Source organism: Lytechinus variegatus, chromosome 8 (assembly GCF_018143015.1).
Source record: "Lytechinus variegatus isolate NC3 chromosome 8, Lvar_3.0, whole genome shotgun sequence".
In the NCBI taxonomy this organism is placed as follows: domain Eukaryota; kingdom Metazoa; phylum Echinodermata; class Echinoidea; order Temnopleuroida; family Toxopneustidae; genus Lytechinus; species Lytechinus variegatus.
In genome coordinates this window covers 19,342,412-19,414,500 of record NC_054747.1, presented here as the reverse complement: position 1 = coordinate 19,414,500, position 72,089 = coordinate 19,342,412, and the positions used below count along the sequence as shown (strand labels likewise).

The following is a 72,089-nucleotide window of genomic DNA, read 5'->3' as shown; positions in this document are numbered from 1 at the left end:
TTTAGTTGGCAGGAAATTCTTTTCGGGAAGCAGGAGAAAAGTAAAGGTAAATATCAATTAATTAATCATGTCTTGATTTTAGTTAAATATCTTATTTACAAAAACCGAGAATTAAAAAAACCTCCTTCATTGATTGAAATAAAAAATAGTATTAGGGAGGATCAAAGAGAAGAAAAGAAATTAGCAACAAAGAGGGGGACTCTTACAATCCATTTCTGTAAATGGGAAAACTTAAATTATATTAGACCATATACTGGAGCCCAGAGCCAGTTCTCCACCGGATAGGGGATGGGGGTGTTCAAGGGTGGGTTGGGGGGGGGGGGGGAATGACAAGGGCTGAGAAAAAAAGAAAAAAAATCATAATCCTTTTTTCTTTTATCCTTTTTTCTCTCTGATCATGTCATATTTTGTTAATATTTCATTTTGTAATTGCTGAAACGCATTAGTATATTAATTTCTAGTATTTTTGAAGTTTGATGTATAAGTTGTAAAATTATATTGTAATGGATTTATTGTATAATTTATAATTATGTTTCAAATAGTTTGTACAAAGTATGTATAATGATTTGAGAGAATATAATAAAACATTCTTTAAAAAAAAAAGTTTTGCGTAAATTTACTTAAAGAAAATCGCTGCAAAGAAAATAAGTGATTTTACTTAAAACTGAAAAAAGTTACAAACTGAATACTTGAGAAAATTAAGGAAGTCGTTATAACATAAATCAATTCAGTAAATACCGAGGCATTTTTTTAATTTACCAATGATATAGCATTCGATCTCTTTAATACGACATCGGGTGATATCATTTCCTAACTTCAACGTGTTTAACACCGTCCATTTTCTTTTGTATGTAGTTGGTTTGCATTTTTAAAACCTCTACGAACTAACATAAATAAAATGTTGGGTAGAGAGAGAGAGGGGAAGGGGGTATATATAAGGGGGAGACCCAATGTACACGCGTGAATGAAACCTGAGTGCGTCGAAGTTCATATAACATAGAGTTATTTACGAGAAAGCCAAAAAAATCGATAATGCTTTGATTATCATCTCACGCCGTTTAACGTTTGAATACATTGCTGGCATCAATGAGCACCGTGTATTCAAAAGAATGATTACTTAGGTCTCTGTTGAATAGAATGAGAGAGACTTCTGACCCTGGGCGCGTTAATCTCGAAAACAATGGACTGTCTTTTCACTGTTAATACATGCACGTTTCACTTCGGTCAATCAAAGGTTAATTTTATTTCGACTCTTCAACCTTAATGGCAGCACTTTTGTTTGTCAGGCCTAATTGCTTCAGATTATTTTCTATTATAAGAAAGAGACACTGAAGGCAAGATGGGGAGGGGCGATGGAAAGATAGGAACAAACTGAACGGAGAACAAGGATGATCAAATGTTTGTAAAGGCCACCGCCCATGCACTTTACGGCTGTTTTATGTGACCAGATTTTTCAAGTAAAACGTAGTAAGACACTATTATCTAAACCATACAGTTTTTTTAAATCCATTAATATGCAACCCTCAAAATGAAATGAAATCCAGAATATAATCGTTATAACGTCGTAGCAATCGTACAATCGATGACGATTTTACCTTTAATCCGAAATAATTGCGTGCAATTATTTAAATTTTCATTATGAGTAACTGAACAATAATTTTGAACCTCAATTAGTAAACTTTCAGGAAATGAGCAAAATGCAATGTTTCCATCATTCCGTATACCAGTCGATCGCAACGTGAGCAAAGGCCTTTCAAGAACCAGCATTACACCGGTGTATTCAAATTATGAATCCTTTATGAACAAAAAAAAAAACCCAAATAATTATTGCACCGATATGGTGCTTTGAGGATGCAATGCCTTATAATATTTTATTATGTTTTTGAATTTGCATAAAAAAATCATTTTTTCCAATCGAAATTGTCGATATTGCGATGTATTAATTGTTTACATATATTTGCTTTTTTGCGACAGTTAACATAAAACATTAAGCCGTAAATCCGACGAATGAATAAGTCAAGACAATCTTACAATATTGGAGAGAAAAAGAAAATGATAAAAGAAATTGTCATGCCAATACCAGCAGCGGATCCAGCCTTCTCCAGGGGGGGGGGAGTTCTAGCCATGTCGGATTGGCCGATCTAAACTGACTTTTTTGTTGTTTATTTGAAGGGTTAGTCCTGTTAGTCACTTCTTAGCTTTATAATATAAATCAACATAAGTATATAATCTCATATTTCAAATATTGCGAGCGCGAGCTATTTTTCAAATTTTATCTATTTTGTCCCAAAATTTGTTTGTGATCCTGAACAAAATTTTCAGATCAGAGCGTTACATATTTCAACAATCAAATAATGTGAGCGCAAAGCGCGAGCTGATTTTTTTTTTACGTTTCTCCCTGAAGAATGGAAATTCTAAGCACTTATTGTAATCGTAAACAGGATAGGTAATTGATGCGAGCGCAAAGCAAGCGGGTAAAACATCGAGATTTAGACCTAAAACTGGATAATCTATTATGTTTTGCAAATCATGAAGAGGATGAGTGCTTGGTAGCCTTCCTACAGTAATAATGCGTGTCCAAAACGCAAGTACGAAATTTTTGGTGTTCGGATCTAAAACTTGACAATATTTTTAACACAGAACATGCTGCGTATCTCAATAGACATGAGGGCGCGTGTTTCAGATTACACCTAGAATCTGGGCATTCTTTATACATTTTTATCATGAAATCGATGAGGCGAACGAGAACCATAATCTTAAGATATTGGATATTCCGACCTGAAAAATTGTGAATTTAAGCCCTATATTTCAAGCACTTTGTAGGAAAATTGTGAGATGGACATAATATAATTTTTTTACATAAAAAATTCAACGTAGGAAATAAATGAACGGAAATCGAATCTATACAGAAAGAAATGAACCAATAATAATAATAATAATCCGCATTTATCTGGAACTTAGCGCTTTAAACATAATGATATCATTACCCCGGTCATCGGATCCTGCCATGCTCGCATACGATGTATGCACCTTCTCCACTCCGTGGAGAGCATTAAAAGAATTCCAAACTTGAATCCATTAATAACGATAGTATCGATATAAAGAGCAGCTCAGACGTAGCCTTAGTCACAAAATAGTATAATTGTCAAATCTAAAATTAAGATAAGACTGTAATTATTGTGATATGAATTGAAAAACACATCTAAGAAAACTAATAGAGGTAAAATATGCATCTTATATACTTATAACATGAAGCATTCAATTCCCGAGAAAAGGAAGTTATGAATAATTAATTTAATTACAAAAAATCGCATGTGGACGCTCAAGATAATGATTTATCTCCGATTTAGTTGAGAAACTGGCCCCAGGATACATTTGTAACAAGCAGGTGGAATGGCAGATCTATACGGCAGGACGCGGGAGGCATGACGGATTAGAGCAATAGGTCACAAGCTGCAGGCGGAATGGTGGATTAACTTGGAAAAAATTGGCGCGGCAGCGCGCAGGGGGCATGGCGGATTATATTTTGGAACGACCGGTGGTAGGCTGCAGGGGGAATGGTGGATTAATTTATAGAGATTAATAGCGGCAGCACGCAGTGGGCATGACGGATTATGTTTAAGAGTGATGACCGCCTGCAGGGGGCATGGGGTTCGTAATTGGGGCGTGCTTTAGGGATAGCCTGCAGGGGTAATGCTGTGATATTTTTGCTCTCATCCCTAAGTCCAAAGTCTTTATTCCAGACCTTGTCGTTTCAAAAATCATGATATGAATCCAAAATCTTTTTTCCAGATCCGGTGTTTAAAAAAATCATGATATAAATCCAAAGTCCTTATTCCAGACCCGGTTGTTTAAAATATTATAATATAAATCCAAAGTCTTCATTCCAGACCCGGTTGTTTAAAAAATTATAATATGAGCCCAAAGTCTTTATTCCAGACCCGGTTGTTTCAAAAATAATAATATGAGCCCAAAGTCTTTATTCCAGACCCGGTTGTTTCAACAATTATAATATAAATCCAAAGTCTTTTTCCAGACCCTGTTGTTTCAAAAATTATAATATAAATCAAAAGTCTTTATTCCAGACCCGGTTGTTTAAAAAATAATAATATAAGTCCAAAGTCTTTATTCCAGACCTTGTTGTTTCAAAAATCATGATATGAATCCAAAATCTTTTTTCCAGACCCGGGTGTTTAAAAAAATCATGATATAAATCCAAAGTCTTTTTTCCAGACCCGGTTATTTCAAAAATTATAATTTTAGTCCCAAATGAGATACATTAATGATATTCCAGTTGAATAAAAATGAGAATCGAGCTTAGTCTTTTCTCCAGACGCTAATGGTAAATTGAGAATCAAGCATAGTCTTTGCTCCAGACCCGGTAACTAAAAGCTGAAACTTTACAGTAATGTGTTTATATGGCACAAAAATGCGAATTTTTATAATTTATTATAATATAAGTCCAAAGTCCAAAGTCTTTTTTCCAGACCCATTTATTTCAAAAATTATGATAATTATAAAACAAAGACCCACGATCCTGTTTATGTTGAATAACATGGAAATGTAGCGTAGTCTTTCCGTCAGACCCAGTTATAAAAGTCATTAAAAGCACAACAACAACAACAAAACAAAGACCCTGCAACCATTAAAGGTCAAGTCCTCTTCAGAAAAATGTTGATTTGAATCAATAGAGAAAAATCAGACAAGCACAATGCTGAAAATTTCATCAAAATTGGATGTAAAATAAGAACGTTATGACATTTCAAAGTTTTGTTTATTTTTAACAATATATGAACGAGCCAGCTACATCCAAATGAGAGAGTCGATGATGTCACTCACTCACTCTTTCTTTTGGTTTTCATTCTTTGAATTATACATTATTTCAATTTTTACGAATTTGACGATTAGGACCTCCTTGCCTAAAGCACAAAATGTTAAAATAATAAATTTCCACGTGTTGCAGGGAGGAAAGAAACTTCATTTCACATGACAATGACGAGAAAATAAAACTATTTCATATTTCATTTAAGAAAATACAAAAGAAATAGTGAGTGAGTGATGTCATCAGTTCCTCATTTGCATATCGACCGAGATGTGCATATAACTGTTTTGTGAAATGAAGCGAAACATGAAAATGCCATCACTTTCTTATTTTTCATCCGATTTTGATGAAATTTTCAGGGTTATGCTTGTTGAATTTTTCTCTTTTTATTCATATCAAGTTTTTGTTGGGGTGGACTTGTCCTTTAAAACAAAGATATCAGTAAACAATAGGGGGATTACTTCCCGAAAACGATAAAGTTGTTGATTGACGATCTATGATATATTATATAAAAGAAAAACATTCTAACAAGAGGGGATAACCATTCCATTCCATGTTTTTATTTGGCAATAAGTGATGATTGACTATTTTTGCCACCCACTGTATGAGAAGTAGGGTAACAATTTTATTTAATATTACATTTATTACTTCTTTTTGTCAACATCAAATCTTAACCTAAGGTTAAGTTTTTGAAATGACATCATAACTTAGAAAGTATAAAGAACCTAGTTCTTATACTTGGCCATGAGGTTAATCAAGTATTACTTAACATCCTATTAGAGTTTCACGTCACATGACCAAGGTCAAAGGTCATTTAGGGTCAATGAACTTAGACCATGTTGGGGGAATCAACATCAAAATCTTAACCTGAGGTTAAGATTTTGAAATATCATCATAACTTAAAAAATATATAGACCTAGTTCATTAAACTTGGACATAAGGTTAATCAAGTATCACCAAACATCCTGCATGAGTTTTACGTCACATGACCAAGGTCAAAGGTCATTTAGGGTCAATGAACTTTGGCCGATTTGGGGGTATCTGATGAATTACAATCAAAACTTAAAAAGGTTTTGGATCTGATTAATGAAACTTGGACATAATAGTAATCAAGTATCACTGAACATCCTGGGCAAGTTTCAGGTCACATGGTCAAGGTCAAAGGTCATTTAGGGTCAATGAACTTTGGCCGAATTGTTTTTTTTTTGTTGTTGAATTACCATCATAACTTTGAAAGTATGTTGGTCTAGTTCATAAAACTTGGACATAAGAGTAATCAAGTATCACTGAACATCCTGTGTGCATTTTAGGTCACATGACCAAGGTCAAAGGTCAATGAACTTTGGCGATAATGGGGGTATCTGTTGAATTACCATCATAACTTTGCAAGTTTATTGATCTGACTTTTGAAACTTGGGCATAAGAGTAATAAAGTATCACTGAATATCCTGTGCAAGTTTCAGGTCACATGATCAAGGTCAAAGGTCATGTGAGGTCAATGAATTTTGGCCACATTGGGGGTATTTGTTGAATTACCATCCTATCTCTGTAAGTGCATTGGTCTAGTTCACAAAACGTGGAAATAAGAGTAACCAAGTATCACTTAACATCTTGTGCGAGTAATAGTAGTTTTCAAAGTCAGCATTGCTGCTATGTTGAATTGCGTGATGCAGGTGAGACGGTCAGAGGCATTCCACTTGTTTATTATTATTATTTCTTGTATATTCATTCCTTTTTATGAAAAAAAAACACAAAACCTTTAAATACATATAAAACAAAAAACTGAGGAATAAGATATCAGCACACAATATGGGGATTACTTCCCGTAAACGATAGGGTTGTTGATCGACGATCTATGAGATATTATATAAAAGAAAATCATTCTAACAAGGGGGGGGTAAAGTTTTAACAAGTTCTTCGGTACTTTAAATTTTCAGTGTACCAAGCACCATTTGTAATATATTCAGCTTTTTTTTATTAGTTACAATTCTAATAATGTCAGTGGCCTAAGATATATTTTCTGGGGTTATATTGACCCGTTAAGTAAAGAGAGAGAGAGAGAGAGAGAGAAAGGACGTATGTGATCAAGAAGTGATAAGATAGGAAAACAAGTGGAATGCCTCTGGCCGTCTCACCTGCATCACGCGGTTCAATATAGCAGCAGTGCTGACTTTGAATACTACTCTAACTCGCACAAGATGTTCAGTGATACATGGTTACTCTTATGTCCACTTTTTATGAACTAGACCAATAAACTTACAGAGATATGATGGTTATTCACCAAAAAACCCCAACATGGCCAAAGTTCATTGACCTTACATGACCTTTGACCATGATCATGTGACCTGAAACTCAAACAGGATATTCAGTGATACTCGATTACTCTTATGTACAAGTTTCATGAATCAGATCCATAAACTTTCAAAGTTATGATGGTAATTCAACAGATACACCCAATTCGGCCAAAGTTCATTGACCTTTGACCTTGGTCATGTGACCTGAAACATGCACAGGATGTTCAGTGATACTTGATTACTCTAATGTCCAAGTTTAATGAACTAGCCCAATAAACTTCCAAAGTTATGATGGTAATTCAACAGATACCCCCGATTCGGCCAAAGTTCATTGACCCTAATGACCTTTGACCTTAATCATGAGACCTGAAACTTGCACAAAATTTTCAGTGATGCTTGATTACTATTATGTCCAAGTTTCATGAATCAGATCCATAAACTTTCAAAGTTATGATGGGAATTCAACAGATATCCCCAATTCGGCCAAAGTTCATTGACCCTAAATGACCTTTGACCTTGGTCATGTGACGTGAAACTCATGCAGGATGTTCAGTGATACTTGATTAACCTTATGTCCAAGTTTCATGAACTAGGTCCATATATTTTCTAAGTTATGATGACATTTCAAAAACTTAACCACAGGTTAAGATTTCGATGTTGATTCCTCCAACATGGTCTAAGTTCATTGACCCTAAATGACCTTTGACCTTGGTCATGTGACATGAAACTCTAATAGGATGTTCAGTAATACTTGATTAACCTTATGGCCAAGTTTCATGAACTAGGTCCATATACTTTCTAAGTTATGATGTCATTTCAAAAACTTAACCTCAGGTTAAGATTTGATGTTGACGCCGCCGCCGCCGCCGCCGTCGCCGCCGCCGTCGCCGCCGCCGTCGGAAAAGCGGCGCCTATAGTCTCACTTTGCTTCGCAGGTGAGACAAAAACTGATTTGAAATGACTGAAAGAGAGACAGGCAAAGAAAGAAGAGCCCCCTCCCACACCCGTACCAGAGTTACGGAGTTAGGCTGTCCCGTCGGTGGATTCAGGTCCATCAACATCTTGAGGTTTAATCTTTCCAGGGGGCAAACGTGTGTGGGTGTGTGTGTGTTTGAGTTTTGTCAGACGTGTCTCAATCAGATATGATTATTTACGTCTGGGACCGACCTTTAACGTCACCATCCGAAAGACGTGACCAGGGCTCGAACCTCGAACCTCTGCATCAATTTGTAACTTCCCCACATAGCTTGGATTACAGGCGCACAACGCCCAGTCTTTAAATATGGTGTAGTCTTTGCTCTAGACCCATGCAGTTATTTCAAAATAAGAAATTATTAGAAACGATAAACAGACAAACTATATTAACAAAGACGGCACAATATCATTGATGTAGAATAACGTTGTTGTTGTTGTTGTTATTTTGGGTTTTTAAGGCGCGTACCATTCAGATCTGAATATTTACACCTTTTATTAATTTGACGTTTTTGTGGTATTCAATTCAATTCAATTTTATTTATTTCACTTCCATCAAACAAAAGCAAGTTGTATACCAACTTACGGTATATGCCTTATCACAGGGTTTTATAGTTTTGGGAGATGCTGGTGTCTAAGTTTTTAGATTAATCTTTTGCTTAATTTGTATTTTAAGAGAACTGGATGTGGGGTAAAGACAACTCTCTAAACCCAAGCATTTTAACTGGGTATAATTTTAAAGATTGGTCTCAGCTTTGATTTTTTTCAATATTTGTTTATCTTATAAACAGCTATGTCTAGACGAAAGTCTAAGCATAATAATAATATTAACTGGGCGTTGTGGCGTGCGCCTGTAATCCAAGCTGTGTGGAAGTTACAAATTGATGCAGAGATTCGAGATTCGAGGTTCGAGCCCTGGTCACGTCTTTCGGATGGTGACGTTAAAGGTCGGTCCCAGACGTAAATAATCATATCTGATTGATACACGTCTGACAAAACTCAAACACACACACACACACAAAGTTATTCAACAGGAATAAGAATATGACAAAGTCTTGTGTTTTTAAGATTGTTTGAATTAATTTGTAAATGACTGGGTCTGGAATAGAGACAACGCTCTAAACACGTGCTTTTGTACTTGGTCTTAATTTGGAGGATTGTTGGTTCTTAGATTCGTTGTTGGGGGTTGGGTTTTATTGTTTTTTTATTCTTGAAATAATTGTGTCTGGAGGAAAGTCTACAATCGATCTCCATGTTATTCCACAGTAGTTAGATTATTGGGTATTTGTTTTAGACAATTTTATTTTTAAATAATAACCAAGTCTGGATAATGGACGTTTTCTTTGCAAATGCATAATTACAATGTTTTGTAGGGGTCTTAGTATTATTATACAAAAGAATCTGGGTGTGGGGTACAGACATATTTTTTACTGGGTGTGAATTTTAAAAATTGGTTTTAGATTTGATTTTCTTTTTTAATTCATTTCTTGGATAACCTGGTCTGGAGGAAAGAGTACGTTTTACAACTCATGTTATTCCAAGAGAATATGATAGGGTCTTATGTTAGAAGATTTTTTTTCGTAATTTTTGTAATGATTAGGTCTGGAATAAAGACAACATTCTAAACCTCTTTTTGAAAACATGTTCTTAGGTTCAAGGATTGTTTGGTATTAGATTTGGAGTTATTTATATTTTTACTCTTAGCCTTATTTTGAAAAACAAATGACTGGGTCTGGCTGAAAGACTACGCTATATGTCCATGTTATCCAGCATTAATAAGATTATGGGGTCTTTATACGGTTTTTGTTGTTGTTGTATTGTTATTTACAATTATTGAAACAACCGGGTCTGGTGAAAAGACTTTGGACTTATATTATCATTTTTGAAACAATCGGGTCTGGAATAAAGACTTTAGGCTCATATGATTATTTTTTAAACAACCGGGTCTGGAATAAAGACTTTGTACTTATATTATAATTTTTGAAACAACCGGGTCTGGAATAAAGACTTTAGGCTCATATGATTATTTTTTAAACAACCGGGTCTGGAATAAAGACTTTGGGCTCATATTATTATTTTTTAAACAACCGGGTCTGGAATACAGACTTTGGATTTGTATTATAATTTTTGAAACATCCGGGTCTGAAAAAAGACTTTGGATTTATATTATAACTTTTGAAACAACAGGGTCTGGAAAAAGACTTTGGATTTGTATTAAATATTTGAAACAACCGGGTCTGGTGAAAAGACTTTGGACTTATATTATCACTTTTGAAACAACCGGGTCTGGAGAAAAGACTTTGGACTTATATTATCATTTTTGAAACAATCGGGTCTGGAATAAAGACTTTGGACTTATATTATTATTTTTTAAACAACCGGGTCTGGAATAAAGACTTTGGATTTATATTATAATTTTTGAAACAACAGGGTCTGGAAAAAGACTTTGGATTTATATTATAATTTTTAAACAACCGGGTCTGGAGAAAAGACTTTGGACTTATATTATCATTTTTGAAACAATCGGGTCTGGAATAAAGACTTTAGGCTCATATGATTATTCTTTAAACAACCGGGTCTGGAATAAAGACTTTGTACTTATATTATAATTTTTGAAACAACCGGGTCTGGAATAAAGACTTTGGATTTATATTATAATTTTTGAAACAACCGGGTCTGGAATAAAGACTTTGGATTTATATTATAATTTGTTAATCAACCGGATCAGGAAAAGAGACTTTGCACTTTTGTGCTATATGAACGCATTACTATACGATTTTAGTTCAGAACGGATTTGCCAAAAATCCCTTCAAATTTATTACATTTGTGGGTAAAGTCATTATTACATTTGTGGGCGATCAAAAATTATTACATTTGTGGGTAAAGTGCATTATTACATTTGTGGGTGAAATTATTACATTTGTGGGTAAAGTGTTATTACATTTGTGGGCGTTATTACATTTGTGGGTAAAGTGTTATTACATTTGTGGGCGTTATTACATTTGTGGGTGCAACACACCCCCCCCCCCCACTCCCTTGATTTTTTTGGTTGATACCATTTTTTTTCAGAGATTGAATTGAACATGAATGGCGTTTTTCGGTGGATTTTATGGTGCTAATGATTTTTTTTGGTGGCATCACTTTCATGTTAGACATGTAATATCCGGAATCAGGACAACTACTCCCCCCCCTCGGACAACTACCCCGGACAATTACCCCCCCCCCCCGAGAACAATTACCCCCCCCCCCCCCCTTGGAAACTGAAAGATGAGGGCACACCCCACAAGATAACCTGGAGAATCGTACGCCATGCACAACCCTACTCTCCACTCACAAAACGCTGCAACCTCTGCCTCTGGGATAAATACTTCAACATCACCGCAAACAAAAACAACAATTTGAACTCTCGAACTGAACTCATATCTACCTGTAGACATAATAGTCCGGCGGCTGGGGGAATTCATTCAGCTGATCGGGTACATAAGGTTTGATGGTCCCAACATGTTGGCATGATATCAGTGGTCAAGAAAATGTGTTGCTGCCGGGTCATATCCTGTAGGGAAGGCCCAGAGGACCCCATTTTTTGTCGGCCATCTTGGATTTATCATGAAAATCAATTACTTTCATATTTTTGCACAACAATAGAAAAATATTAAATGAATACGCATTTCACAATGATTTAGACGGTAGAAATCTATTTCAATCGTTTTCTGGACAGCCCGGTTAACATTTATTGAAAACTATAAGAATTCATGCCAAATTTTCCATGTTTTTAGGCAAAAAATTTGCATTTGCATTAATATATTTATGTTTTGTCACTAACATCAACAATAAATGAAAAATATCAGCATTCAACATAGAAGAGAATATATTAACGAGAACATTGATATGCTTCATGACAGTATTTATGTCTTAACTTGCTAAGATATAGGGAAAATACTTCCAAATGTATTCCCTGTTATTGCGATAAACTGGCACCAAAAAGCAACCTCCGTCATAGTCACACTACAGATACCGATTTAAATGCGCTCGCTAGCTTGCCTTTCATAAGAGTACAATAGACTCAATCGGTCTTGCCTCGCCTTTGTTGGTGTGACTAGCACGCATAAATGCATGTAATGAGCATCGCGATAGAAAAAAGTCTATATAACATATATGGAAATGAGGGCAAAAGGCGGTTTTTACATATTAAAGCAACTTTCATGTTAATGAAACCTCTTGGAAAGTTAGAGGAGGGATTGCTCTGCATGTCGCAAGCAATTACATTCGGACACCTTAAAACATAGTCCCACAAGAGCCTGTCGAAAGTACCCCCAGCCTTATCCGAAGCTTGACTGTTACAATATCTTGCCTTTTGGAGCCCTCAATGTGGCAAAATGATGCTTCTGTTAAGTAAAAAAAAAAAATCTTAAAATCACTTGCAGACGGAAGAGTAGGCTTTTCACTATCAGCTACATTTAAAATGAGGGCACAACAACTGCCGCAAAGAACGCAGTATCCCACAGTGTGAAACACAGTGTGAAATCATCTTCACACTGTTACATTGGAGCGTTTTAACATTGTGAATCACATCTTCACATTGTGAGCGAGTAAATTCGCACTGTGAAATAAAACATCAATAATGTGATAAACCACACTGTGGAGGTGTCCACAATGTGAAATCATCTTCACACTGTTAAATTGGAGCGTTTTAACATTGTGAATCACATCTTCACATTGTGAGCGAGTAAATTCGCACTGTGAAATAAAACATCACTAATGTGATAAACCACACTGTGGAGGTGTCCACAATGTGAAATCCTCTTCACACTGTTAAATTGGAGCGTTTTAACATTGTGAATCACATCTTCACATTGTGAACGAGCAAATTCGCACTGTGAAATCAAACATCACTAATGTGATAAACCACACTGTGGAGGTGTCCACAATGTGAAATCATCTTCACACTGTTAAATTGGAGCGTTTTAACATTGTGAATCACATCTTCACATTGTGAACGAGCAAATTCGCACTGTGAAATCAAACATCACTAATGTGATAAACCACACTGTGGAGGTGTCCACAATGTGAAATCATCTTCACACTGTTAAATTGGAGCGTTTTAACATTGTGAATCACATCTTCACAGAGTCGACTATGTGAACACACTGTGGGACACTGTGTTCTTTCCAGCAGGCGTGCGCGCGCCTCCCCTGTGAGGGGGCTGCCCCAAGTCAACCACCCCCTTTTTGGTATTTTGCCAATTTCTTGGAAAGTTCGTCATTTCGGAGCCACATTGATTAAAAAAAAGTGTTTCTACTATGTAGTGAAACCACTTTCATTGTTTTAAACCACTTGGAGACAAAAGAATAGACTTTCTTCTATCTGCTACATATAAAGATTTACATTTAAATCGAAGCCACCCCATCAGTGGGATGACGAAAAACCGTCCCCCTTTTCCGTATTTTGCAAATTCATGGAATACTGTCATGAAGCATATCAATGTTCTCGTTAAAGTATTCTCTTTCGTGTTGAATGCTGATATTTTTCATTAATTGGTGATATCAATAACAAAACAGAAAGTTATCAATGCGCATGCAAATTTTTGCCTAAAAACATGGAAAATTTGGCATAAATTCTTATTTTTTCGAAAAATATTAACCGGACTGTCCAGAAAACGATTACAATCGATCTCTACTCTCTAAATCATTTTGAAAAGTGTATTATTTTCCATTGTTTGTGCAAAAATATGAAAATAATTGATTTTCATGAAAATCCAAGATGGCCGACAAAAATAGGGTCATCTGGGCCTTCCGTACATGATATGACCCGGCAGCAACACATTTTCTTGACCACTGATATCATGCCAACATGTTGGAACCATCAAACCTTATGTACCCGATCAGCTGAATAAACTCTCCCAGCCCCCGGACTATAAGAAAAAGTTCCTCCTTCCTGGATAGTGATAGCCCCACCAGCCCTCCATCCCCCCCTCACTTGTAACCATGTAGTAATGACACCTAAGAACCCCCTATGTAATAAACAATACACAGTCATGTACCCCTTCAGTTACCCCATTAAACAATACTTAATAGAAATAAATGCTCTGTCAACCAAATGTTATACCCTAATGCACACGCTCAGTATACTTTATTCTGTCTCAAAAATTGTGTTCTTCATACTATCAGTCGCTGATGATCCTTCGGGTGAAACAGTCTGTACGACCAGCTCAGTTAAGCATCCAACCAATAAATTATTAATACTCAGCTCCTACACAGTCGAGCACTATTAGATATTGCAGTATATCACTACTTACTTACTTATATATATACATGTATACACACAGTATATATATATATATGTATGTATGCTGTCCCCTGGATAACTCTTTTCTATCATTTTTATGCCATGAAGCATCTACCATTTGTAAGTGCACTTAAGTTGGTTTTTTTACGAAATACTGTTTGTTTTTTGTTTATCTGCTTATATTCCTTGAATTTGTATATTTGTTTTTTATTATTTTTTTTTTGGCTTTGAAAAAAAAATTTACATCTGATTTTGATGAAATTTTCAGCATTGTGCTTGTCTGATCTTTCTCTATTGATTCAAATCAACATTTTTCTGAGATGGACTTGACCTTTAAATTACAGAATGCAATTTCTTTATTTTAAAAATCGAGTCGTCTCGGGTCGCATATTGTGCTCTGGGCTGAAGAGTATGTTTTTGCATGTGTTCGTGGGTGGGTGGGATTGTGTGTGTTTGGACGTATGTGGGTGGGTGTGTATGTGCGTGTGAGAGAGATAAAGAATAGAGTGAGAGGGGTTCTTAAAGATAACAGTTGTGGTAACGATCTCAAAATGAGTTCGAACAGAATACAATAAAATGACCAACCAAGTGTAATATGTGCCAAATGGCTCTTCAAAGAAAAATAATAATAATAATGATAATAATAGCAAATTTTTATAAAACGCTTTTACCAGAATGGCTCAAAGCGCGTCACAGCATATTATTACCCCGGTCATGGATTCATTTCAATCCCGCACGAAAAGTGCGCAATTGCATTCATCGCAGCCTCATTATGGCGCTGGCAAAATCAAACATACAATATCTTTCGCATCCTACCGGGTTCCCATTTAGCACCTGGGTCGAGAGTGGCAAATTGTGTTTTAACGCCTTGGAAAAGGACGCTAGACCGCTAGAAAAAAATGTGTAATTGCTGAGAAATTAGCAAAATAAGCACGAAATTCCATGAATATGGCATTTTTCCCAAAAGATATTAAAACACTATCACATAATGCCCTTTTGTGTTTGTTATCATCAGAATTATCTGTTTTCCGCAAAGATTTCATGATTTCAGAACGAATACGTTTATTTCAACGTACCAGGTGTGTGTTTCATCAACATTTTCATCCGAGAAGTTGTCTGATTTGGCATCTTTCTCTGATGTTGATTGGCTGAGAGGTACTGTTACAATGGTAACTGTCGGATAAAGGGGGACTTGTCGGATAAAACGTCCGACAAGTCCTTTCATGAAACGCCCCCCCCCCCCCCCCGAACTAGATCGGCATTTCTCATGAAATAATGTTTGCTGCAACTACTTTCTTTTAGCTTTAAATAAAGATTCGCGACTCACCAAATACAATTGACTTTGCCTCTTCCAGATATCCCGCTTCTTTCAAATCATTCGCCATTTCCAGTCTCTCTTCAAAGCCCTTTCTGGCGGCAGATTTCATCTCGAGTAGCAATTTTCCTGTACCTTGCTTTAGAACCTTTGGTTCAAGTTCATGTTTGTAGCGAGTTAGTTCTTTGTCACTGATGTTGAGTGCTTTGGCAAAGGGATAAACGTCTGATAGGACAAGATGAGAAGCTAATTCAACGACCTCGACATCGTATATTTTGTATTCTCTTCTTTTTGCAAGAAGGCACGCTAGAAAAGGAAATAATGATACCAATATACTTGCTTATATAGAGTTTATCACTTATTCTATCAGAATTCTCCAACGCAGGGGGAGGCAATTCCATTGACGAGTGGATACCAGGCGCGACCAAAGAAACGCATAAAAAGGAAAGTCTTTTTCAAGACTGGTACCACGGTATTAAATACACTAAAATAATGAAAAACTGTATATATTTTGCTAGAAAAGCTTCACGTTTACGGTCAAATTTGCGAGGGAGTAAAGAGACTCAGCCAACACAATAACTATTTACGGTCCGATTTGAGCAAGCGGTGTGGAAGTGGGGCGGTACTAAACCCAATGAAAGTAACGTAAAGCCGACGTCTGTGGATAACAACTACAATATCGCTATACTTGTTTAGGGGTCGTCAGTTCAGGAAATAATTGTCAAGGGTACCATTTTGTTTCCAATACTTGTAAAGGGGAGGGTTTCACACGTAATAAAAAACTTTAGGGTCCTTTTGAATCCCCAGGTTCGCGCATGGTGTCAACTCGCCAATGGAAGTACCCCCCCCCCCCCGCGTCTCAAAGCGATCTCATGCAATAAATAAAAGTGATACATGAACTTTGTTAACGCTGAAATGACGTAAATAACCCCGAAATATAGAGACAAACGAGAAATTGTTCCACACTGTGCTGCTTTTAATCCAAGTAAGCTGCTAGGGTACCGAGTTAGATTAATACAGCTTCAAGCGCCTTTATAGTACAGTAATAGTCAACTTTATAAAGAGCAAAATCGAAGTATTATTAATTCGTTTTGCTCTTTGAAGTTGATTGTATTGTATGTGTCGGAGGAGTAAGACAAACGATCGTTTTACTAAAAAGAAAGAGACAAATTGCATTAATAAAATGAATAAAATGTGCTCATTGATACATGACGACGAACCATTCTAATTTTCACATACCGTAAGTCAGCGGAAGTGGGAACATTATACTTGTCAAATTTAAGAATTTACGCAGCCAAAATTCCATTTCATGCTTGGTTCATAAATATCAGACCTCAATGAGGCATACTTAGGCCTTTGTCAAAAAAAATCGCTGTTCTATTTTCAGTTTCTTCAGCACAATACTTTCTTGTTAATGAAATGGAAAATGGACTGTAACATGACAATACTCTCTATCCCTTGCAATCACAGGTCATAATAAAGGCTTCGGGAATTGTTACAAACAGCCAATGATAGTGCCCAAAAGACATTATGTCCTATATGTCATACTCTCCTTTGGGCACTATCATTGGATGTTTACGTTTAATGGATTATGGAATAAACATTCAGTCAAAAAATGTAAACTATGAGTTTGTCGGCCCGCATGAAAACCATTAAATAAATTTAGCATTACTCTAAAATGGTACCGGTAAAGTATATCTGCAAATTTGTTAAGTCAAATCAAATCATTGTCATACTGATACAAAGTCAGGTGGGTCGATGTCTTGTGTCGTTTCCCTATGGGTCTATAACACGTATAAGTCAGTTTGTCTGTCCAAAATAAGAAATTTCCCCTTACCATATTGCGGTGCTTCCTTTTGCAGATGCTGTCTTAGAATATTTCTTGGGGTTTGTCCATCCTGTTGATGGTGTTTCATACACGTTATAAGATTACTACCTCTTTGTTTTCTAACGATATCGTAATGTTGACTGTCAATGAATGGTTTCAGCATACAGATGATTTCGTCGTCGGAAAGTGAGGTAAAGTCCAGATTTTTATGTTTCCCATCTCCGTACCACTCATGCCAATATGTCGAAAGAGCTGCTCGTCCCCCATAACGAATGATGCGATATAGTTCCTCTCTGGATATTCCGGTAGCTGTAAAAAAACATATTAGACGAAAAAATCCGGATATTTTTCATTGCTCACTGTTTTCTCCGTGCTATTGAAATATCGCTCTTAACTATTTCTTGACAATGGCTGTCGGCGGATTTCTCGATGCAAGACCACTTTCTTCCCCCCCCCCCCTTCCCCCGTCTCCCTTTTTTCATCACATTGGGCAGTTTGGGTCTGCATGCGTAGTTACGCGATTGAACTTGTTGTATTTTTTTTCTTTTATTAAACTTACCATATTTCTCAGCTGGTGTTCTTCCCGGCATACGTGGTTCTTTTCGTTGAATATCGGATTTCATTCCCTTCGTCCCTCTTGCTAGGTTTTCGTTGTTTGCAGATTGCTGACCCTGAGGGGTGTCATTCCCAGATTTATCTTTGGTATAGTTAAAGTTGATTAGAAGAGTAAATCACACACATACATTAAATAAAGTGGTTCTAAAAACGTAAATTGCAAGTTTTCACAACATACACAGAATGCTTTTAAGAACATAGGAAATGTATTATGAAATGTCCTTTTTTAAAATGAGCAACCAAACCGTCCGTTTGGAGGTGAAAATTTGTGAATCAAAGGACATAATTTTGTCATTTTTGTCAGCTCCGAATCTTATGACTACTGCTGATCCGGTTCCCCAATTTTTGACAAAGACCTCCAAGCTGTTCATTGCCGTTTGACAGGCATTTTCAATAATTCACTGTGTTCTAGAATTGGTTCTACATGCCTGTGCAAAAACTACCACAAACTTAGGAGCTTTTTTTTCAGCAAGCCCTTCAGTACATCTCAAACGGAATGACAAAAAATTACATCTTTTACCAACTGGCATACAGATGGGGACTTAGGATCGTGACCATCAACCCCCTCCCTCAGTATAGACAAAAACATAATTTGAAAATTATGTCTCTTTTGGGGGGCGGGGTAACAGATGTTGAACCCTGACAAAATAAACAGTCCAAGGTTGTAGCCTAGTGCTAAGTCTTTGATTTGTTATCTGTAGTACAAAAAGATTGAGGGACAAACAAGATCGAGAGCGGGATGACACGTGCGAAATTTCAAAGCAGCAAAGAACTAGCATCCTTAATAACGCCACCTCAACTACTCTCATCTGGCCAGCAATAATGCAGCATTCTGAGCTGTGTAGTCTTCTAATGCAAGCCTACCTAAATGTACTTATTTCACTACTCAAGTCATTCATAACACACTATTTACGTTAGCAAGTATCAAAGCAAGTACTTTCTTTTAAACACATTTTGGTATCTCAGTACAAATAAAATCATCATGCCACTTCATTGTGTATCATTTATGTTCACCTTAAAATGAATATAGTTAAGACTAGTTATGTATAGCACACAGTCAACGAGAGACCAAACAAAGTGTCTGTCAGTTCGCTCCCCAAAGGGGGTTTGAAAATAAGTGTATGTACTACTAACGGTAAATTGCCAATTCGTCCACTGTCAACTCTTCCAGTCACCACATGGTCCATGGTCTAGTGCGATTCCGTCCATCAACAATTTGTCTAACAACCATTTGGTCCTATCATCACTTCGTCTAATCGCCAGTTCGTCTAATACAATTTCGTCTAATAACCAGTTGGTGTAATACCCGTTTTCTTTTCATTCATTTTGCACAATTAAGTTTAATTAGACCAAATGGTATATGGACTAAATGGCTATCGGACCAACTGGTTATTAGACGGAATGGCATTAGAGTAAATGAAAAGCAGACCATGTGGTGAGTAGACAAACTGATGATATACCAAATGATAGTAAACGATTTTGCAATTGGACGAACTGGCATTAGACGAATTGGAATAAAACCTACTTACCACGTTTTGTTTTACTGTCACCCTGGCGTTGTTCATTTGTAATTGTCACAGAGGTTTGCTGTGATGTAACAGGTGCCATGAATTCACTCTGTTCTTTGGTTATGAAAATATCTGTGGAAACATAAAAAACTTATTCAAATACTTTATCTATTTCGATGGAATCACTATTTTCATCTTTCAAACCCGAAGAACCTATTACTTATTTCAACGTTTCTTAATGATCATTTTGGGTGTGTGTGTGTCTGTGTCGTAATTGTTCCTGAGGAAGAAATAACAATCCATCTAATGTTATTCACCCAGGTCGTTATGTGCTAAAGGGAAAGTTCCAAAAAGAGATTATTTCACACAAATCAAGGAAAAAATGTATTAATAAAATTGTAAAGGCTTGGCCCCAGTGCACTAACGGATGCAGAGAGGATGTAAAACGGAAAAGAATCTTGCCATCCGTTGGAAAACGTTGTGTATCTGTTGTGTGTTCTTTGCATACACTGTACTTGTTTCATACGCTCAATTTCTATCGAACATCCGTCCACTGTGATTTCATTGCATTTTCTATTGATAGAATTTTTAGAAGGTTGCAGGGTTGCCACTATAAGCTAAGCTTGAATGCGTGGCAACCCAATCTTCGGATATCTTTGGATATCGTCAGTCCCAGTCCACCAACTTTTGACGAAAGCCTCTCAGCTCTCTATTGTGATTTTAATTGCATTTTCAAAGGAATCGATGCCTTAGAGAGATTACGATATTACCCATGGTAAATGCGAAAACTACCATTTGTTGGTTTGTGGATGGCGGGTCAACTGTACCTGCAATGTCCTGACGATTGCATTGTTCTGCTGCTTGCCTCAGTCTGCACCTGACTTCGTAATTACTGCATTTTTGCTCCTGTACCCATTCCTCAAGCATAACGTCTGTTTTGAACACCGCTTTGAGGTCTTCAGCATTCCTTTTGGCAATGGATTCCGCTGAAATTCTCTTGGCTTTTGCAAGATTCTGGTAGTGTTGTTTGGTGATACTCAGAGCAAACTCCTTGATGACCTCATTGTCCAATTCCCTCTTGTACTCATCTTTGACTGCATATTGAATGAAAAAGTGACACATGAATCGCGTAAAATTTGACGTTAGAAGAACTGAAAATGAAATGAGAGTACATAATTATTAATTTGATTATTCGCCCCAATACATTCCTATCTTTTCACTTCGGTGATAAAGACAGATTTGAATACTACCCTTCAAGGGATTTCTAAATGGTTGAATGTATGAGGATTATAGTTTCCAATTAATGCAAATGCATCCAAAATCACTGGCAATGTAATTTTGGTTTTGCAATCCAGCCAGGGTGACCAGATGTCATAAAATGAAATACGGGACAATCGAAAAAGCACGCAAGCTACACGAGCGGATCTACCGAGCCAACAAAGAAGGCTAATGTTAGACCTGTAAAATATATATATATATATATATAAAAAAGAATAGGAAGAGGAGGTGAACAAAAGAAAAAGGAGGGAAAGAAGAGATGAGAGAAAAGAGATGAATTGAGAGGGAAAAAAGAATAAATGAAGAGCAACATGAAAGAAAAAAGAAAAAAAATTAGAAAAATTAGAATAAAAGGATAAAAGAAAGAATAAAAAGAAGGGAAAAAGGTGTCCGTCATTCCTTGAAATGAATAAAGAAAGGAAGGGAAGATGAATATATGTGTGAAAGAAAAAATAAAGATGAGAAAGGAAAAAAGAGGAAGAAAGAAAGAATGAAAAAAAAAATATTTCCTTCATTCTTTAAAGAAAGAAAGGAACAAACAGGAAGGAAGGAGGAAGAAAGGGAAAGAATATAAGGGGGAAAATAGAAGGAAAAACGAAAAGATTAAGGAAATAATGAAAAAAATGAAAAAAAGGGAAATTTAAAAAAGAAGGAAAGAAAGAAAAAATGGACAGAAAATGAACAGAGAGAGAGAAAGCTAGGAAAGATTGGAAATAAAGATAGACCGAACAAAAAAGAGGCAAGCAGGAGGGATCAAAGGATGGAAAGTAAAAAAAAACACAAAGAAAAGAGGAAAAAGTTCAACTTCAAGCAAACCCTCCAAAATCCAATCATCCAAACATATAAAAAATTATATTTCAAAACGTATTTAAAATATACATAAAATATTAAAAATAAATTTAACAACTTGGCATGACACACATTGGAATTAAGGATAAATTGAACAAAAAAAGCAAGCATGCAGGATAGACACACTAAAAAATTTAAACCCTAAATGAACATTTGTACCAACCTTTTGGGGTGTAATCTTACACCCTAAATGGAAAAAGATGCCAAAATACACCTTTTTATTTTTTATTTGCACAAAGAAATGTTCATTTGCTCCCTAAGAGATGCAAATTTGAACGTTTTGAGGTGCATAATACTTGACATTAAAAAAAGGTTCATATTTCAACCCTTATTGCATGTTTGTTTAGTGCACCCTATATGGTGCTTGATATAGCTAATTACACCATTAAAGTGCACAAATGAGCACAAAATTGCACTAATTAGCAACCTTTTGGGTGTTATTGTAACAACCCTTCGGGGTCAAATTTGAACCCATCTTAGCGTGTAGGAAGAAGAAAGAAGGATAGAAAGAAAGGAAAGGAAGAGGAAAAATATTCAAACTTCAATTATGAAAATTTCCAATCAATTTTGTGATTTTAGTGGAAAACTGTTTATTATGTGAGATTGTTGGCACCATTGAAAATCTACTCCGATCCTATACATGCCTATCTAGTACTAACCTGCCACACATACACACAGCAGCACTTACAAAAGTTTATTTCATGGTTTTCTCTGCTTTGTCATCTGTTGGTGTTTGATGTTTGATGAAAATTCTGCACTTTTCTATGTACTGATTATATTTTTTTTAATATTCAGAAATACGGGACAAATAGGCGTCCCGGGAAGGGTTTGTCGGGACGCCGGGACAAAGGAGCAAAATATGGGACGATCCCGGGAAATACGGGACGTCTGGTCACCCTGAATCCAGCAATGAATCCATTTTAAAGCGCCAATGCCGATACCCATTTAACAACCCCCCCCCCCCCCTTACAACAGCGGCTAGTGTAAAATTAAACATACTTTGAAAGAAAGTTTTGGCCAGTTGAATATAGACTTCCTTATCAGGTCCATGTGCGCCCTTTCCTGCTCTTTCTAACGCTAGGCAAAGTTGAATCATTTGGTTTGGTGACGATCTTTCTACTCCCAGTTCTACCTCTTCGGACTGTGCAGAAAACATTGGCTGTTGCTCATTCTTGTCATCACCATGCCGATATTTAGGTTGTTTATGGCAGCAGCAAATCCATCTGGATGTTGGTTGTCTGGTAAGTATAATCGCAATTATTAAATAAATAATAAAGACACCTCTAATCAAAAGTCATAATCATGATAATGGCTGCATGATTTCGCAATTTATATGTATACAAGTGTATATTTCGTTGGAAATTCTTGCTTTGAACAATATCGTGGGAGAGATAACATATGACACACGTACAAACTTTAACCATGCAATTATAGTTCTTACCTCATCTGTACTCTTTCCCCTTCTTTGTGATCCTCCTTAGGCTCCTGGTATCCAGGTTTCGTTGTCATAGAATGTTCCTTCCATGCCTTCATTAACCGCATGTCATCGTTGATTTCGGCGTTTCTTGGTTTACCAGGATCGCAGGAATCATCTCCGCAGTTTGGGATTCCTTTATGGCGAGGGTACAATGCTCGCAGTATGGGCTTGACTGTCTCCCTGCAACCTCGGACGTCCCAGCAAATGTGTTCGAGATCTTCAAGAGAGATTTCCTTTGACGTACGATCAAGGACATCTGAAATGAAAGCGCAGCATTTGTAGCACCAGAAATTTATGATCAAGGAGTTTGAGAGGCCGAGCCATTGCTTAACGTACGATGGTTCTGCCTTCCTTAGCTATATCTCACCAGAATGTTCCGGTGCCACTACACCACCTTAAAAAGCAGTGCATATCTTGGACTTTATAAAGAAATCATCTTTCTGCTGGCTTTACAAACTATAATGTACAAATTGTAAGTGGTGTACCGTGGGTCGCGGCATAGGGGGCACCACCAAAAAAATTGTAGTCACTTAGTGGGCGCGCAAAGCGCGCTTAATATCCATGTATACTGACCTATAACTAGAGATATTTTAAGAACTGCCACTAAAATGATATGTATATCTCATCAAATAACGTGAGCTGAACATTTTTTTTATTCAGACCTAAAAAGGATATTATAAGCATACTTTTGTAATCATGATATACAGTGGCGGACCGTGACCCGGAGGAGACAAAGCATTGGGGGGCACAGCATTGTTCACGAACAATGCAGTGCCCCCAAATGCTTTGTCTCCGCCGGGTCACGGTCCGCTATGGATGATATATATCTGTCTTACTAAACGATGCGAGCGCGAGCTGAAATTTGTGCATACATTGACCCAAAAAAAGGCCAACCCGAAAAAGTTGATTTAACTAAAGGGAGAAAAAATAAAACTAGCAAAACGCTGAAAATTTCATCAAAATTGGATGTAGAATAAAAAGGTTAAAGGGGAATAAAACCTTTGGAACAAATAGGCTTGTGTAGAAACAGAAAAATCAAAGAATAAGAATAAAAAAAGTTTGAGAAAAATCGGACAAATAATGAGAAAGTTGTGAGCATTTGAATATTGCAATCACTAATGCTATGGAGATCCTCCCATTGGCAATGCGACAAGGATGTGTGATGTCACTGATGAACAACTTTCCCTTTGGTGGACTATAAAATACCCTTAAAATGTCTCTTTTTGCTTTTTTCTATGATGATGCAAACTCTTTATCCATGATGTATTCTTAAAAAATATGTATTACATGCCCTCATGTAGAAAGAACACATGATCTATGGATAGATGTGATAAAAGAGGCAATTCAAGTGAAATATATACTAAAGTAATGGGGAGAGTTGTTCATCAGTGACTTCACACATCTTTGTCGCATTGCCAATTTGCTATCTCCATAGCATTAGTGATCGCAATATTCAAATGCTCATAACTTTCTCATTATTTGTCCGATTTTTCTCAAACTTTTGTTGATCTGTTTCTTTGATTTTTCTGTTTTCACACAAGCTATCTTGTTCCAATGGTTTCATTCTCCTTTAAGTCATTTTAAAATTTCGCTTATTTTACAAGAAAACCGTGATATTACAACTCAGTGACATGCAAACGAGACAGTCGATGATGTTTTCCTCACCATTTCTTTTGTTTTGTTTTTTTGTTTGAATAATAGAATAAGCCTATTTCAATTTTCACACGACACGAGGAGAAAATTTAAATTACATAATAGAATACAAAAGAAATAGTTAGTGGATGACGTCATGAGTCTCCTTATTTGCATACTAATCAGGATGGGCATATCACTGTTTTTTGAAATTACGCGAAACTTTAAAATGTCATAACTTTCTTATTTTACTTCCGATTTTGATGAAATTTTCATTGTTAAGCTTATTGGATTTTTTCTTTTATTCAGCTTAACTTTATGTCGGGGTAGCTTGTCCATTAAGGACTATTTTGTAGGAATATACACATCTCACCATAGTCATCTATAATGTGAGCGCCAAGCGTGTGCTATTTTTGTAATTTATTTATTTTTAGATTACATCGAAACACATGTAGCACTTTTCATAGTCATTGAGGGATCACGTGGTCCCATGCCCCCCCCCCCCATTACGCCACTGCATATATACAAGTTGAAAAACACAAGCAATTTTAAGCAATGAAGATGGGGAAAATAGTTTTTTTTGGCTGCTAAACATGGTCTGACCCAAATGTTATATAATTTCAGATCGTTAACGGTAGTGTGCAGAGCGCCGCGCCAACAAGGATCACCATTCTGCGCGGTAAAAATCATTTTAAAAAAGCATCCTTATAAGTACTTGTGGCATTCACCATAGACAGTACCCCCTGAAAATCAGGTATGTATGGGAAATGGCAGAAATTTAACTGAAATCACCTTTATTTGTGTGTTTATTTGTTGTTTTTTCATGTTTTTCTTATTAAATTTTTCCTCGACAAACATTATCTTCATTTTGTAACGAAGCCTCTTGTTTTTGCTTGTCAAATTACTAAATTCCAGTTCTGAGTGGTAACGATTTCAAAATGCCTTTTCACCCCGGGGGGGGGGGGGCCACTTCAATTCACGAGTGGATACCATGCGCGACCATGGGGTCTCGAAAAGCACCCTAAACACGTAATTTCCATATTCTGAAAATGCACCCCTTAACAAGTATTGGCGTGTGAAACCCTACCCTTAACAAGTATTGGAAACAAAACTATACTCTTGGCAAATATTCCCTGAAATGAACCCCTAAACAAGTACAGGAATGTTTTATTGTTACGGGTCCTTTGGTTGTCGGCTTTACCTTATTTGGTTTAGTACATGTACGACCCCACCTTCTACACCTCGCGCAAATATAGGACTCTAAACACGTAGTGTTGGGGCAAAAAGGACTTCCTTTATAAAACATTTTAATTTTGTTATATCATCCCCGCAAATTCGACCCTAAACACGTAATTTTTCTCGTGAAATAGATACCCTTTTTTCATTATTTTTGTGTTTTTGACACCCTTTTCACGTTACGTACGTAACGTGCCCTATCGTGAAAAGGACATCCTTTTTACGTGTTTTTTTTGGTCGCGCATGGTATCCACTCGTCAATGTAAGTGCCCCCCCCCCCCCGGCTTTTCACAGAACCTAATATAATTTGTTGTGTACAAAAAACGCTCCTCTTAGAAATGGGACGTTTAACGCACAGTCACTAATACGCGCCGCTGTCTTCGCATCGTGCAGGCAGTCTACGTGTATAGTGGCGGGCTGCTACATTGGGGTGCAGGGGTGTTCAACTTACATATCGTAAGCGCACTCAGCTGCGTGTTTTCACTTTTTCTCCTTTCTCTCCTTTTCTTGTCATTTTTCCTCGCATTACTTGTTTTCATAAATCTCACTTTCCTTGTTTTCTCACTCCCTTCAGTTTTGTAACTCTTCTTGATCACTTGCATTTATTGGCACACCCCCCCCCCCGGTCAAAAATGGTACGGTCCTATCCAACATACACTCAAATCGTCGCTGTACGAATAATGAAAACGTGCAAAATTCTTCACGGGCTGCGTTGCCTAGCTTGCGTGTGTATACTGTGTACACACAATGCCATCGGCTGAACCCGCCAAACTATAGTGACCAATTATTGCAAAAGCTTTTGCAAATGTGAAAAGTGACAGAGTTTTTTTTATTCAAAATCAAAATCATTCTTAGGTATTCGCAATCTACAGCATTTTCTGCAAAATGTCTTTTTTGATAGGGTCTATTGTGACGTATGTATTTTTTTACAACAATGTGAAGTCGCACCAAACGTTTCGTTTCCCGCACTTGCCCATTGGCTCATGTACAAATGGATTTCCAAAATCATCAAGAAAGGTTCCAAAAACCTCAAAAGTGACAGAACTTAATTTGACTAAAATTAAATGAAAATCATATCATGTTCAAGGTGAGAATCTGCTCTATTCTATTCTCTTTTGATAGATCACCTTGTTGACGCGTTTGGGAGATATCTTAGCAAATCCCTCAAAAACGGCGTATTTTCTATTATTCTCCATTGGGAAATAATTTAACACGCTACCCACTGCAAAAAAGGAGCGCAAACAAATTGATATGCAAGTGTCTGTTGTATGAATAAAAAATATGTGCCAAAGGATTCTGGAAGAAATTGTGTAATTGCTGAGAAATAAGCGCGAATTCGGTCACTTCCGTTGGGTCTTTATTCCAGCAATAATAATACACTGTCCCACGTGTGCCTATCTGTGTTGGTGATCTTCAGTGTGAATTTTTTTCAGCGTAGATTTCAAGATTTCACAAAGTTCAGTTTAAGTAACTGTACCAGATCTAGATCCTCGATGATATACTGACAATTAAGCCTGCTTTTTACAGACTTTCTCATGAAATCAGTGTTCACTGACATTTCTCTTTAAACCGGCACCCCAAGTATTCTGATAAACAGGGAAGCTGATCAATTCAGATTATTAGTACCAAATGTTTTACAAGCTTGATTAAACCAAACCTTTAACCGTTGTTTAGCCCCTCCCCTCCCCCATAACCGAAGGTTTTGAAGTTTTTTACCCTTTATCAATTTATATAACAGGCCTATAACTTAGGAAAATAACACTAGTGATACAGGCATGTATATTTACAAACAAATTAAATTCTGCAGAGCACATTCATATATATCAAATTGGTTACAACAATATCATGAATATATCTATCTACCCTGCATAATTATTTCTGCTTTCAGCCCAGCTTCTTTTATGGCTCTGGAGAGAATACTGTGATCTCCTGATGTTGTCTCCTTCCATCCACAGAGTTCATAGTATAACTTAGCTTTAGAGGGTACGACGTTGAATCCTGAGTCTGTCTGAGGATTATTCACCAACCTGTTTACAACCTCCTTCGTGACCAGAGGGTTACACTTTCTGACAAGTTCCCAAAGCTCCAAATACGAAACAGGGCCTAAAATGAAATTGCAAGATCCTTTATCATTGTCCCTTATCTAGTAAAACCGTTTCATTTTACTCTTTGACTAAAAAAACCCGGGGCCACTTACTTTGACGATTGGAAACCATGCGCGACCAGAACAACACGTAAAAGGGATGTCTTTTTCAAGATAGGGCATGTTACGTACGTAACGTAATAAGGGTGTCAAATTAATTTTAAAAAGGGGTTTTCGCTAGAAAAAGTACGAGTCTAGGGTCAAATTTGCGAGGGTATAAAAAATAATACTAAAAATGTTTTATAAAGGATGTATTTTTTGCCCCAAGAGTCAACACTACGTGTTTAGAGTAGGCCTACGATTTGCGCGAGGTTTGGGAGGTGGGGCTGTACGTACTAAAGCCAATGATGTAGGTAAAGGGACCCGACGACCGACGTTCGTGACATAAATATTGCTGTACTTGTTTAGGGGTTCAATTCAGGGAATACTTGCCAATACTTGTTAAGGGTAGGGTTTCACACGCCAATACTTGTTAAGGGTGCATTTTCAGAATATGGAAAATACGTGTTTAGGGTGCTTTTCGAGACCCCATGGTCGCGCATGGTATCTACTCGTCAATGGAAGTGCCCCCCCCCCCCGTATTGTCCCTTATCTAGCAAAACCGTTTCATTTTAATCTTTGACTCAAAAACCCAAAATAATCTCTCCTACGAAAAATTAATGCCACCACTAATGCTTCCATGGATTCGTGGTATTTGTATGGGAATTCTAAAATGCAACAGCATGCTCAATCAAAATCATGAAATGATCATTTCACTGAAATAGTTGTCCGCTAAAACATGAGCAAGATTCATTCACTTTATAAGGTCACAAATCAGAAATATGATGGGTACTGGGTAGTAAAATCCCCGGGTAAAATATATCATTCAGTAATTCCATTCCGTCAGTGTCCGTATATATAAGGTTAACTAGACGTCCATGATTGATTATCATTTACATAAATCACGAGGCAAACTAGAAAGTATAACGGATATGATAAATTACCTGTAATGAATTTCTTATCTCCATTTAACGGTTCATACCTCTTCTTTGTTCTTCTCCAAATGAAGACGATTACTTCGATATAAAAAAACACAAATATGAGTACTTATGCTATTAGTTCGTATGATATGGACACGACATCGTAAAAGGATAAATTAATATTTTTAAAGTTTTAAACGTCTCAGTTTCACATACAGTGATAACAAAGCAAATCCGAAAGTTAATGCTTTTAAAGTTTTCATTTATTTAATCTGCTATTATTTTACATTATAAAACGGGTTCAAGGATGTAGCCAATGGTGAGTGCGTATTCAAGTCACGTGTTCATGCTTTAATTATGCACAACCTTCCAATCGTGCATTTTTCGTGCAGCACTGTGCATTTTTTGTGCAGCACTATGCAATTTTTGTGCAGCATTAGTTCCAGGCCCCCGAAGCTACCGCCATTTTGTTTAATCCATTAGAAGCTAAAATAAGCCCCCATTAATATTAATTTCGTACGATGCTCCCTCGTCAACTGTGGTTTTGTACGTGTATTAGACAATACGCACACCAGCGCAATGACAAAGGTCAACTTGGCAAATCTATTAATGTATTCATTTTGTTACGCGCTCGTGACGCGAAGGATTCAGCGAATCAAGCAAGCGCAAATCTGAGACGATACGTTGCGCTTTATAAAGTATCGATATCACAAGCGATATCACTTAAAAACAAAACAATGTTTGTATTGCGTCTTATAGGGCCTATGCTAATTCTAAAAGGGAAGATGAAAAGAGTAGATCAAGTCGCGATTAGGTAAAAAGGTGGAGGTGGGGTGGGGGCAAATCATGGTTATTACAATGATGGTATTCATTTTCACTGGTTGAGTATGAATACTGAAAAAAATAACTTTCACCACTAAACTTGAGAGTCATTTCTTGTTACAAATTTAATTTGGAGAAGTAAAAAAAAAAATCTTCATGATCCCCGTGCCTGCTTTCTTCTGGCGTCCGTTTCATAATGAATTACACTGAGCTATTTAAACATCGCTATTATTGTGATAACCGTGGGAACCTTGATTATGATTGGTATTCGTAGTTACCATACTTGTAACTCATGATGAAACGGGCCCCAGTTTATCATGCTCAATATGTTTCCTGTCCCCTTTATTCTCCAGCATTTCTTACTCTGTTTTTTTTTCCATTTAATCATTTTCCCACTCATGTTCTTTTGTGCCGCCCTTCTCCTACATATGAAGAGCTCACTTTTAAAAGGGGTTAGGTCCATTTTTAATCAAATTTGATTTTTATGTCTTAATTGATTTTTAGTAGCTCTATAAGATGATACCATAGAAAAGTTGAAATTCCCATTAAAAAAGTGAACTAAAAAAAAAAAGAAAATTCACTTTTTTCAAAAGGGGTTAGGTCCATTCATAATTTTTCTGGAAAATAATATCTTAAAAAATATGAAGATAAGTAGATTTCTTTTATACCCAATTTTGAATTTCTAATGGTAGGGTATCATGAAAATTCATTTTCGCATAAGAATATTGCAATATGGGAGAATAAAAAAAAATGATTTTCTTGGAGTGGCCCTAGCCCCTTTTGCAACTTAACTTTTCATATATTTCCTTCTTATTTTCCCACTTGTTATCTGTCTCCTGGGGCCCGTTGCATAAAACTTTTTACCTGAGAAAACTCAGGTTATTTTTACCAGAGTTTTTGCCCTGTGTTACAGTCAATGGCAGAAATCAGACTAACCTTAATTATCAGTTTTTACCAGAGTTTTCTCAGGTAAGAAGTTTTATGCAACAGGCCCCTGGTTTCCAAAAATCTCGTCTTATTTCTCTTCCACCCCTTTTGTTCCTACTTCCAACACCAGCTCTCTCACCACCCCCTCTAAATTATCTCTTCATAATTATGTGCCCCTCCATTTCTTTCTCATCTCTTTTCAACCCACTTCTCATCACTCTTTCCCTCTCTCGATCTCATTTTGAATTTTGCCAATTCCAAATCCCTTCATTTTAGCTCTGTACAAATACTATATGAACACAAATGAAAGACATGAAGGAATTCTCTGGTTAGTGGTGAATTTTATTAATTATCCAGAAAAAAAATCACATTATCAGAGGATTAAGCTTTACCTTTTTCTTAAGCGTATGTTAATAGTTTGAACCAAAATAAATATGTTTTTGTATGCTGGGGGGGGGGGGCACAATTCCCCCTACTTTTTGAAGCACTGAAAAGTGCCTTTTTATGCAAGAAAATGCCCCCTCACGAACGTGTACTGTGTCCCTTTCACCTGATGAGAACCTGTTTTAGGTAATACCAATTAGTGCTCTTCCTTATATGCAACTTTTCACCCAAAAATGCCCCCCACGTGTTCTGTGCCCTTCCATCTGAGAGCCCGTTTCATGTAATACAAAGTGCCCCCTCGCCTTCTTGAAAGTGCCCTTTCTTGAATCACTGCCCCTTTTTACCCAAGAAGAGCGCTTCTAAAGAATTTGTTCTGTGCCCCTTTCACTTGAGGATCTGTTTTATGGTCACCATGACGAGTGCCCTTTGAAACAAGAAAACAATATTTTCATTTCTATAATATACTTCTGAAGGAAATCCTGTGTGCATTAAGTTTAATAATTCATGTGAGTGGGTTATATAAGCAGGTTCGTACAGATGGAGGGGGGGGCTTGAAGGACTCTTGCCCATAGGCGGTGGAAGCGGTGGGATAGGGGGACCTGTTCCCCCTTAAATTTGAGGTGGGGGACAGTCCCCCCTCCTAAATTTTTTGTTGAGAATCTTTTTTTTTTTTTGCTCGTCAATTTTTTTCCTGCGTCCCCCCTAAATTCAGGTAGACCCCCCTTAAAATTGTTGTGCCCCCTAAAATTGTGGTTGACAACCTTTTTTTTACTGGAAATTTTTGTGGTCCCTTCTAAGATTTAGGTGGATAAATTCAGGTGGACCCCCTAAATCTTTTGCCTTCCGCCGCCAATGCTCTTGCCCCCTCCCCAAAAAAAATCACGACCAAGGGGAAAAAAGAAATAGGAAAGCAAAGGGTGAAATATATCATTTTGAATTTTTTGTCGAAATCTATCACAAAATTGGATATTTGTTTTTAAAATGTCAAAATTTTGCTTGCTCGCAACTTTTTAAAAATTTCACATAAAACAGCATTTTCCCTGTGCCCCCCCCCCCCCACTTTCAAGCAACTTCAATCCGCTGCTCCTATTTGTATGTTTATAGCTTCTCTTTTTGCAACCAATTTTAATGAAAATCAATAAGAAATTTCATACGTCATGAATTTGGGTTGTGATAATAATTTTTTTTAATTGGACTTTGAAAAAAAAAACCTTTTCCATCTTCATCACGTGGTTCCTAAGTCTTCAATGTTGAATAGTTGGATTTCTTGAATGAAAACATCTGTTACACCAGTCCTGCAGATTGAAAAAAATAAAGAAAGAAAATCAATTAAATTGTCATGATTTATAAAACAAATGTTTTAAGAAAAGTGAGACTATGCATAGGTATATATGTTTCAACACATACCATAGGAAATCTTTCTTCTAATTATAAAGTTGTACTTCTATAAAGCATATCACTTAAACATGTTCTCTGCAGTTTACATACCACTCTCCATTCTAACTACATGTACTCTTCGAAAAAATGACAGAGATTTCTTGTAAATATGAATATATAAATTAACATATGAAAATTATATGAATAGTCAGAATTAAAGTTGATATGTTTTGTTGCACAGAATATTTTGATCTGTAATTAAAAACGACACTAACTATAATCTAGAAACAAAATTGAAATGGGTTTTTCAAAGGCAGGTCTTTTTATTGCCCAAAACATGTGAACAACCTCCATTATCAAAAATAATCACTAACTAACTCACTCACTCATATAACTGCTGTAGTTTGTATTTCTCTCTTTGGTCCAGGCACTGTTCTATTAGGCCTACTTAACCAATTATTTATCATCATCAATCACCTCCATGGAAATTGTCAAATTGCATCATCCTATTAGACAAAATGTAAAACAAAAAAAAATTGTAAATCTACAAATATGAAATATGAATATCACACTAAAGAATGAATAAAATGAATTTTATAAAATATAACTCATGAAAAATAAATACTGCTTTGTTTATAAACAAATAGGAAATAAAAAGGCAATTTAATTACGAGTAGATCAAGGACATGTCCTAATTTTATAAATTTGCCCAAAGTACATAACTTTTGACATTGGTTCTATTTTAGACTCGAGAGCCTGTATATTTAAGAAGTGTATGTTCCGTACAGATCCTACCTCTTTGTGGCTCAGGTTATTTTTATTTAATGTAAACATGGTTAACATTCAATGCATGTAATGTATCTGTAATTTTGAATGGGTTAGTTTAACTTTTATACCTGGATGAGAATCTGCAAAATGATGCATGCACTTATGATCATCATCTTGAACCATATAGGTAGACCTCTATACTGTTTTTCTTGTCCTTCAAACTCAACCTGTTTTTCTTTTTCTTCAAACTCGACCTGCTTTTCTTTTTCTTCAAACTCAACCTGTTTGTGAAAGAAAAGAGAGTACAATAATAAGAAGTGATATTTTTCATGGCCGTATGTATAGGGGAGGGATTTGGGTAAGAGATGAAATGTGAAAACCTTCATCAAAAAAAGAATTGCATGACATCCTTCAATTTTATTTTAGAAAATGCACAAAACGGCCATAGGTAATATTGGTTACTTCTGGCCCTCGCTTTCTGAATTTTAGGTTTCTCTAAATTTTTTCAAATGTCTGCCCTCCCCCCAAAAAGAAACATCTGCATCTTTTTATTTCCGAATCTTATTTCATTTGACTTTAACATAATTTCATCTCATGCACTAGGTCTAGATCTATTTGTAAGAAAGTATAGATCTAGTCCAAGACTCAGAGCTGTGCAACAGCATTCGCGTATCTAAATTACTCGTAGGTCTAGATCTAGATAGTAACGATGGACTCTCGATCTATCTAGACCTAGAAAGTAAAGCTTTGGTTCTAAACTGAGATCTAGGCCTATATGGATTTGATGTCTTTTATTCCTGGCTAAAAGTTTAAACTTCATTGCCATTATTGACCAAGATTAGATCTAGTCCTTGGTCCACTGACACTGACAGGCATACTCGTACATGTAAATGGAGTCGTTTAGGCCCAGACCTAGATCTAGGCCTAAATTACAGACCTAGATCATAAGCCCTGGGCCTGGGGTAAGTGTCGCGGGTTGGGAAAGTATAATTTAGATGACTCGATTTGAATTAGGTTGGCCTAGAATTAGAAAGCATCGATGAATAAAAGTGAAGTACCGTAGGCCTAGATCTAAGTCTAAAATAATATTAATAAGAAGCAACAGTAACACTAGGCCTAGATCCTCTGTTAACCAAGTTAGAAATTAGATCTAACGTTAGGCCTATCTAGATCTAGCCTATTGATAATAAGACAAACATGCATGCAGAGCAGCATATTATTTCGTATACAGGAATAACCGTCGTTTCTGGGGATTTATTCAACAATTTCTGACATTTTTTTTTACTATTCGTGAGTGAGCCAACACAGTTCAGCGGAACAACCAAAATAGAGAGACTGAAGCTTTTGGTCTAGGAGTCTAACTATAGACCCTATTTATAAATAACAATAAGTTAAAATGGGTGGGGGCTAAATGAAGAAGCCTGAAGTTATGCAAAATAAATTTGATATCTGAAACTGAAACTAAAGTGAGGATTGACACAATGACAGGCAATATATCTTCATCCACACTCCACTTCACAGTTTATTCCTGACTGGGTTTCGATCTACTGAAGATAGATGCAGATCTCCCTCTAGATCTAACGTTACAGTGTACAAAAAGAAGCTTCATTCTTCTTGCTTTTAATCAATCGTGGGTTGGTCCTTGTTAATTGGAGGTGAACCAAACCGGCCCGAAATTCTCTCGATGCCCAATCGGCTAGGAGCCCGTACAAAATACATGTGGTTAACACAGCGGCATAACCGCAACACTGCAAGCAACATACAGGCTGCACTGGGCGACGATGACAATCTAACTTCAATTTCAAAGACCAAATTCTGCTTTCCTTTAACAGAAGAATGATAGTAAACTCTCTAATTTGGTAGAGAAATAACCTTACAGTGTGAAATTTGTAAATAGTCCACTGAATTCATGTGGTTATATCAATTTATACGTACTCACCGGATCTGTTCGTAGGTCCATTTTTGTGTGGAAAGAAAAGTTTCAGAATGAATAAATTAGATGACGTAATGAGGTCAAATGAATAATTACTTCTGTAACACGATACCACTAGTATCGATGACAAAGAATCGGGGAAATCGCGTATTAATGACGCTCTTAGCCAATGACAAGGCCGGAATATGAATATATTTACGCTCATGAATGTCAATGGGGGCTTATTTTTGTCTTCAAATGATCGCGGTAGGCGGAGTCTAATCTCATTTGTTTTGTGCTGAACGCGCGCGCAGCTTTCGGTCTAGTAATATATTATAAGGTCTTTGATTAGTTCCAATAGCACGTAAAAACTGATACGCATTCAGTAAAAGAGGCTGGCTAGGATTTTGATGCGCTTACTTAGGCGCGCATAGTAGATACGCCTGTGATGTCATAATTGATAGTCTTGTGATCTCTTCGTCTGTGCGATCGTACACAAGTTGGAGGGATTTGAACAAGGTTTCCATAAAACAATTAATGCACATTTTAAGATTCGTGATGTTAGTGACGATGCGAGCAACTCTCGGGCATTCACAATATTATGCAAAAGCACTCGACGCAAGCGCCTCTTGATTTCGCATAATTGTAAATACCCTCGAGTGTGCTGCATCGTCATAACACACTCATAAATGTGCATTAATTGTATAATATTATACAATAGTAAGCTTTGCCTTTGTCATTTGCTAAGTGATATAACACAAGTTGATGTGTTTAAAAAAAATCCACTCTCCGTTTTACCCCCCCCCCCCCCCCATGAAAGTGGCGACATCACAGATCGCCATCAAAGGTTAAAGTGCGCGCGTCGATGTACATCATGTTTTCTTTACTTCTTTAGAAAATGGATCTCCATGAATTACTTTGTCGTTCGTTGTGATACTATTCTTAAAAACTTTTGGATCGGGAAAGCCTATTAGCCAAGTTATTTTAACTTACTGGAGATGATGATTAAGGTGATGAGTAAGGTGATGGCGATGATTATGGCGATGACAACTGCAATTAACAAAAATAATTTTAATGATTACTTCGCATATTAGAAACTGAAGAAAATCAACTGAAACAAATAAAATCGTATGATCACTAGATATCCTGTTCCAAATATCCTCTACGCTTTTAAGTAAAGAGATTCGTCCAGGCATTTTTTATTTACGTCATAAACATATCATAAAAACGGAATAAGAAAGACAGGTACTATATGGAACCGTATATGGTCAATGTGCTCTCTAAATATTTGTTTCTTCTTTCTTTACAGGAATGACAATCGGTTTCCAAAATGCGTTGACCAATTGACAAAATATCTATCGTTTGTTAAGCATTTTGCCGATAGAAGTCAATATCATGAAGAACATGACACCATCGTGTCACTTGACAAAAAAAAACTAAAGCTGCATATTCAGTTTCCTTATAATGACCTACAACAAAATTAATAGTGATATTAATATTTCGCATCAAAAGTTTCATGCATATATAACAATTTGTAGCATAAAGAGAAACGAAGGGCCATTCATACCATACCTGTCCCTAAGGATCTACTACCAGGATCTCCAGTGAACGGATCTGTTGCATTTGTATATGGTTATTGTGCTCACTTATAATATTTGTTTCTTCTTTCTTTACAGGAATGAAAATCGGTTTCCAAAATGCGTTGACCAATTGACAAAATATCTATCGTTTGTTAAGCATTTTGCCGATAGAAGTCAATATCATGAAGAACATGACACCATCGTGTCACTTGACAAAAAAACACTAATGCTGCATATTCAGTTTTCTTATAATGACCTACAACAAAATTAATAGTGATATTAATATTTCGCATCAAAAGTTTCATGCATAAATAACAATTTGTAGCATAAAGAGAAACGAAGGGCCATTCATACCATACCTGTCCCTAGGGATCTACTACCGGGATCTCCAGTGAACGGATCTGTTGCATTTGTAGTTTCTACGAATTCGGTGGTTGTTATGATTGGTGCTGGATTCACTATGACGCTGATAGTCGCATCTCCCCGGATAGTCACCGGCAGAATGGCAGTACAGACGTAAGAATCATTGCTTGGCGTTGCGTCAATTGTAAGCGTCAGATCTTCTGTCTCGCCGTCAGGGTTGGCAGATCTTTGCAGACCTTGTTGGGAGAGAGTTCCGTCACTGAGGGTCCAGGAGAGCGAGACGACGCCTCTCGGCGCACCCCGTACACGACATGTTAGTTCTGTCGTGTCATCACCTATCTCGATTGTCAGCATACAAGGGTTTCCTCCACTTCCTGTCTCTTCTTGTGGGCACTGGTCAATAGTTGGAAAGGGGTTCCGCGGTGGAACTGTGATAAACGAGTCGAGATTGCACACAATGAAACATGTAAATTCAACTGCCATTGTAAGGCAGCTAATAAACCGGAACTGGACATCCCTGCCGTAGATCATTGAAACAAAATAACTCAAATGATAAATTACTCTGTTTGACGAATGTCATCAACGTCAGGGTCCGTAGCTAGGGTGCCTGGTGTGGTTATCTGTAGTATATTGGTTTGGGGGAGGGGAGGCCTAAATCTTGCTTTAAGATGGGGAATGATAGAATAATCACTTGAAAAAGATAAATCTTTTTAATTCCATAACATTCTGCTCTTGTATCCAATAAAATACAAATGGTGAGAGAAGGCAGGATGGATGATACGGAACAATTAAAAAGAGCAACACAACATATGCTTTTCTTTGTCATACTTTGCACAATGGTAAAACTTCAGCCACTGTGTTTATCTAAATTTATTGTGAAACTTTTTAGGTGAGATTGTAAGGCAGATTTTATTTGCCTAAAAGGTTGGTCTATGAAACCATGAGGTACCAAATAACCATGTCAGCGTGTCGAGGAATAGGTCCTACCTTTAACCGTTGCCTGCGTGTAGTTCGTGAGAATAAAACCCCTGAAGTCGGAGAGTGTGCATATGTACCGTCCAGCGTCATCGTCCTCGACGTCATGGACCACCAAGGAAAAGTCTTCTGTCAGGTTATACCTTCCAGTCGCATACGCTGGGACGGTGACTCCTCGTGGCGGTGGATACCAGGTGACTAGATTTGTTTCTGACGCCAGATCGGGTCCTGGGATCCGAGGTGGTGCAAATAAAAATTGAGGTATAATGGAGGGTGACACGACATTTCATCCGGCCTTAATATCTCAGAAGGCATAGGATCAGAGTTAGGATTGTGATAGAGTTTTTGGTTCAGATTGATGTAAATGATTGTAGGATTGGCGTTTATTTAGTTTTTAGGGTTATATTTTATGTTTGGTTAACCTGCAGTATTTCCATCTGAGCAATTGTCGACAGATTAAATGTCATGTAACCAAAATGGAGATCCGTCAACAAGATGGGTCAGAACCATGATAATCTAGTAGGGATTTATATCATCTATAGTAATAATAATAACATTTGTATGGCGCTTTATACTGATGTTTCAAAGCGCACAGGTTGGCAGATTATAATAATATATTGTACAGTCAATCCATTAAAAAAAGTTGTGAGAAAAGGTGAGCTTTAAGTGACGATTTGAAAATTTCCACGGAGGGAGCATTTTCGTGTGAGTTGGGAGTTTATTCCAGAGGGTGGGAGCAATTACAGAAAATGCACGATCACCATATCGGGTCTTAGTGCGAGGGCCATGAATTAAATCATTGGAATATGATGAACGTAGGGATTTGACAGAAGAGGAAGAACGAAGGGAAATAAGGTCTTGGAGATATTTGGGTGATATATTGGTGCAAGGTAATAATGGCAGAGGTAAAAATGGCAGAGGTAAAAATGGCAAAGGTAAAAATGGCAAAGGTAAAAATGGCAAAGGTAAAAATGGCAAAGGTAAAAATGGCAGAGGTAAAAATGGCAGAGGTAAAAATGGCAGAGGTAAAAATGGCAGAGGTAATAATGGCAGAGGTAAAAATGGCAAAGGTAAAAGGCAGAGGTAAAAATGGCAGAGGTAAAAATGGCAGAGGTAAAAACGGCAGAGGTAAAAATGGCAGAGGTAATAATGGCAGAGGTAAAGATGATAAAGATATGCTACATCATAATAATTATCATCCATGACCGGACTCTTGTCGACGAAATGGGCTATAAAAACTGATTAAATATTATATTATTATGTTATTTTTCGCCATTTAAGATCTATACTCTGTCATTTATATTACTAAACTCAAGCATTTTCTTGCCAAAATGATTTTAATTAGTGACTGCATGAAGAAAGGATCTTAAGATCGTAAGCAGAACAGCGCTTTACATACAAACCCAACGATTTTTAAAAAAATGTAAACACCAATGTGTGCAGCCACTAACCCTTTGAAACGAGCAAGTTCGGGTCTACTTCGAACTACATGTACTTTCAAAATTTAACCTGGATAAAAAAATAACTGTACATTCTGTAATAAAAGTATTTTTTTTATTTCCACATCATGATGGATCATGATAAATAGATATTGATGTCACTGGAGGCTCCATGGTGCACAGCTGGCCGGTGCCCCCCCCCCCCCCCTGAGAGGTACAATTAAAATCTTAGCAAATATGCTGACTCAAGTGTGCCCCCTTTTTAAAGCGAGACCCTTTTCAGCTTGCTAATTATTTTTTTGAACGAGTTAGTAGGCAGAAAACTTTTTTGCGTGTCATTTTTCAGGAAAATGTGCCCCCTTGGAAAATCCTGGATCTGCCCCTGATTAATGTGATACGTTAAATGTAAATGATACAATTATTGTTCAGTCTTTAGAGCAATACCTCAATGCAGCTAGTCCAAGTGGATGTCAGGTTCCCAAAGGGTTTGACGTCATATATGGGAAGCTGTCCCATGACATTTTATGCACTACAAAATGGTTCATAATTGCTTTAAAAATATTTCACGAGCGTCAGTGAAATGATTTGTCTCTTGATATATAATGAAGAAAAAAAAAGGGGATTTTTCTAGAAAATTACATTTCATTAATATTTTCTATACACCAAATATGGGAAAGCTTCTCGCAAATGACGTCAGCATTAAAATATAAAAGTATTGCTTTTTTTTAATCTTTGATTGATTTCCGAAAACCCTCACCTATATCATTTTATTTTTTCTGCTATTCTACAATGACTTTTAACTGAGGTTGAACTTCCCCTGTAATGAATTAAGTACAATTGCAATCAAGAGTGTGCTTCAAATTTGAATATTAATACAGCGATTTGACATGAGAAGGCCGTCCATGAGAGTCCAGAAAAAATAAGATATTCCAGCCAAAAGATTATCAATTTGGTGCAGACGATCTATCTATGATTTTAAAAATGTCACCGTTTCCATTATTTTTATTTTCTTAGAACCTTTCTTAGTTAATCTATGTACGGCTTACATGCGGGGGCTTTTTGATTTTTTTTGCATGGGGGTATAATACCCTTTTTACCTATACCATTATGACCTCTGCCATTTTTACCTCTGCCATTTTTACCTCTGCCATTATTACCTCTGCCATTTTTACCTCTGCCATTATTACCTGTGCCATTTTTACCTGTGCCATTTTTACCTCTGCCATTATTACCTCTGCCATTTTTACCTCTGCCATTTTTACCTCTGCCATTTTTACACCGAGCCGATATATTATGGGTAATTTTGTAAACAACGAGTAGAATTTTGATCGTTATGCGAGAGTGAACTGAAAGCCAATGTAGTGATCGGAGAATAGGGGTGATGTGTTCGTGTTTCTTGCTCAAGGTTACCATTCTTGCTGCAGTGTTGAGGATTCGCTGGAGGGGAGAGATGGAAGAAATTGGGAGGCCGGCAAAGAGGGAGTTGCAGTAGTCTAGATGGGATGAGACGAAGGCATGAATGAGTTTTTCAATAGAGGCTTGGTCGAGTAGTCGCCTGACCTTACCAATCCTAAATAAACCCCATGATGCTGATTTGCAGGTGTTCTTGATATGTGGCTGGAGGGTAAGGTGCTTGTCTAAAGTGACACCAAGGTCCTTAACAGAGTCAGACATCTTAAGTATGCCCTCTCCCGTATTGAAGTCTGGCAGAGGCTCCGTAGCTCTAAATTGCGATGAAAGATGTACCAGTTCTGATTTGGCTTCGTTGAGACGGAGTCTGTTCTTCGCTGACCAGACCTTGATGTCCTTGAGGCAGTCACTCAGTAGATTAACAGCATATGTCTTCTGGTCAGATGCCATGGATATGTATATTTGCGTGTCATCTGCATACATGGCATAATTCACACCCTGATGGCTAGTGATAATTTTTGCGAGAGGACCAGTGTACGGAAGAAATAGGAGAGGGCCAACAACAGAACCTTGGGGGACTCCACAGCTCAAAGGTGCTGAGCAAGTTCCATTGATAATCACCCGCTGAGTACGATCTTGCAGGTATGACTCAATCCAATTTAGAGCCGTTCCGGTAATGGAGTAGTCATGTGCAAGACGCCGGAGCAACACTGAGTGGTTTAACGTGTCAAACGCCGCAGAATAGTCCAGTAGAAGGAGTGCAGCTTCGTTACCCTTGTCAACGGTAAGCAGTAGATCGTTGAGTACTTTCAAGAGAACAGTTTCTATTGCGATATGCTGACTGCTTCTCAGGAAGCAAATGATGATTGTCCACAACGCACATGAGCTGGGATGCGACGATTCTCTCCAAAACCTTGCTAACAAATGGCAGATTGGCAATAGGGCGATAATTGCCAAAGTCATTCGGATCAAGGTTGGGCTTTTTCAACAGAGGAAGAACTAGTGATGATTTGAATGATTCAGGGACAACACCTGTTGTGAGAGATGAATTGATAATGTTTATGAGAAGCGGTAGAAGTTCATCAATACAGTCTTTGAGCAACCAGGTTGAAAGAGGATCAAGACTGCAGAACTTCGGTGGTAATGACTTGATGAGATGGCGAAGTTGAACTTCAGTCACTGGAGTAAACTCACTCAGTTTGCAATTCAAAGAGCACACAGGATGTTGTTGATCACTAGGAAAGTCAGGTGCAAAAGAGGACACAATATCACTGATCCTCTTGCTAAAGAATTCACTGAATTTGTTGGCGAGATCAGAAGCAGATGAGTGTTCAGGATAAATGGATGACTGAGAGGGGGTGGAGAGTTTCTGTACAATACTGAATAGCTGTTTGGAGTCGGCGTTAGCGATTTCAGACCTAAAGTATTTTGATTTGGCATCAGTGATGAGATTGTAGTAGGTTTCACATTCTTGACGATATAATGTCTTATCAACCTGCAGGCCAGACTTCATCATTCGACGTTCTGCACGTCGCCTCAGTCGCCGTGCCTCCCTAATTTCAGCAGAAAACCAGGGAGCCTTTGGTATACAGTCTGCAGAGGGGCATGCTTGTCCATCAGTTTACCAAGACAGTCATTAGACAGAGAAGCTGCCTCAGATGGGCAAGAGGGAAATTGAGAGGAATCTAAGACATCTTTAACATCCAGACTAAAAGATGTAGGGTCAATGTAAGAAAGTTTCCTGAAAGTCACTTTCTTCTTGGGATTTTGGGGCCCTTTGAGATTAATAGTACAAATAATAGCAGAGTGATCAGATGACAGAAATGGTAAAATGCTATGCTGGGAGATAATATCTTCGGAATTTCTACTAAGGACAAGGTCGAATGTATGACCAGCCTTGTGTGTAGGCCCGTTGATGTGTTGTTGGAATCCAAGGGCTTCCACTCCATTAAGAAAAGATCTAGCAAAATTGTCTGAAGAATCATCCACGTGAATATTAAAGTCACTAAGAAGAATAGCAGAATGAACATCCACAGCAGCACTTTCCAGAAGAGTGAGAAACTCTTCAAGAAAATCACCACTTGAAAAAGTGTGGCGGAAGGATTGGGGTGGGCGGTAAATGCAACACAGTTTAACAGGAGATGATGGGGTAAGATGGACGGTTAGATCCAAAAATTCAAATGAGGAACAATTGAAGGTTTCATTTACAACACAGCGTGATGTGGACCTATAGAGGACACATATACCTCCTTCCCTGGTCTTCCTGGGACGATCTATTGATAATGTTGTAATTTGGAAGGGACAATTTTCACTGCGCAAGAGTAGGGTAATCTCTGTAATCACCTGAAAACCAAGACTCGGCGATAACTAATACATCAATATCATTATCTATGATCAAAGAAGACACTACATCCGAGCAAGGAGTTTGTTGGAAGCTCCTTGGTAGGACCATGTCGGCGGATACCAAGGTCACAAATCCTTTTCCAAACAGTCAGAGGAAGATGATGAGAAGGCTTCCTATCTAACAGATGGGGAGTAAGAACATCATATTGAATACGATCTGACTGCGAACTGTTACATTATTCATTAGTAGATTTAAATGAATCAACATAATAGCGTGGGCCTGGATTCATATGAATATCACCTGATAGTAAAATAGCTAACTGAAAACAGTCACTTGTATTGCTATAGTAAGCAATAGGCCTACTACAGTACTTCAGATACCTGTATACAGGAATAACAGAACATGAATAGGTAACTCTGGCATCAGAAGGCAGAGTGAATACATGGTTAACATTCAAAAGAAATACAATCAATGATACACAAAAGAAGAACCTAAGGAATTTAATCCCCTCCATTGAAGATGGAACGTCACTACTGTCTGTGATTAAAGAGGCGGAAGTGAAGTACAAACTGAACTGCCTGAACAATAAGTAAAATAGACAGTGAATAGAGAGGCATGAGTGCAACACAGGATAATGAAAATGGCATTGTTGAGCAGGTTCAGATACGATACATAAAATACAACTTCTAAATACTGAGCTAACTCACCAAAATATTGAATGAAAAAGGTCTAGCAAGATCCTTGACATATACAAAGTACAGTGTTAACAACTAAATTCAAGATAACCTCAAAATAAAGCAAAAATCAACAAAATGAACAGAGCCCTAAATGAAAGAGGCTACCTCTATGGAGGCGCACCAAAAAAAATATATCAATAGAGAAAATATGTCTTGGCTTGGCGCAAAAGCTAAAAAAATGAATGTTGCCGCGTGGAGACAATTGTTTGGAAAGATAATATCGAAGTATAGCTTTAAACAGAACATCAAAAACTTTTAAGACGGGGTTTGAAAGCGTCCAACGAAAGATCTAAGATCTCTACCGAACGAATTTGTTTTTCCTTTTATTTTGTGTTAATATCATTATTGGGCCAGGGTATTGTATTTTTTTCAGACTTAGATGGTGTTACAAGTACAAGACATTTTTATTATTATTATTTATGAACGGCTATCTACAATTTTCCGTTTACGGAAAATGGAGTTAAACCGTTATTTAGTCGCAGGCCATAACAATGTAGCTTTTCTTGGAAAGTTAAATGATTGGGCGGCGCCACTCCTGCCAATTTGAGGCAAGGGTATTGTATTTGTTTTAGGTTTAGCGCAACAGACTCGTGAAATGTAGAAAAAAAAATAATTTCACGTCATCAAGCCTTTGATTCACGGATTTATGTCGTATTTGTAACAGTTCAAGTTCTAGTTAAATTAGAAGTCAATTTCATTCCAATCATACAATGAAAAATTACATAATACAATCATAATAATCTAAGTGTTTCAACTTAGGAAATGGATGACATAGGTAACTAGAATGAAAGGTAGCGAGACTTCCTACTCCCTGGACATTGGTAGAAAATAACAATTACTTGGCAATGCAAATGTTCCAATGTTGCAGACATGCTTATGTGCACACTCGATTTTACAAAATCACGGGTTACGTTTACATCCACACACTCACATACCCGCACACACACCCACACAGTAATAAAGGATTGGGTGTTAGTCATCAAATCTTGCACATACACACCCCAATCCCGCACATCCCCACACACGCATCCAGTAAATGGTGCATAGTATAAATGAGAAATGATCAGGGATCCGCTGCAGAAAGGGTTGCGTTTAAACGCAAGTCAAAAAATCAATCGCAAGTCCCTAATGCCCGTTGTTGATTGGTTCAAAATCAAGTTGCGCATTATTTTTAGAGTTGCGATTGATTGCAACTCTTTCTGCAAAGGGCCCATACAAGTTAAGGGGAATAGGAAGAGACCAACTGTCTCTTTAATTGAACCGTAAAAGATGGCATAGTTATGACAGAAGGCCACACTGCAAAATCTTATCTGTAATAAATTTGCTCATAGTTCATAGGCAATACAAATAGAGTATTATTGTTCTTACCCTTTAGCCAGAAGACAGCTAATGGTTCACCTCTAAAGCGACATTGCAGCACCCCATCATGTCCTCGAAGAAAAACAGGCCTTACATCCACCACTACCACGTCCACAGGAATGTCTAAGAAACCAAAATATATCAAAATATATAAAAGATTCTAATCTATTTTTAAAAAGACCTAAAAATATCCTAAATCTCCGAAAATCAGAACTTTTGTGCTGTATCTTACTGACAAATGATGGGGGGGGGGGGGTACGGAGTACCCTTTTTACTTTTTATAATATTTATATATTTCAACCATTCCATAATTATATACAAGTAAATATAGAAAGATAATTCCATTCTTCAAATCAGATTGCCAGATTGGATAGAGGTGTGCGTATGTGCGAGGGTCTGGCGGACGCCGTGTGTGTGCATGGGTCAGTGTGTGTGCGACAGGGTCAGTGTGTGACGTATATGCGGGTGTTGTTTGCGCGGGCGTGCGCGTGGGTGCATGGGTGGGTGTGTGTGGGGTGGATGGTGGTAGTGTGAGTTTCTGTGATAAGTTTTACCTTAATGTATCATTTCAATTTTACGTAAAACTTAAATACCGAAATTAGCATCACTAAAATTAATTTTACTGTTCTCTTTTTTTTACGTTCAAACTCCTTTCATTTCAGTTCAAAATACTACAGTTCACTTCTCAGACGCAAGTCATGTCATCACGGCTCACCAGCAATCCATTAATTGTGGAGGCTGTATGAATATGTTTTCTGGAATGTAGGAAGAAACTTAGTAAAAACATAATTTAAGTACTTAGCCAAAAGGTATATTTAAAAGGGGGATGTTATTTATTTGCATAAGCAGCGGGATAAGCAGATGAGAGGATTCTGCCTTTATGATAGTTAAGGATAAACGCTATATAGGTCCGTTCCGTAAAGAATCTTCTGAAGTAGACCGTTTTCTTATCGGGTACTATACAACAGGAATATAAATGACAGTCTTTGTCATGTATCCGTTGTATTACAGCATTATGAGTAACGCTAGTGCTATCATTTCGTGTATGATATACAGTACAATAAATACCACAGTATGCACCCAAGTATGACTTCCGATGAAAAGAAATAAATTGACAGGGCAAAGTCTACATTATTTAGTCACATTGAATACATTTGCCTCAACGACTGGGTCTATAGTCGTGATAGTATTAAAACATGTGCATGTGCGCCTACAGGTTCAGGCGATCGCGACTATATAGGCCCCTTTTGTAGTGGCCCAATGTAATCTAAGTCCAGGGCCACGTGCTACTTTGGTTCCATGACATTTGCTTCGGCGACATTTGCTCCGATGGAAAATCTGCACATTAAGCCAGATGGTGTCATGTCTGTGTCGTTAATGGAAATCAAAACCTTAACTTAAACACGAACATGAGAATACACATGGTCATAAATCATAATTATGTACATCTTAATCAGTTATTTGCCCTAGCTGGTGAATGTTCAGATTCAATGTCGCTCTCCCTCCCACACACACACACACACACGCACAGCCCTAACACGCACTCCCGCAAAGATGCACACTCTTATGCAGTGTACTACAGCTTTATGACCTCGACACACAGGCTAGCTACGCGCCATTCCCATTTTCCTCCCTCTTTTAACTCCCGGTTGGCTTTGCGCCAAGTGGGAACAGATGCATATAAATATTCATGCAAAGTTTATGCCAGAAATGTGAACAAAAGACCAACACTGTGAATACTGCGGCTCACCCGACTTTAGATATCAGGCAAAATGTGCAAGCCATAATTGTATAACATTGAATATTCGGTATGTAGTCTGGGCTTACATTGCAGTGTGACATCCAGACATTACTTTGCTTTTATCATGGTAGGTCCATGCTATTATTAACGCTCGATGCCATGAAAGGGTTTGAGTGACATGTGCCATGTGATCCTTAGCGGTTACATTTGTCATGTTAGGATTTAACTGATCTGAGAATTTATCACTAAAAATTATGCCTCAAAGTCATTCTAAAAAGCATAATTCATGATCAGCATACACTATTGTGATAATGTAATTTCATTCCTTAATGTGAACCTCCTCTTATAGGCATGTTGAATAGGTGAAATAGGTGAAAGAAAACAAAACATAATTATACATATAGGCCTACAACGTCAATTAAGTTCATATCGTTGACTGAACATTTCCTTATTCAATTCAATTCAATTCAAATAAAACATTTATTTTCTTCCATTTCATTACATTTTTCCTAAACATAAATTCATACATAAATCAATTTGTTATAAAAAAAATATAAATATGTACACATTGGGTTTAAGGAAATAGGCATATACCCTAAAAGCTTAGGCTTGTGGCGGGATACGCCTGTGGACAAAAATACAATACAATAAACAATACAAAGGATTGTTTCATTGCGATATTATCTATCATGTTTTAACTTGAAAGAACATGCAGTCGTTCATTTTTAGCAAACCTCCCAGAATAGTTATATTCTTATGTTTCACTCTTGCAACTCATAATCATGTTGTGCAACTCTCCCACCCACCAAAAACAATGCCTGATCAGATCACCGCCCAAAAATCTGTATGATTTCGAAAGACACAAAGGATTTTTAAATTTACCGGAAGTTCAGACATCTCGTGTACTAAATCTGACGATGAACAGGATGAAGTCAATGGCTTTGCTATTATCATGATTTTACTCTAAGTTGCAATATTTTTTTCTTCAAATCGTTCCTCTTCAAATACTAGGTTATAGAACCGGGTCTGATATTGGCAAAATTGTGGTAAAACATATATATGACTCATAATTCATATTCACGTTTAATTCCCAACTTTGCTTACGTACTATCTCATATCCTGGTGGATGTTACCTTCATCTATAACAGACCACCATTTGCATAATAGCCTATACATGCTTTCATTTGTTTGGAATATTGCTTGTCGGTTTTCACTCTACCCCGGTCCTTTCAACAGGTCAAAATCCTGTCATTATCGTATATATTTGTCGACAACTGCGCCAAACATAATTATGTAACACAACGTAACGCAAAGTGAACAGAGAAGTAGAATTTCATAATTCGAAATCTAGCTTTGTCTTCCACATTTGTAGATTTCCTCATTTCTTATTTGTCATGGGTTTAAATAGCACATATCTGTTTTGATTGGTTTAACCTGCTGTCAATGTATAATCAATGACGTTTTTTGTGGGGTCTAGCCTACCGTAGGGCCTATAAGGATTATTCTTCCACCCCCCCCCCCCCCCCCGTCCCCACGAAAGAAACATAATTACCATCGTCGGCAGTAACCATCATAAATACTGTCGCCAAAGTGATGATGAAGAAAGCGTAGAGCTCTGACCTTGCAATGACCCGGACAGCCATTTTCTCGATATCTGTGGGGATAAAAAGAGTGAAATTATTCAGTTTGTATTATTGTTATAAAGAATATGATGATGATGATGATGATGACGACAACGATGATGACGATTGAACGATTGATTGATTTGATTTATTTATTTCCACATTCCAATAACAAAGTATAGAGAAGTGTAATCATTTTTCTCAGCATATGTATTCATACATTCTAACAATCTACTTGAAATTTAATTATACCTGATAAATTTCTTTTTTCTAAATTATTCAAACAAATAGCAAAAAAAATATAATATACATTTACCGATATAGTACATTTTGGAATGTGGGAGACTTCCATCTTTAGCTTAGAGCTTGAAATTGATATAGGCCTCGAAATGATTATGATGATGACAATGCTGATGACGATGATGATGATGATAACGATGATGACGACGACGATGATGATGATGATGATAATGATGAACAGCATTAATTGTATAGCACCATTTATCTGTAAAAACATTTAAAGGCGCCGCGCCGCGTCGTCATCCCAACATGTCACACATTTTTCGCAAAGTTCTGGAAAAGATGGGTTTTTGGTTCAGATTTGAAAATAAAACGATCATGCTGCACTTGACGTTTTTTTTTTTTTTTTTTTTTTTTTTTTTTTTTTTTACTGCTGTTATTATCAGTGGTTGCGCCACCAACACAAGAGGTTGCATTAAACTGTGGCAAAAGAAAACCGACCTTTTGTATATTTCGCCTTTAGTATTAAAAAACATCGGCTAAATTGGACACGATTTTTGCGAATTGAGGGGACCTTTCTGGAGTGGTCGGGTACACTGGACCTAAAGTTTATGGGACTTTTGGGGACCCTTTTCTCGATTGGTCGGGTTACGTGATTGATCGACCAAACGACGATATTACGATGTTGGCTCAAACCGCTTTATCATGAATATGTAATACTGGATTTAATAATAAATTTAGAATAATTAGGTTACTGAGAGTAAATGTGGTTCCATGAAATTTGCTCCGGCTACGATTGCTCCGCTCTAAATTCCACATACTCCTCCAATGACCAACTTCATCCCTGGGTTTAAAAAAGTATAGGCCTACCCTAAACCTAACATAAAACCCTGTTGCAACCCTTACCCTAACCCCACCTCATAGACGAAATTAAGACCGGTACAGATTTTGCAGCCAGGAGCAATTATCGTGTCGCCAAAACGGTATCTTGATCATGCTGATAAGAGTTAAAGATGTAAGCAATCAAAAAATATAAAATATCGCTAATACTTTTCCACTTAACAGTTGAAAACTGCATAATAACCAGCGAAGTGGAAAGTTTTAGAAATGAACATTTTATTGTTCTATTCATTAGCTAAAATCATATTTGCATGGCAGATGTGCTGTGCCAAAGAAAATTAAAAGTGAAAGGAATGTGTCATGTAATATACATTGTATTTACATTCTAAACACTTTCGTATGAATCGTATTGCAGGGGAATAAGCAGGGTTTTTTGCTGGGGGCAATTTATTACCTAAAATTATCATCGGAAATATAATAATTATTACTAGTATCATTTTTTATAGCACCCGAGCTTCCACGAAGTTCCTTACTTGAATATATCAATTGGTGACATTACCTCAAATAAATTTGACGTTAGATGGGGCATTCCCCAAGGGTCCAGGCTCGGACCTCTCCTTTTTTCCCTCTATTCTAGTAGGCTTTTTTCGGTTATCAAAGCATACTCTGAAAAAATATCTTGTTACTGTTATGCAGATGACACTCAATTATACATTTCCTTCAGCCCAGTCAGGGAACAAGAACAGTCCTGTGTTTTGGCTCTTGAACACTGTTTACAGAAACTTCGTAGATGGATGTTGAGCAGTAAGTTGAAACTCAATGATAGCAAAACTGAGTTTCTTATCATTGGAACACCTAGACAAGTGTCTAAACTAAATATAGATTGCATAACAGTTGGAAATACTGTAGTAAAGCAGACCATGGTTGCAAAAAACCTTGGTGTCTGGTTTGACTCGCAGCTAAAAATGGAAACCCACATATCCAAAACATGCAAAACTGCCTTCTATCATCTCTACAACTTACGTCATATCCGAAAATATTTAAGCAGCACATGTATTAATACACTGGTCCATGCATTTGTAACAAGCAAGTTGGATTATTGTAATGGACTACTTTTTGGCTTACCAGATTCTCAGATAAACAAATTACAGCGTGTTCAAAATGCATGTGCCAGACTCATTTGTAATTCCCCCAAATTTTCCCATGTAAGGCCCCTACTCAACGATCTACATTGGCTTCCAGTACGTCAGCGAATCAAATTCAAAATAATGTCCCTAACATATAAGATACTACATGACATGGCCCCCACCTATCTCAGTGAACTCCTTAAATTAAAATCACCCACCCAGTCTTACAGGCTTCGTAGTTCCCAAAGAAGTCACCTTTTCACGTTTTTGGGTATTTTTTTGTAGAAATAATCTTTACTTATTTTTCTTCGATTAATTTAGCGAACTTAATTTTACTTTTAAAATTTTTGCGTATCCTGTTAATAATTGTTTTTCTGCTTATCTCTAATGTATTGTAATGCGCAGTTGAGTATATCCAAATCGAAATTGCGCAATATAAATTTACAATTATTATTAATTATTATTATATCAACATAATGCAGTAGTTCACATGCAGTGTGTCTTCCCATACTGTAATTCAATATCAACATGTTATTTCTCATAAATGATTTATAGTAATATATTAATGTTCGTGCAAAGTAGATCTTTGGTCCTCCCCCTTTAAGCAGAGTATATACAATCAGAATTATGTTGAAGCTGACAAACTTTTTTTTCTGTTAGATTGAGATTTGCCTTATACGTTTCCATATGGCATGTATTTTATTGCTGATATTTTATACAATCATCCTTATCTTTATTATTATTAATGTCATTTTTACTTTTATCATTATTACCATTATTATTGTTTTAGTTATCATCATCATCATCATCATCAGACACTATCATTTCATTTTCTTTTCATTTTACTTCATTTTCAACAAAATTATAAACCATGTAAGTACAATAACGATAATAGCTGGTTTGATATAGCGTTTCCCCCATAACGGCTCAGATCAAAACAACACAATGTCATAAGAAATACACTAAAGTTATTTGATCAATATGAAATAGACAAATAATTATATGATTAATAACTTGCGAAAATGGAGGATCCCACTTGAAAGCAAAGCTTGTATATTATGACCTCCTAAAAGTATGACAGATTCGAGAAAAATAAACATGTAAACAGGTAAAGAAAAAACGCCAACAGAAGACATCATAAGAATATTTTTTAAAAAAATCAAGATATACAAAATATTACGGAACAAACTCAGGAATTAGATCAAGATTAACATTATCATTGTCATCATTATCATTATTATTGATATTTTCATTATCGTTTCATTTTCATCGTCATGTAATTTATTATGCATATAATCACCATGTTATGAAAGAATATATACCTACGGGTAGTTCGCCTTCATTTCACACAACTTTTTTTTCATTCTCGTTACATAGCTATGTAATTGCCGTGTTTGCACACTATATGCAAGTCACATTTTGTATCCTTGTAATGTGATTTGCCATTTCCTTCCATATCGATGTCAAATGTCAAATATCTGCCACTTGAAACATTAGACAGAAAAAAAAACCTATGCCAAACAGAGTAGTTACCATAAGCAGATCACAGAAATAGCAAACATTGGCCACACCATTTTTTTTTACAGAATGTGCGTTGGACATTATTATAGCCACGACAGTTGGACATGAGTTAACTATATTTATTAGCCCCAACTTTTACATTTTATTTGCAGAAAATATTTCATGAACATACCAAAGCAAGAGTGAAATGAAAAACAATTCATGTGATCATGCTCAGGCTTTCAAAATAATGGGGGTTCGAGAACAATCATATTTCCCTGTACTAATTTTTTTACATGACCGCATGCGGGGATGTTTATAAAGTTGCAAACATATCCTTTTGAACTCCATATCATATAGATCAAAGTGGACTTTTTTTTCTGTTTGAATTTTGGCACTGCCAGTTATTAGAGCCAAACGTTGAATACACTAAATGGAAAGTGCGTGTGATTAACACAAACGATCGATGTACCAATTATAAAGCAATCAAGGCACAAAGTCTGGAAATGAATAATACAGTGTATTGGAAGCTCTTCCCGGACAAAAATTGGCATTGTGGCATATGGGGGCAAAAACGAATTTGCTTCGACGGGTGTACGCACTGGCGGATCAAGGGGGGGCACAGCTGGCCCGTGCCCCCCCCCCCTTGAGAAGCATAATTGAAATTTGTAATGTGAAAATGCCATTAAAACAGAAGTGTGCCCCCCCCCCCCGCTTTCCAAAAAAAAACTTTTTTTTTTGGAAAATCCTGGGTGCACGTTTCAATCCCTAGCTTCTTTTGGATGGTGAGGTGAAATATTGGTCACAAACGTCAATATACTGTAAGAAGCCGATTAAACCATAATCACCACACGAGCATGCGCGCTCTTGCCCTTGATCAAAGTTTGCTTCAATCATGGCTATTATACTACATACTACTGTTCCAGTTTTCCACAAACACTGACAAAACAAAATAATGTCAACGCTATTCTCACATACAGCTCTTCCCTGTTCACACATTTCTCCCGAACCATGATGTCTCGCGACCTTCGATCTCTCTCGCGTTTGCACATTCGGTCGCATTCGGTATGATAACTTACCGATTATATGATTTGTTGTACTTTTAGATGATAGTTAATTTTCCTCTAGATCTTCACGGATATCTTTCACAGTATTCATTGATCCAGTATGCGTTATACTTCAGCAAAAATGCAATTGCCTACCAGTTCTAGTACACAAACATGATGTAGGTCCATGGATTGGGGAATCCCCAGAAGTCACGAGACTCAGACGGTAGCAGACGGCGCAGACCGGATGCAGTCTGCATGCACAGACCCCGATTGAAACTTTGATCAAGGTTCTCCATGTACATGACGTAAAGACTAGGACATATAAATTCGATGTTTCCATTCAGCGAGAGGGCCTTCAGTACACAAAAGTCTTCACATCAGTGGAGGATCTAGCTTTTTGCTAAGGGGGGGGGTCGAAAAAATTGGTTTGACTCGATGAGCTGCGACCGGAGTCTCAGCCCCCCCCCCCCCCCACAAGCTGGTGTCACACCTTGGCGTTTTAGACAGCGTATGCCCGACGTATCAAAATTTCTCTAAAACGTCGGCATACGCTGAACTTTGACATTTTTTTTCAACTCTGGGCGTATACTTAGCGTATTCATAACGAGTTGGACGTATACATAACGTATTAGTAACTTATATCGAACGATTCGTTAACTTATAAGTAACGTATTCCAACGAATGCTTAGCGTATTGCTGGCGTACACAACTTATGCCCTACGATAGCCTAACTTACGCATAGCGCGCGGCAGCGTATCGCTGACGATAGGCGCTGTCACACCTTGGCGTTTTAGACAGCGTATGCCCGACGTATGAGGAATTTGGCGAATACGCTGGCGTACGTCGAATACGTTACGGGTAAGTTTTGCATACGTTAAGAGTACGCTAAAACACGCTGGTATACGTCGTCATACGGCGAGGTCGTCGAAAAATTTTGTGCAAGCACAAAATTTTTCGACGTATGCCAGCGTATGGCTCATACGTCCCGCATACGCGGGTCATAAGTTGTAGGCAAGTTACGCGATCGTTGATACACGTTGACACACGTTACTCGTAAGTTACTCATAAGTCGATGTACGTCGAGATAATGTCCAGCGTACCCTAAAACTTACTTCTAACCTATGAGTAACGTGCTTTGAACGTATGTGTAACTTAACTCCAACGTATGGAGACGTATGAAGACGTGCTCGGACGACCACAAAACTTACTGAACGTGTTTATAACTTACAGCTACCGTATAATGGCGTATTGGCAACGTTTATAGGAATTGGTATATAAAGGTGGGGTTCACAGGAGTTTTCTTCGGCATGGCGGTGGTGTTGATACGGTGATGTATCGTGCGGTTATGCTTTGAATAGTCGAGCGGCAGCCTTTTTATAGGCTACGACACGTGTTCGTCGGCGATACGCTGCCGCGCGCTATGCGTAAGTTAGGCTATCGTAGGGCATAAGTTGTGTACGCCAGCAATACGCTAAGCATTCGTTGGAATACGTTACTTATAAGTTAACGAAGCGTTCGATATAAGTTCCTAATACGTTATGTATACGTCCAACTCGTTATGAATACGCTAAGTATACGCCCAGAGTTGAAAAAAAAACCAACAAAGTTCAGCGTATGCCGACGTTTTAGAGAAATTTTGATACGTCGGGCATACGCTGTCTAAAACGCCAAGGTGTGACAGCGCCTGAACACGTGTCGTAGCCTATAAAAAGGCTGCCGCTCGACTATATTCAAATCATAAGCGCACGATACATCACCGTATCAACACCACCGCCATGCCGAAGAAAACTCTTGTGAACCCCACCTTTATATACCAATTCCTATAAACGTTGTCAATACGCCATTATACGGTAGCTGTAAGTTATAAACACGTTCAGTAAGTTTTGTGGTCGTCCGGAGCACGTCTTCATACGTCAATATACGTTGGACTTAACCCTAAAAAGACTGGGGGGGGGCCTTTTAGGCCCCCCCCCCTGTACATAAATCGCGATAATTTTTTTGCGCATGAAGCGTTCGCGCCGCCATTTCATGACTTTTTTCTCTTGAGTTTTGCGCAACTTTTGATACCAAATTTGTATACCCCCATGCCGCGGTTGCGGAGTTACGTAACATTTTCGTATCACATGTCACGTAAGAAATTGAAATTTGTATTCGTTTGTGTGTAAAGTGTATGGTATTTGAATGAATGTTATACACATTGTTTTTTAACTACATTTTTATTTGTTTCTTTCTATATTATGTCACTTGTGAATTCAAGTAGCAGTTCTAGGATATGAAAATAATGAAAAAAATTGCATTAAAAAATAAAGAAATACATAAGAAATGCAAAATAAAGAAATACATAAGAAATTAAAATCAAAGAAAAACATAAGAAAAGTAATGCAATAAAACATGCAAATTATTGTATTTCTCTACATAACGCATGCGGAGTACTTATTTGCATATTTAGTTTGCATAAGCATATCTAATAATTCAAGCATGAAACAAAACAATTCCATGATAAACAACCTCTTCTTACAGCTGAAAACCTTGAAACAGGAATTTATGGACCGCAATAAGTACCAAAATATGAAAAATTCAATTTTTTTATAAAAATTTGCATATTCACATAATTAATTATGAATATAATTTGCATAAATTATGTGATATTTTTAATGCTTTGTTTGCACCAAGTAGTGTACATGTAACACATCACTTGTTTATCTTCCAAGATTGCTTTGGCTCATTGCAAGAGAGTGTAATGCAATAAAACATGCCAAATGTTGTATTTCTCTACATAACGCGTGCAGAGTACTTATTTGCATATTTAGTAATTACTAATTTGCATAAGCATATCTGATAATTCAAGCACGAAATAACACAATTCCATGATAAACAACCTCTTCTTACAGCTGAAAACCTTGAAACAGGAATTTATTGACCGCAATAGGTACCAAAGTATGAAAAATTCAATTTTTTGATAAAAATTTGCATATTCGCATAATTAATTATGCATATATTAAAAAATACAATGAATATCAGTATTTTGACTATGTTTTCTTTTAGAGGACATGACAAAGGATGTGTGTGCCAAATTTGGTTGCGATCGGACGACCAACGGCCGAGATCTTAGGGGGGGGGCCCAAAAGGCCCCCCCCCCCCCGGTTTTTCTAGCCTCCAAAATAGCCCAGTCTTTTTAGGGTTAAGTTACACATACGCTCAAAGCACGTTACTCATAGGTTACAAGTAAGTTTTAGGGTACGCTGGACATTATCTCGACGTACATCGAATTATGAGTAACTTACGAGTAACGTGTGTCAACGTGTATCAACGATCGCGTAACTTGCCTTGAACTTATGGCCCGCGTATGCGGGACGTACGAGCCATACGCTGGCATACGTCGAAAAATTTTGTGCTTGCACAAAAATTTTCGACGACCTCGCCGTATGACGACGTATACCAGCGTGTTTTAGCGTACTCTTAACGTATGCAAAACTTACCCGTAACGTATTCGACGTACGCCAGCGTATTCGCCAAATTCCTCATACGTCGGGCATACGCTGTCTAAAACGCCAAGGTGTGACAGCGCCTTCACCCACATTTATTTCTATTTTTTAAAGGATGGTTTTATTGTATTCTCTCAAATCAAAATACACATTCACATTCCTTAAACAAGTTGTACAAATTATTTGTAACATGATACAATAAATCCTTATCTCATATAATTATACAAATTATACATCAAACTTAAAAGATACTGGAAATTTATACCGTTTCAACAATTACAAAATTAAATATTAACAAGATTTATTAAATGACAAGAGAGGAAAAACAATATATTCTACAAAGGATCGATCTGTTGAGGAAACGCATAATTGGTTAAGGGGTGATACGAGGTTTCCCCGGTGTAATTAAAACGCATATTTCCCCCTATATAGTTCCTTAAACAAACTACTTCAACCAGTACGATTCATGGATTCCATGGCATTGTCTCTGGCAACAATTGCTCCAATGGAAATTCTACACGTTCTGAGCCAGGCACGAAACCTACAACCTCCAAAACTGATTAAACCCAAATCTAATTTATCGTTACATTTTTCTAACCCCAAAACTATATTACAATCCTAACTCTAACCCCAAGCCCTCTGAGATGTTAAGACCCGAGCAAATGTCACAGGAGCAAATGTCGTGTCGACGATTCATGACTATAATTATATATTCGCAATAGAACACCCAGGCACGGGTTCCCCCCCCCCTCCTCCCCACAATTGTCATTTCTTCTTTGATTCTTTCCGATATAGTCATGTATATATTTAATTATTATTAAAGGGGAATGAAACCATTGGAACAAGAAAGCTTGTGTGAAAACAGAAAAATCAAAGAAGCAGTTCAACAAAAGTTTGAGAAAAATCGGACAATTAATGAGAAAGTTATGGGCATTTGAATATTGCGATCACTAATGCTATGGAGATAGCAAATTGGCAATGCGACAAAGATGTGTGAAGTCACTTGTGAACAACTCTCCCCATTACTTTACTTTAGTATATATTTCACTTTAATTGCCTCTTTTATCACATCTATCCATAGATAATGTGTTCTTTCTACATGAGGCATCATGGATAAAGAATTTGCATCATCATAAGAAAAAGCAAAAAGAGACATTTTGAGGGTATTTTATAGTCCAACAAAGGGAAAGTTGTTCATCAGTGACATCACACATCCTTGTCGCATTGCCAATAGGAGGATTTCCATAGCATTAGTGATTGCAATATTCAAATGCCCATAACTTTCTCATTATTTGTCTGATTTTTCTCAAACTTTCTTTATTCTTATTCTTTGATTTTTATGTTTCTACACAAGCCTATTTGTTCCAAAGGTTTCATTCCCCTATATGGCGTCCCATATGTTTTTAAAATTTTAATTTTATGCCTATTTCATGTTTTTTCCGGGGAATAGGCCCGGGGGCTGCAGGGGGAGAGTGTAGTAACTGGATCATCGTGGCTTCATATCCTTATCGGTAGTACTTGGCGGCTCTAATGTAACAAACTTAAAGGGATGGTCAAGGCTGAAAATATTTATATCACGATACATAGAGTAAAATTCACTGAGCGAAATGCCGAAAATTTCATCAAAATCGGATAACAAATAATGAAAATATTGAAGTTTAAAGTTTAGCAATATTTTGTGAAAATAGTCGTAAGAATATTCATTAGGTGGGCTGATGATGTCACATCTCCACCTTCTGTTTTCTTATGTTATTACATGAAATCATATTTTTTCATTATTTCATACTTGTGTGAATGTTATGTCTCCCTTATATTGAAATAAGTTGTGGCAATAAATATCTAATGCACTAAATCAGTTGTCAATCCAATTTTTCTAGTTCTTGGAGAATAAAAATTGAATAAACCTATAATTTCTTATAATAAAATACAAAAGAACAAGTGGGGATGTGACATCATCAACCCGCCTAATGAATATCCATGACGACTGTTTTCACAAAATATTGCTAAACTTTAAACTTCAATAACTTAGTTTATTGTTATCCGATTTTGATGAAATTTTTGGCATTTTGCTTAGTGAATTCTACTCTATTTACTGAGCTATAAATACTTTCAGCCCAGACCATCCCTTTAACCCTAAATAGACTGGGCTATTTCGACGCCTAAGAAGACTGGGGGGGGCTGATTCAGCCCCCCCCCCCCCCCCTATGATCTCGGCCGTCGATCGCGCGATCGCGACGAAAATTGGCACACGCGTTACCCATGGCATTATCTACAAAACTATAACATCAAATTCTGCAAAAAATCTCATGTCTCATTAATCATGCTAATTTATGCGTAAAATCATAAGTTTGCTCTAATTAATAAAATAATGCCCCTGAAATGCTAATTTTGATTTCACACACTCTAGATAGGCATCTGATCAAATTGATTTAAAAAAAAATTCAAAATCACTTTTATTTTCTTATGTATTCTATTGTTTTCTAAATTTCTTATGTATTTCATTGTTTTTCGACTTTTTGTTTTTTATTGTTTTTTCAATGGATATTGTCGGGGACTTTATTTTGACCATAAAAAAGATAAAATTAATTGATTTTAAGCAGTAAAAGGAAAAATAATGATACATTTATGAATTTTGGTTAAGAACACTATTTGCATTGGATTTGTACACAAATTCACGTTTTTGAGTAATTTGGGGTCTGCATGCACTTACGAAATGTTGCGTAATTTTGGAACCGCGTACCCGGGGTCACAATTTTGGTCTCAAAAGTTGCGCGAGACTTGAAAGTAAAAAGTCAGCGAGCGACGCGGTCAAAAAATTTTGCGCGGCGGATTTATCACGAAAAATGTCGAGGGGGGCTGAATCAGCCCCCCCCCCCAGTCTTTTTAGGGTTAAGCCAAATAGTATCGTACATAACTAGCTCTCAATCATCAAGATTTCAGGTCGCGAAAAGGGAGGAAAGGGTCTCGGAAAAGGTGCTGCCAAGCGTCATCGCAAGGTTTTACGAGACAACATCCAAGGTATCACGAAGCCTTGTTGTCATAACCATCTCAGCAGCTGGCGGCTTCTGGATCGCTACTTTTTAAACTGAAGCTAAAGGACAAGTCTACCCCAACAAAAACTTGATTTGAATAAAAAGAGAAAAATTCAACAAGCATAACACTGAAAATATCATCAAAATCGGATGTAAAATAAGAAAGTTATGGCATTTTAAAATTTCGCTTCATTTCACAAAACAGTTATATGCACATCTCGGTAGGTATTCAAATGAGAAACTGATGACATCACTCACTATTTCTGTTGTAGTTTATTATTTGAAATATGAAATATTTTTATTTTCTCGTCATTGTCGTGTGAAATGAAGTTTCATTTCTCCCTGAACACGTGGAATTACATTATTTTAACATTTTGTACTTCAGGCAAGGAGGTCATAATCGTCAAATTCGTAAAAAATAAAATATTGTATAATTCAAACAATAAAAAACAAAAGAAATAGTGAGTGAGTGACATCATTGACTCTCATTTGGATGTAACTGGCTCGTTCATATAACTATATGTTCAAAATAAGCTAAACTTTGAAATGTCATAACTTTCTTATTTTACATCCGATTTTGATGAAATTTTCAGCATTATGCTTGTCTGATTTTTCTCTATTGATTCAAATCAACATTTTTCTGGGGTGGACTTGACCTTTAAAACCGTACTATAAACCCTAATCGTTATCGTTACATCATTCTAAACCCGAAACTCTATTACAATATGCCCTCTGAGATATAAATACCGGAGCAATTGTCGCAGGATAATGTCGTCTCACCGATTCATGACTATACCAGAAATTCATATTAGGACATGTCAGGCAGGGGTATTCCATGCATTTGCCCCGCCCCACAGTGGGCCAGAATGAACCAAAAGTGCGCCAAAACACTTTATTCACATATTTGTACGATTAAATTTGGTAGATAGGGGTAATTTCACCCGTACAATTCAATAAAAGTATTTTCAAATATTGATGACGTCGTTAAAATACTGTTTTCTGATTGGCTGTTAACATTTGGTGGCTCAGCGGTAGAGCGTCCGCCTCATGAACGGGAGGTCATGGGTTCGATCAGGGTGACCAGACGTCCCGTATTTCCCGGGATTGTCCCGTATTTTGCTTCTTTGTCCCGGCGTCCCGACAAACCCTTCCCGGGACGCCTATTTGTCCCGTATTTCAGAATATTGAACAAAATGTATTTAAAAGTGACGAATAAACAACAGATGACGAAGCAGAGCCAGAGACAAAGACAACAATAAAATCGATAAATAAACTTTTGCAAGTTTTGCGGTGATTTTCTTGCAAACCCATGCAATACATCGCAAACGAACTGGCCTCCTGCCATCGTGTGCCCATGGAGCTATATAGTATAGCTCTAGATCTTTGGTGTGACAGGCTACTAGTGAGCTAGGCATGTAGGATCGGAGCAGATTCTCTCCACCAAACATACCAAAATGATCACAAAATTGACGGGAAATTTGTATAAGAGATTACTGATTTGGAGATCGGAGATTGGAGATCGGAGATTGGTAATCGGAGGAACAAGTTATTGAGTTTTCATAACTAGATCTAGTTGTTTCAGTTTTCGTTTTGAGTCTTGTTGTGTATGATGCCGCGATGTTTCATCTAATTTTCAAGTAAAAAAAAATCACTTTGAAATTTTTATTCGTTTCTAAAATATGTTTTAAATGGTTTAAAAATATATTTGAAAAACACCAAATATCATTATTAGTTTTGTTCGATGATTGGATATTTTTTGCTTGAACTTTTTTCCTCTTTCTTTCTTTTCTATCCTTCCTGCTTGCCACTAGAGTACCTACGGGGGGGGGGGGCAGTCTGCCCTCCTGACGAGCCACAACCCATGCATAGGACGTATCCCTGCCCCCCCCCCCCCGACGAGCTTGAAATACCTTTTTTGCCCCCCCCCCCTGACGAGCTTGTAGACCTTTATTGCCCCCTGACGAGCTTGAAGAACTTCCCTGATCCTTTCTCTCTCTCTGTTCATTTTTCTTTCTTTCCTCGTTTTCCTTACCCGTCTTTATCAAATTTCCCTTTTTTTATTTCCTTCATTCTTTCTTTTTTTAAACTCCCCCCTCCCTTTTTTTTCTTTTAATTCTTTCTCCCATTATGTTTTCATTCCCTCCTCACTTCCCTCTCTTTCCTCCTTTCTTTCATTCTTTATTTTATTTTCACTTCTAATTCTATCCCTTATTCTTTCTCTCCCTCCCTTAATTCATCCCTTACTGTTTTCTTTCTTTCTTTGTTTGTTTCTTTCAAAGAATGGAGGAAACATTTTTCTTTCCTTCATTCTTTCTTTCCTCCTCCTTTTTCTTTCTCTCCTTATTTTGTCTTTCACACATGTATTCTTCTTCCATTCCTTTCTTTTTCTTTCTTTCTGTAATCAATTCAAAGAATGACGGAAACTTTTTTCTCTCTTTTATTCTATTTTTCATCCTTTTATTCTAACTTTTATTATTTTTTAAATTTTTCCTTCATTTTCCCCTTATTTTTTTCTTTTATTTCTTCTCAATTCATCTCTTTTCTTTCGTCTTTTCTTTCTCTCCTTCATTCTTTCGTTCACCCTCCCTTCCAATTCTTTATAAATTTCACAGGTGTAACACTATGTGTAGCCTTCTTTGTTGATCTTTTTTGTTGATTGTCCCGTATTTCATTTTGTGAAATCTGGTCACCCTGGGTTCGATCTTCGGCCGAGTCATACCAAAGCCTTATAAAAATGGGACCTTCTGCCTTCTTGCTAGGCGCTCAGCATTTAGATTGGAGAAGGGTTGTAATAACATGTTATGTTATGCAGGGCCCGCTGGTAGAGCAGTTTCCTAACTGAAGTGGCTACCCTGGGTAAATAAAACTTTATTATTATTATTATTATTTGAGAAGAAATTACATGTTTCTAATTCTACAATAAGTTTCAAATTTTCAGGAACTAGTTTTAGAGAAATTTCAGCAATAAGGAAGCATATTAGCAAACAGCAAACACATAAACAGGCAAACAAAAAAAAGTCTGTGCTCGGGGTACAAACAATTCAATTTGTGACTTGAGTATCGTTTAAAGAGGGCGCCCTACCATGAATCCGGAATTGTAAAATTAAACATTTTAAAAGTGATATTGTAAAAAAATGCAAAGGAGTATTTTCATTCCCTGGCTACAATGATTAACCACACCTACATGAATTAAAATGGATTGATACCAGAAGTGGACAGTGAGATCTTTAAATGATTATTCCAATGATAAATAATAGAGGCCGGGTCCTCTGCAGGTTAGTCGGTACAAGGCCCTACAAGGCCTATTTCACCAAGAACGGCGTATACAAAGTTATTCCGAACAGAGTCCTCTTTCTGCTATCTCACCAACCATTATGTCTTTGGTGAGAGGATCTTTTAACTTTGAACATCAGGGGGAAGAGGCTGCACTTGTTGTACTCTTAACAATTTGCTACTAATCACAATGTCACTTGTTACCATTAGTCTGTGGAATACATATAAAGTCAATAAGAGTCATAAACCAAACAATCCTTGAAATGATAATATGCACTTCCTTCTTGATTGATTTTAACAATAATTTATAGCAAATTTATTTCATACGTGTATGCGAAGTTACAAACCCTTTATTTTTTTATCTCTTTTATTTTTTTGTTTGGGGGGGGGGATAAATACTAATAATGATAATGCAACTTATACACGTATAGATCCCACGTATCTGTCCTTTACACATGTTCATATTTTGGCAGAAAACTCAGTGAGACCAATTACATCCCTAGTCATGTGTGTTATAGAGATATGCAGTAGCCCCTATGAACAACAAAACAAATTAATAATCTTACCTTAAAAATTAATCTTCTCAGAATGACAGCATATCAGATATGCAACACGGGATGGAACAGTTTGACATCAAAATGAAGTTGTTTTACATGTATTATTATATAGTTAGTGGAAGTGGAAATGAAAGCTTGTCTTTACGTATGTTTAACGAAAATATTTTAGGAAGATACCAGTCAAAAGAACCAGACACTTGAGCCAGACATCCCCTCTCTCTCTCTCTCTCTCTCTCTCTCTCTCTCTCCCACCACGCGACGGTGAGTTTCACAGAGATACGGTCTTAATGTCACCCGCAACGTTCGGCACGCGCATAATGGGACACTAACTTGGAACGATTTTTGTGATAAATACGGCGAACATGTGGTTGGAAAATTCGTTATATCTCCAGAAAATGCACGTATATGCAGCTAAATTTGGTATCATTGTAAAGCATGAACTATAACAAAGACCGTCATGGTATTTACAGCGCAGCAATCGGCAGCAATTTGTAAAAGAAATGCTCTTAAAAAATATTGCTAAAACCCCCATTGTCAAATGGCTTCGTCCAAAATTACCTCTGAAAGGATTATCATTTTATCTTGAAAACTTTTGATCACTTAAAACAATCATTCATCAAAGAGTACCGTGAATTAGAAATAAATTAAGCAATCCGTTTTGTTAAAACAGTGAAATATCTAAAACGTGTCATTTTCACATGCGGTAGCCGTAAAGGGTCATTTTTCCGGTAATATTGAATAAAATGGACAACTAATAATCAATTTCATGGAGAAATATTGTATGGAGACATCCTACGGGTTCCTATCTTTGCTTAGAACATGAAAAAAATTTGTTTCATGACCAAAAACCAGTTTTGGCGCACTTTTGCTCTCTCCTGGCCCACTGTGCGCCCCCTCCTCATGATAAAATTTTCATATCTTTTTGATACATATTTTTTGGGGGAGGGGGAATGTTTGGATTGGCCAGGAAAATGGCTACCCATATGGGATACCTTTTGCACATTTCATTTTAAGCCTATTTCATTTTTTTTTTCTTTTTTCGAGGAATTGACCCGGGGGATGCAGACAGAGAGTGTAGTAGCTGTATCATCGTGGCTTCATTATAATTATCGGTAGGCTATATACATTTGCGGCTTGCAACAAACTTGATAGAGTCGACCTACGTACATGAAATTAATCATTCTGAACAAAGCTCAATCCCTATCACGACATCAAATTGATATTGATACCATGATGGACCCTACCACAAAATACTAACTCGATGGATTGAACTTATCTATTGTGATTCAGCCGAGTCAGCTCCATTATATATAGGCCCTATATTTTTTTCTGATAGGAAATTAACAAACAAAAGTAATCAGTGATTAAAATTGATTCGAGTGTCTAAGGAAAAATAATTATCTTGATATTAGTTTTATAAGTTTTTAATTTTATGAAGCAGGCCTAGTTCACAAGACGAGCCGCGATTTCGTGATGTTGCACGGCTGGGGGACGCCCCTCACTCCAGTTGGTTGTATACAATTTGGAAAATGGGTGGTTTTGAAAGACTGGTCAATTGTCAATCGCGTGGTCAAACGCATGTACTTTTTTCCAGATTTTTTTTTTACTAGCTAGCCAATTCGTGTTTAGATATATTTTTTCCCCCGAGCTTTTTACCCGAGGTCATATTCTGGCGACAATTTGTTTTAGGGGCCAAATTGTGTAAATAAAGCCCGCAAAAAAAATTAAGGGGGTTATTTCGAACACAGAGAAAAATAACCTCGTTTAGGGGTGCTTGGAAATAAAATTGACTGCCTTCCCACCCCGTGCGACATTTGCTCATTCCAAGAAAAAATTGTCAAGAGCCCCCCCTCCCCCCCATAAGGGTTTTCACTTCATTATTAACGACTTATTCCCATAAAAAATATTTACTATGATTGTAAAACCTGCGACTAATTACTGACATGTTGCTAAGAAACACAAAATCGATTGGATTTCAAGTTGAGAAGTAATTTCAATTTCGAAGTAGAACTAGTTCAAAGTTATTTTTTGAGTCTTGAACATGGATGAAACCATAATCAGCCGATAATATGGCTATGGAAAAACAGAGTGTCTTGAAAGAGACACACCACAGATCAGTGACTGCTCTGGGATACCACCCGATTAGGCGTGAAATAGTTGCAGGATTTGAAGGTACGTAAGTGGTCCCACTAGCTGTTATTTGTGTTAGCTGATACCCGTGGATTTGCTAACCCAAAACAAAAAAAAGCTCTGCGCTCGTGCAGTTTCGTACCGGCCGACTTCGAGCAATTTTCCCAGTATTAAAGATAGTTATGCACAAATATCATACTCATTTAAATTCAAGCCAAGTTCTGGCATAATCCATTAATATAGATCTAGCCTTGACCTTGTTCATTGAATGAGAGTGGTATTCCTGCCCAATCCTGTTTACTATCCCGCACTCTAGGCACCGTGCCTATTAATTCCTGTGTTGAAAAAGTGAGTGCACGCGAATTAAAAGTTGGACTTAAAGTACTAGATCTTAACATGGAACTCCATTAAGAAAACTTATCTATAATTGGACTCTAGATACTACTTATAGGATATAATGTTCTTTTCTTGGGGTATTGAAGCTTTTTTGTCCCGAACTTGCTCAACTTTTGCGACAAGATTTGTCGCCATAGGGTTGTACACATCCTCGTCCAAGACTGATTGTCAGGTGACACAGCAATGTGTGTGTGTGTGTATGTATTTGAGTTTTGTCAGACGTGTTTCAATCAGATATGATTATTTACGTCTGGGATTGACCTTTAACGTCACCATCCGAAAGACGTGACCAGGGCTCGAACCTCTGCATCAATTTGTAACTTCCCCACAGCTTGGATTACCGGCGCACGCCACAACGCCCAATTTAATGTCGTTAGGATTTTTGGCCTATATTCAAGGTGTTCTATCCGCTATGATTTTATATTGAAGCAAATTACATCAGGTATAGGCCCCTGTCAAGTCAAAATCGGTACAGGGATCGAGGAGGGGGGGGGGGGGTAGAGTAAAAAAATCCCAGTTACATGGTATGAAAATGCTATTATTTACGATTGTCCATGATCATTAGGGCAAACCCCTGTGTGGCAGGAGCATGATGAGTAAAAAAAAATAATAGAAAGAAAGAGGGCCAATTAATGTTCAGCATATGGCACGTGGGATAAAGTTACTTTATATGTTCCAAGCGAATGAAGCAAGCGAGAAAACAAAACCTTTTCGTGCAAATCTAAATTTGAGACAGATATCTTACCTTACACTTTTCCTAATTTTGGTTTCTTTAATTACCTTCATTTCTTTTTTATCTTGGTTGTAGAACATTCGGGGGCCATGCACTGGGCCTAACCTTGGTCGTGTACCCCCAGTGCTATATCAGCAGGTGGGTATTGATATCTCTGAATATTTAGCAATTTTAAAACTTATAAATGGCTACTATTTTTTATTAAATCGCGAGGGAAGACCTAATTATAGAAAAACATTTCGGTAAGATTTTTATTGTTTTGACCCCCCCCCCCAAAAAAGGAAAAACAATTTCGCTTTTTCTTCTCTCTTTTTCCTCCTTGGGGGGACCTTTTCGGGGGGAAGAACCACCCCTAGCTACACGCCTACCAAATAAAAATGCGAGCGAGCAAAACTTATGTCACTTAATACAAATATCAATTTTGTGATAGATTTTGACAAAATATTCGGGATGATTCTCACATGAATTTTTTTCCTTTGCTTTTTAATGGCCGTTTATTGCCCAGTCTTCTCTTTCTCCCCCCCCCCCTCTCTATTTCTTTCTTTCTTCCTTCCTTCCTTCCTTCCTTCCTTCCTCCCTTTCTTCCTCCCTTCCTTTCTTTCCATTTCTCTTATCCGGATTTTTTTTCCCGGTGAAATCCACTGGGGATCAAGGGCCAGCCTGCATGCCCCTGCGGCGGTTTACGCCTCTGCCGTGGTATTTATTAATCTTCATTATGATTCAAACTAGAGGTGAATCCAAGATTTTCCAAAGTAGGGGGGCCGGGGTGAATTTTCTCAAGTAACATTTCACAACTCCAAAAAAAGATTCTCACTAAAAAAAAAAACGTTCATAATTTTGTCTCACGTAAAGTTTGGCAAGTAAAAAAAAATGGTCACTCAAAATGAAAGTCATTTTGTTCGCGTAATATTTGGCAAGCCCCCCCCCCCCAAAAAAAATGAAATAAAATAAAATAAGAAAAAGGAAGGCCACTTTGTGTACGAAATATTTGGCACCCCCCCCCCCAAAAAAAAAGGTTTTAAATATAGTAATGATGGAAGGTAATTTTGTCTCGCGTAAAATTTGACAAATGAAAAAAAAAAGATTGTCACTGAAAAAAAGGAAGGTAATTTTGTTCCACGTAAAATTTGGCACCCCTCCCCCCAAAAAAAAATGGAAAATGGTTTTTAACAAATAATGATCAAAGGTCATTAGGTCTCTCGTAAAATTTGACAAATAAAAAAAAAGGTTGTCACAAACAAATGAATTCCAATTTGTCCCGCATAAAATATGGCAAGCCCCCCCCCCCCCCCAAAAAAAGGGAAAAATTTTTTTAACTATAATAAGGATCGAAGGTCATTTTTTCTTGCATAAAATATGACAAATAAAAAAAAGGTTTTCACTGAAAAATTATAATATTAACAAATAGAGGTATATTAACCCAGGGTATACCACTTCATTTCCGAAAACTGTTCTCCCAGCGGGCCCTGCAATTATTACCCCGGCTTTAGAAGCTGGGCTAAAAATGAAGGTCGTTTTGTCCAACGTAAAATTTGGCAACCCCCCCCCCCAAAAAAAAAAAGGGAAAATGGTTTTTAACTAATAATGATCAAAGGTCATTTTGTCTCGCGTAAAATTTGACAATTTTTTTTTTAAGTTGTCACTAAAAAAAGAAGGTCATTTTTTCCACCGTTATATTTGGCAAGCCCCAACCCCATAAAAGAGTTTGTCCCTAAAAGTGATGTATAGAAAGTGATATTGTTAATTTGTTCCCAGTAGAATTTGACAAACAAAAACAAGGCCAAAAAGAGACAAGAATATGAACGAAATTTCCCCATTACAAATAATGCTGTGATTCTCATAAGGAAGGGGGTGGGGCACATAACTAGTATGAACAACATATTTAATGCCAAAATATTTACTATAAATCTCAAAAGGGGGAATGAGCAGAAATACCCCCCCCCCCCCCCCCCCCCCCGATTCGCCACTGATTCCAATCAATAATGACTTTTATTTACAATACTGATGCTTTGAAATCAAGATACTGAAGATTGGAGCGCTCCATAGATCTTGCGGTATGGCATGATGTCCGTGATTTAGTTCACGACAAAGCGTCCAATTTTCAGCGGTGTTCGAAAGAAGTGATTCGAGAGGTTCAGCAGGGTAAAACTTTATAGTATCTTTAAGTATGTCGACCAAACAAGATTCCAGGAAACATCCTCTTTTGCCGGAGAAAACACCTGAAAGTTCGAAGATTGCCCGTAAGAAGCCCAATCAATCTACACCTTCTACCTCCCCTGGAGATCATGGTACAGTCGAAATGGGTTCTCCGTTGAGTGCGAAACCGGGTAGTACTAGTAGTACACAAGAGAGTATGAAGCGCTCCCTGTTCACTAGTGATTTGGCCCCTGGGCCTGGTCAATCACCTCCACAGTGGTTCGTTGATTTCTTCAAAGGATTTGAGGCTCGTCTAGAAAACTACATTGAAAACATTACTCTGGCCAAATTCAGCGAGCTCTCTTCCACGCTAGATCAGCAAAATGAAAAACTATCTGCATGCTCTATGCAGATAGGAGACTTAGAAAAGCAGGTCAAGAAGTTGAAGCTGGATAACACCCAGCTCGTTAACAAGATAGATGACTTAGAGAATAGGGGTCGGAGGAACAAGTTAATATTCCATGGGATACCAGAGCAAGCTCATGGTCCAGGCTCACGAGAAGACGTAGCTGTCACTCTACAGAAAGTGCTGCAGGATTTTGTGAGGCTGTCTGCTTCGTGAGTACAAGATTGAAAGGTGCCACCGTACACCTACAGGACCTCCCATCCAGCCTCGCGATCAAGCCGGTGACCAGGATCTGAAACCTAGGATCATTCATGCGTGCTTCTCATCATTCGCAGATAAAGAGCAAGTCAGAAAAGCATGCATTCAGAAGTACAAAGTCAAAGATGCCAAGTTTCATGGAAGGAAATTATTTGTCGCCGAAGATTTCTCCAAAAGGGTAATGATGCAGAGGAAGGAAAAGATGGATGAATTAAAAAAAACTAAAGGAAAATGGGAAAAGGCCATTCTTTTGTATCCGGACAAGTTGGCCTACAGAGATACCTCAGGAAAGCTTATTATTGTGAAATAACTCTCTAGCTTGTTCCATTCTATCTTTATGATGCCAGACTTTGCCAAGTTCTTGTTTTTATTTTGTTCATATACATATTTTGTTGAACTTTGTCAGTGAACTTTTTTAGAGTTGTGTTTTCTCTCGTATACTTTATGTTACATTGATCTGAATGGTGGAACTTAAATGTCAGTTCACTTTCCTTTTTTTGGTATCATGACATGCCAAAGTCTTATATCACCTGGATTGGCACAGCTTTACTAGCATAGTTGGACTTTTTATACTTGTTTGTTTAGCATAGTTGGACTTTTTATACTTGTTTGTTTAGCATAGTTGGACTCTAAAGTTATACTTGTATGTTCATTTTTATTATTATTTCATATGGTCATAAGATTGTTTGCATTAGTGTATGCATAATCATACACATAAAAGGTGCATTTATGTAACTTACTTTTGATTAAATATGCATGCATAATGCATATGTATACTTTCAAGCGTTATATGTCAGTTTTAAATTTTAATGCTGAAACTTGTAAATTTATTTTACCCTCTTTTAAACATCGTTGAATTTTGGATGCTTTTTGTTGTATTGCTGATTTTTGGATTTGTGCTGAATGCAGAGCTGTTACTTAATTTGAGGCTCTGCATTTCATCTTGCACTTTTGTAATGATATTTTTGACATTTTCTTTTTTGTTGTTTTTTGTTTATTTTTGGCAATGATTGTTTTGTTCTTTTTTCGCTTTTTGGTGACCAAACTGATTTTTATGTAAATGTGGTATCGTCCAATGTTCTATTTTGATTCATGTCACCCTTTTTTTTTTTTTTTTAGTTTTTATTTTTTTTATTTTTTTTTTTTTTTTTTATCTTTGTTTTGTGATTTTACTGCTTTTGAACTATTTAAAATCATTTCCAATTACCTGTTAATATTGTGATTATATGTGATTTTGAATCAATAAAACACATAATAAAAAAAGATACTGAAGATTGATACGCTTAACATAAATTATGAAAGTCTGACAAAAAGATAATCTACCGATCACCTGACCAGTATGCATATCACTTTGGAGTTGATCACTCGTCGCAGCTGTGTGGAACGCTCACCAAAAATCAACAAAAAAAAAGGCCTGAAATGTAAGTTTAATGATAATCCATTTTCATTTCAACTATTTTTATAATGTTTTAAATGTTTTCCCACCAAATGAAAGTCATATCACTTAACTCCAATTTGTATTAAGGCGTACATTTACCAAAGTTTTGGGTTGGAAATCACAACAGCATTGTCCAACCCATATTTTGGGTAATGTCGCCTATGAGGTCCGTACATGTTAATGTTTGGACCTCATTTGTACTAGGAGTGTCCTGGACCTGGTTTATTTTGTCACTCAAGTGACTTCTCCCATTGTTGACTAGCCAGGAGTCCGAGAGAGTAAAAATCATTTACTAATGTATTCTTACTCTCCACGAAGCCAGGGATTCCATCCCATTCATCTGCGTGTACCGCCAAAAAGTCAGAGTTGAACTTTTTCCCACGATTCCCGAGATTTCTACTTTTAAAAAGGCCTAGGCTGGAGAACAAAAAGTTCTCTCCTACCCCCGTCTCGATCGGCCATTTTTGTTATGAATTGTAACAAAATGGCCGTTCGAAACGAGGGTAGAAGGATAGA

At 37.2% G+C, this 72,089-nt stretch overlaps 1 protein-coding gene across 1 annotated transcript; it reads right to left on the bottom strand.

Moving 5' to 3' along the window:
* Nucleotides 1-19,602: 19,602 nt before the first annotated feature.
* LOC121419540 lies at nucleotides 19,603-53,928 on the bottom strand. The gene is made up of 12 exons (XM_041613995.1): nucleotides 53,760-53,928; nucleotides 48,904-49,005; nucleotides 45,620-45,733; nucleotides 38,334-38,549; nucleotides 37,343-37,774; nucleotides 36,397-36,453; nucleotides 29,238-29,309; nucleotides 27,975-28,214; nucleotides 23,208-23,499; nucleotides 22,766-23,004; nucleotides 20,467-20,733; nucleotides 19,603-19,771 (listed from the first exon to the last, which is right to left on the bottom strand). The coding sequence occupies exons 2-12, from the start codon at nucleotides 48,992-48,994 to the stop codon at nucleotides 19,653-19,655; spliced, it is 2,139 nt and encodes a 712-aa protein (XP_041469929.1). The 5' UTR covers nucleotides 48,995-49,005; nucleotides 53,760-53,928; the 3' UTR covers nucleotides 19,603-19,652.
* Between the last annotated feature and the right edge of the window lie 18,161 nt (nucleotides 53,929-72,089).

Coding starts and splice junctions, on each gene's coding strand:
- LOC121419540 (XM_041613995.1), bottom strand. CDS start 48,994: ATGGCTGTCCGGGTCATTGCAAGGTCAGAGCTCTACGCTTTCTTCATC. Junction 38,550..45,619: donor AGCTGTCTTCTGGCTAAAGG/GTAAGAACAATA, acceptor CTCGGATCCCAG/GACCCGATCTGGCGTCAGAA. Junction 19,772..20,466: donor CAATCGTCAGGACATTGCAG/GTACAGTTGACC, acceptor ATGTTTCCACAG/ATATTTTCATAACCAAAGAA.